The sequence below is a fragment of the Gobius niger genome (genome assembly GCF_951799975.1).
Source record: "Gobius niger genome assembly, chromosome: 14".
Taxonomy (NCBI): Eukaryota; Metazoa; Chordata; class Actinopteri; order Gobiiformes; family Gobiidae; genus Gobius; species Gobius niger.
Window position 1 is genome coordinate 23236452 of NC_136865.1, and position 72089 is coordinate 23308540.

Consider the following 72089-nt stretch of genomic DNA (forward strand, 5'->3'; position numbering starts at 1 on the left):
TCCTCCTCTGTGATTTCGTAGCATTCTGGTTCTTCCTTAATGGTTACTCGTTTGAAAATAGGTTGGTCTTCTTTTTTACGCTTTTTGACCACAATCTTTGTCTCTTCCGGCGGCTCCTCAAGGGATGAGAGGTCAAACGGACTAAGAAGTAAACTTTCTATTGCAACGTATCTCCTATTCCTCCGGCTTTTTGTCTCAGAACCACTGCAGTACATTTTTAGTGTTTTAATCTTTGCCTTGAGCCCTGAAAACACTTTTGAATATTCTTCATTCTTGCAAAATTCTGGATCAAAATTTTTAAGCCAGTGAACAATGACAACAGGCGCAAGATTTTCCCTTTGGATAAATTCCTCGAACTCGAGAACCAAACCATTTGTAACTTCTATTAACTGCGCTCTCTCTGAAAAGTCGCTCAGTTGAAGAAGGTCCTGACGTTCAATTCCTATGCTATCACAAATGGGTCCTACAAAGTCAAAATTGACAGCTAACTCAAGAAAGGTTAGCCTTGAATCTCCAAATAGACTCAAAGTAGTGGCAATGCCTCTTTGAATCAAGCGGCGAAAGTCGGCTGTCTTATGTGCAGGAAATACTAGTTTGAGCCAATCAATAATGGACCTCCATGGAAAGTTGTTGTCTTCCTTTAAAAGTCCTACTTGAATCAAGACTCTGTTTTTGCAAATCCCTTTATCAAGGTCTAATCCTTCGCCGGACTGAGGGCCGATGAAGTCTGCTACAAGTTTCCAGTAATATTCATCTCCTAAAAAAAGAAAAAGAAAAGATTATTCCAGTAAATGTGAAGTATGAAATAATAGAAATACAGTATATGAATAATAATTTAAAAAAAAAACCTTAGGTGGAGTTCATATGGGAATATTAAATTTATAAATCACTGAACCACTTCATCTATTGCTTAGAAGAAATTTAAAATGCTACAGATGCATGATGTTGAAAAAACTTGCGACATGGGTGTAGAATATTGTGAAAGCATTACTGCGACATTTTACTAATCAATTTCAACACGGTATCTTCCATTCAACTTAAACACACATTGTACATAATTAATTTTTCAGCAAAGTTTGTCAAGATAAGCCTTTAATAAAGAAATAAGGAACTAAACAATTCCAAACTGTAACTAAATTCAGTCACAACTAAAACTAAACTTTTGCACATTTGTATGATCCATGCATGTTGGGGTTTTAGGCTGAGTTAGCAAAAAAAGACTTTTTGAGATGACAATTTTGAGATATATTGTGGTTTTTAGCAATGCTGATATTGCATCACCCAATAATTTAATTAGCAATACTTTATTTTTGGCAAATAAATTGTGCAGTGCTATTATAAAGTCACTCATTCTTATGTATACTCAATATTCAGAAAGTTACTGCTTGTTGAGGTGGGGCGAGATCGTAGCCCCACCCATGCTCAACATAAGATTAACATTTTTACAAAATAAATTATTTAAATTGTTTTTTCAAACGAAATATAAAAACAAAAATAACATGAAAACATGTTCAACAACTTTGTGTAAATGCACATGGTAAGTTTTTAAACTTACTCAGATTAGCCTCAATCACAACTTCTTTGTCACACAATGAATTGTCATCAGCTTCATCCATGGTTAACTGTCAGAAGAGAAAAACAGAAAATCGAATGTATGTTAGTCTTCAATATCTAATAAAATATCATTTATAATTTTACAAGATTTAGGATAAAACATGTCTTTGCTTTTAGCAATGCACACTAGAGAACATGCAGATAAAAGTTGAATAAGATTAAAGAAAAATCCCACAATGTGACAAAATAATGTTTTAAAGCATCAATATAATTAACACTATCTTACTCAGCTTCAGGATGAATTTTATTATTAGTAAATAACATCGAAACCAACACGTGTGCTAACAAAGCTAATGCTACAATTTCACTTCAAGCTACTGTTAGCATGGCTGGCTAACTAAATAGTAACACAAATCACGTACAAAATTAAAATAAAACAGTAGAATTAATAATTTGCTACATTTATTACGTATTATTAAGAAGCGTGCCCTTGCGTAAAGTTTTAAAATGTGCATTATATTATAAAATAGCTGCCCTTACAGATGAAAACGTCCCACAACACGACCAACACGAACAGCGTAGCGTCGCTTAGTCGCTCCGGTCTGCTGCGCTGTGATTGGCTGGTTTTCCGGAAGGCGGCTTTCTGTGATTTTTTTCTACCAATCACGTTTCAGGGGGTCGCGGTGCATTGTGGGAGGGTAGCGGCAGTAGCACCAGGGTTTGTTTGTTTGGAAATCCCAGCTGCTGCTATGTGTGAATTTTCATCCTTTCTTCAATGGTTTCAAACAATTAACGTATATCCTGCATGAAAACCCGTATGAATAACGGCTCCGGTAAGGCGGACCTTGTCGATCTGGTGAGTCAGGGTTTTCTACATGCATTTCTCAGCTGATGTATGATGATTTTGTTAGGCTAAATTAATTACGAGATATGTTTGTTGTCGTTTGTCTTCCCTTTGCAATCTGCACTGAATACTTGACTGTTAAAAGCGTATCGTTTAACGTTGCAACATGTACTAATGCTCTATGATCTCATTTATGAATATATATCTCCCACTTCCGGTTTTTAAATTCTTTCTTTAAGCTAGCAGAGAATTAGAGAAGTCAAAGGTGATGGAGTCCACAGAAGAAGGAAAGATGTCTGGCTCTGGTCAAGGATCCTCGCGTGATACAGGTAAAAGATAATAAAGATAATAAAGTAAAGTGTATGGGGTCTGATTAGATCATAATGTGATTAATGCTGCTAGAGACAGCAAATAAAGATGAAGCTCTAATTGAATTGAAAGCTCTGTATTGTTGTTGAGAGACATGTGAGAGAAAAAAACCCACATGCAGCATTATAGTGATGTCAAGATTAACCTGGCACTGAACAGGCCCCCGTTTTTCCATACTGAGATATGTTCTTACCTGAGCTTAGACGAATTGATGCGTACCTGTCTGGTCTTTGTGCGTGCCCTCAGTCACACAAAACGACCAAAGATGTTGTTAGCATTTGGCCTCTCCCTGTATATTCCTATGGCTCCACATTGGGTGACGTTTGAAGCTACCACACTCTTCCACGGGCACGTACAATGACCCGACAGGTACGTATCAACTCGTCTAAGCTCAGGTAAGAACATATCTCAGTATGGAAAATGTATTCCTTTAGATCCCCAAAACATAGGAAGTCGGCGGCAGGTTGAATAATCCAATGTGCAGAGAGCAAATTGTGTCAGTCTTTATGATAATTGCATAACGTTGCCAAAGGAAGAGTCCCAAAAGAACCATGTGCAGCTGCGTTTGTGATGTCGCGTGAAAGGGAAACATCCGAGCACATGGAAATCATATAATCACATAAAGTTTTGCTTCTTTTTTGTAAATATTTACTGCTGTAAAGGTTATGAGAAATTATCCGTATTTTCTCCCTTAATTTCAATAATTGTGAATCAGCGTAAAATCGCAATATTTCGTCTAACAGTAAAGGTGACTCCAAAATTTTGAATCGTGACATCCCTATGACGTTGTATACAGACACACAAAAAATCTGTCTTTTGCAGAATACACACAAATGACTAGAAATTTTGATATCTGAATTTTCTTGTCACATAATGTTAGTGTTTAGTCACAGTAAAACAGAGAAAAAATTCACTCTGTAGATACGACATTTGCCGCACACACCCCCAATTTTTTTTTTATTGCATTGGTGACATTTCAAGAACTACAATGGCGTGAAAAACGTGGCGCAATTTGGTCTAACCTGATTCTTCTCCTTGTGTAGGTAATGCTGTGTCTTTAAAGAGAAAGTCTGAGGCAAAACCAAAGAAAGGAGGGAAAAAGCCCAAAAAGACTCGGGCTGCTCAGCTGGGTTATACGGTGCATCAAGGAGAGGACATGCTCCTCATTGTGTCCAGCAGCAGGTCTCAGTATGAAGATTCGAGATGGATTAAGCCAAAAAAAGGCAAGAAAAAGAAGAAGCTGGTTAAAAACAAAAAGGGATCTGTCCAGACGAAGAAGAAAAAGACGGTTCGCCCAAAGCCAAAGCCTGTGAAAAATGACTCCCTAATAGAAGAGGAAAAAGAGGAGACTGCTCAGCTTGTACCACTTGACGCATCTGACAACCGATGGGGAGAGAGTTTGCCAGAGGAGGTGCTCGTACACATCTTTCGAAAGATAGTTGTCCAAGACGGAGCTGTGCCATTTCTCTGCCGGTAATGTTGCAACGCACCCTTGTAGTTTTGACATACATTTGCTGCTTGATTGCAAAATGAAACAATGGTGGTAAAGTGGCATGTAAACAAAAGGCTTAATAATATTTCCAAGTGTGGTTAGTGAGGAAATAATTTGATGTCTTAATGTAGTACTTTCTTGTGATCCCTCATACTCATTTAAGGACCAGAGGAGATTGTTCCTTCAGGGCTTGGGGAGCAATAATAATTCTGTGATTCTGGTTTGTTTATTAAACCACTTCTTGTGTAGAGCGGCCAGAGTCTGTCGATTGTGGCAAACTGCAGTGTCCAGTCCAGTCCTGTGGCGCAGTGTTACTATCGGCTACTGTTGGATCGAACCAAGGAGGAGCCAGCTGCCCAAAACGACGACAAAGATAATGGACACCATCAGCTGGTTGGCAGAAAACCGGTACAATAACAATATTTTACTAAATCCAAGTGCTGTGTCTGGGTCAGTTGTTGTAATGGCATTTTGTTTCGTTCTGCAGATTCACTCAACTGCAGGATTTCTCCTTATGTCACTGGATACACAATGTGGATCACGCAGTGCAGGTAAGTACTGAATAATCCCCCCCCCCCCATGTTACACTGCAGTGATTAAATGTTCTATCTTCAAAGTTGATTCGTTTTTTGACGCAGCAAAATCTGAACACATGTTTGAAAATTGACAAATTATGACCACACTAGAACTGGTCCAGAACTAAATTAAAATGCAGTTCTTAGTCTGCTGCCGGTACCACTTGTGAGACTGCACTGAACGGCGCAAATTCCTTGGAACCACTTGTTACAAAGTACAGATGTAGGGACAAAGTTATATCAACATTAAATTCTTTCAAAGAGGTTTTTTAATACACTACTGCAAAAGGATAGTACAGTGTGGCTTTTGTCATAATGTGTTATTTTTTGTTATTACTGTGTTTCTGCGTGGCATTAAAAAGCATCAAAAGTCATTAAATTAATTGCGCCAAAATTAAAAGTACATTATGCAACTATTCATGCAGGGGAAAAAAGTAGATATTTGTGCATATTTGACCTTGTAGTGACCCAGCAGCTGTATGAATGATCAGCGTGGCGCCTTTACTTTCCATCCCAGTGGTCTCTACAACGCTCCAGAATCAATTGTGTTGTAGGTTTTCTGGTGAGAAGGTCCGTCAGCAGAGAAAACCTTCCAAGCAATTGATTCTGGAGCGTCCTAGAGACCACTGTTTGTTTTTTTACATGAAAAGTTGCCTAATGCACCTTTTAAGTAGTCTCGCCAACCAGACTCCGCTTCTTTACAGAAGAGGGTCTGGCAACACTCCATTGCGCGCTTTCAAAGGAAGTGACGCAGCGATATGGAGCCTACCGACCAATCAGAGCAGCTCCCTGAACGGGCGCCACGCTGTTGCGCCTTTGTTTTGTAGTTTTTCAACACAAGCAACCACTTCATGTAATGCTCTGGTATGCTTGTATTCTTAAGTTTTTCTGAGATAAACGACAGAAGTCATTTACTGAACTCCGTGTGGCAGGAGCGCCATTGTTAATGTCCGAATGACGAGAACTTTCTTGTCGCTGTTTCTGTCGTCACATTCGCTGTGTTCTCATTGGCTGCTATGCGCTTCGGTCGTCCCACATTAGTCCCGCCTCAAGCAGTAGCTTTCTACGACAGGGTCCCCAGACTAATCTCCTGTTTATTAATTAATAAACATTGGAGATTAGTCTGGATTCCAGGCTACCTTTTAAGGCCTTAAATGTCATTAAAAAGCATTAATTGGATTCAAACTGGTGTTAAATCTACATATGTACATATACATTTTGGTGTACAACACATTCAAACTGTTCATTCCTAAGTTCCCTGTTTTGTCCAGTTTGCTTTTGGATAACAAAATTCCCCCTCATTCTTCTGTTTGATGGAATGTTTACAAATCTTTAGAAAGGAAATATTAAGGGTTTTTTATTGTACGTGGCATTAAAAGTGTTGTATTTGGGCATTAGCATTAAATTTGACTTCCTGCTACCTGTCTAAACCCTGTATTAATACGACCTATATTTCCAGGTTGTGTCCCAGTCTTGCCCTCACCTGCGATCTCTAAAACTGTCACACTGCTCAGGGTTCACAAAACAGGCCTTTGACGGACTCGGTCTTCACAGCCATTCCCTGCAGAGGATAGATCTCCAATATTCAGAGGTAAAGGGCATTGGAAGGAAGTGCATGCAAATTTAAGTTCTTGATCTCATATCTCTGTATATTCAGTTTCAAGTTGAAGGTCTCCTTGACTTCCTGGAATCTAACGGAAGCCAGATCAGAGAAATATTGTTCACTCACGGACAGAAGATTGACAGAGTTCTGGCTGCCTTCAGTGTAAGGCCATGTTAATATCCTTTTAGCATAAATGTCCCATTTAAAGTTGAAACGCATTTAATTGTGTTTGTTTTTCCAGAGAGGCTGCTGCCCGAATATAGAGTTACTGGAAATCAATAGAAAGCTGGACACTAAACTGTGTGAGCTGCATGTGTGCATTCAAGGGCTGCAAGTGGCATGCCCCAAACTCAAGGCAAGAGTTTTTAATTTATGATCATTTATTTACGTTTCATTGTGCTTTTTATTAGACTGATTTGGGTGAAATATCTGAGTTGAAATAATCGATATGCTATACACTTATGTATGGCAGCAGTAGATTCATCTATTTTTTATTGTCTGAATGTACTTGCATGTAGATAGATAGATCTTTATTGTCATTGTACAAAATAAAACGAAACACTGATAGAGCTCTCAAGTGCATGAACCCATTCTCTACCTCATTCATTCCAATAAAATAATCAGAAAAGTATAAGAAACACTGTTACTGCACTAGGTGACAGAGGTACTGCTCTTAAATTATCGGTTCCCACAGTTGACAAATGTTTTTAATCACCAAAACATTGCCTTTCGACAGACTTTTCGAATGTTGAACCTCATCCCCATGAACAAGACCATGCGCGGTGTGGAGGAGTCCTGTGGCTTTCCGCTGCTGGAGGAGTTGTCTTTGGCCACAACATCGTATTCCTTCACGTCTGACAAAGACCTGCGCCACATCCTCTTCGGGTCGACCAAGCTCCGAGTCCTGGACCTCAGAGGATGCTCCAGGATCACACCGGCGGGACTAGCTGCTCTGCCCTGCTCAGGTAGTCGCACAGAGGAACTTCATACAATGATTTGATGTGTAGTTGTAATTTAATCTTGTTTGTTTGTGGTGTTGCCACATCTTTAACATCCTTACATCCATCTATTACTACCCTTCAATAGTAGGTTTTGTAGAGAAAAAGTATCAGTGAGTTAACTTTATTGCCATTTGTACAACATTTAAAGCACAGACAGAAAAGCACAATGTTATCCCATTTATCGACTTGACGTGCATTAACGTCAAGCAAAATCAAAAACTTTATGTACATAAAAATGTATTAGTGAACATGAACAAAGAAATACTTCAGTAAACGTAACCACAAAATCGTAAGTGATACAAACACATCCAAAAACTGTATTATACTAAAGGATTTGAAATATTTTGGTTTCTATGGTGTACCCCAGATGTGTAACAGTAGGGGGCAGTAGAGGACAGGAAAGGGACAGTCCTGGGAAAGGTCAACAGCCTGGTGAAGGAAGCAGCCCTGAACTAGAATGCAGAAAATCATTTGCAGTATTAGCATCACAATTTGTTTTTCGTAGTTGATTCATGAACTCACTTGCCTTTGATGTAAACCCCAGATGTTTTCCTCCAGAATGATTTACCACATACAAATCTTCACTTGAGATTCATCAAAATAGAGATTGCTATTTTGAATAATTGCCCAACTCTAATTAGCATAATATATTATACTCTTTACTACTGTATTCTGTCTTTTTCTGCTCCAGTAATTGTCACTGTCTCCTTCACTGTCTGACCTCACCACCTCCTCTCTCTGACAGACCTGGAGTGTCTCTTCTGGGGGCAGTACTTCACCAGCAGCGTTGGTTCGTCCTTGCTGCCTAAAACCGGACTCCATTTGCTGACGCAGAAGTGGAGCCAGACGCTGCAGCAGCTGGACATCGCGAACCAGCTCTTCACGGAGGAGGACCTGGAGTGTGCCGTAAGCTTCCTCTCTCAGGCCACAGGCACACTGCGCTCTCTCAACCTCAGCGGCACCAGGATCACGCCGGAACCACTCAGGTACACCGGTGCAATATTTAGTAAAATACGCATGTTTCTCTAATAACTCAGACTCATGAACGTAATAACCTGTGCAGCCATTTGCACTGCTCTGTTGCACTATGTGGTCACTCAGATCTGCTGCTAACACTTAATGCACCTGCACATCTGTGAATACACTCACACTGTTGTTCTATGTCAAACTGTTGTTGTCTTTATCATATTTTAAATGTATTCTTCTTATGCAAGCCCTTATATGAATGATAGAGCATAAAAACCTAAAACTATCAGACTATAAGTTATGTGTTTCATGTTGCACAATTAAACCATTCTCATATTCTGATATTCAAATCAATGGGAATATTTACTGATAACCCTTTTCTCACAAGTTTTATGTAAGTCAGTGCTTCCCTATGAATTGACTGAGACTATGGTGGTATAAGCAGTCCATATTAATATTTATTTATTTTTATTTGGTGTAAAACTGCTGCTTTTTGCTTCTATTTTATCTTTAACAAGTCAATTTTGAACAGCATAGTATATAGTACATTTTCAGTGTTTGTATCAATACAATGTTTCTTATCCTGATAAATTTCTCAGCTTATTTAGCCACCAGTCTGTCAACTCTGGGAAACACTTGTATGTGAAAACCATGTAAAAACAGATACACGTATCTTTAAATTGGATTAAGTTTAAGTTTAATGCTTTTGTATAGCCCAATATCACAACAGAAGTTACCTCACAGGGCTGCACCAAACATTAAGGGAATAAAACAGAGCAATAAATATGACAACTTAAAGTTCAGGTGAAGATTAGATTGACCTGTAGTTTATTTCAAAGCTTTTTTTCCAATTAGAAAAGATAAATATTTATTGTACATAAATTGTGTTTTGTGATCTTTACATGTGAGATAATCTGTTTGTAGCTTTTAGATCAGTGGTTCTCAACTTGGGGGTCGCGAGACAAGTTGAGGGGGTCACCAGAATTTTTATTAGCATATAATCTAATATTTTATTGTAGCATGTGTGTGCTATTTTACCAGAGAGCCATTGTTTGAACGTAATTTGATTAATTTTACATTAGCCATTTGTTTTTTCCATTGTTTTTTGAGAATTATGTAGACTAATGTGCCTATTTCTCACGGTGTGACCAGGTCGGGGGGTCATGAACCCAATTAACTGTTATAACGGAGGTCGTGGCTCCAAGGTTGAGAACCACTGTTTTAGATAATGCTGCAATTGTAATTGTTGCCATTGAATTTGGTGTTTAAGTTATTAACTTACACTTCCTTTTTACTCAGCCCTCTCAGTCATTATATAATGTGTTTACTTTATATTTACAGGGCACTACTTGGACAAACAACACTAAATTACCTCAACCTGTCGTCCTGCCGCTACCTCCCTCGAGGCCTGAAGCGAACATACAGGGGTCAAGAAGATATCCAGCAGCTTCTCGTCAAAATTGAGTAGTAATACAATTCTGTGCTTCAGTTTGAAGTTTTTTTAAATTCTTAAATACTGTTCTACATGAAACTTTTTGTTAGAAAAATGAAAATAAAAATGAAAAAAATATAATATCAAGCTGAATTCTTCACTGTCTTATTATTTTTCTCCACTAGAGGTTGCTGCTCTGCAAAGTCTTAGGTAAAGGACAGTCTGGACACAAACAGATGTTGATATTTCTGAGTTGCAGGGAGGAGTCTATTTTCCACATCTTAAATAATCACAGAAATCATGTGCACTACAGACAATTTATTTATTTTAAATTACAATATGTTTTTAATATTCAATATCTACTAGTGCAACTTTGGACCCAAGAAGAAACCATACACAGACTAGACGTTGCATAACACCAAATATAAAGGAGCTTCCAGTGCAGATATAAACATAACAGAGGCAGGCAGAATAAGATCAAAAGAAATTATACTGAAAATTATCTACGTCCTTTAAAAAAAAAAAAAAGTTTAAAGGTTATTTTTATCACATTAGTGTATCCTATTACATATCAAAGGTTATTGTATTTTTGCATGGTTTTATTTCTTATTTAGTGGAAGCAAGCTCAGTCCAGTTCTGGGATCAATGATGCACCTCTCAACCAGCTGGAGATAGGTCAGGTTTTCGTGAGTGTTGGGGTCAAAGAACCCTTTAGTGTCATCATCTGCGTTAGACAATGTCTGGTTCATTTTTTCATCAAAGTATCCTCTTTCGTAGGCCACCTGCACAGGCACACGATGGCTGTAAACTGGGTCAATGATGCCTCCAGTGGCGATCTGAGCTTCAAGCAGGCGGATACCATGATCTTTGACGATGAGGTCTTTCTGGAGCGCTTGGAACAAGGAGATCATTTTTTCAGTGTATGGGTCTTTATATCCAGTCACTGCTCTTTCTGCCGATAACAATTTCTTTTTCCACTCGCTGCCAACAACTCCCTGAGTCACAGCTTCCTCCACTGAGAGCTTCTTGTTCTTCACAGGGTCAATGACAAAGCCAGTAGCAGCCTGTGCTTCCAGCAAAACTAATGAAGTGCCTGGAGTCAGAAGGCGTCTCTGTTTGGCCTCATAGATGCTCAGTGTCTCTTGGCTGGACTTCAGATATACCCCCGCGATGCTGTTGGTGCCTTCAAGATATTTTCGGACAGAATCCATCTCACTAACTTCTTCAACTGTCAGTTTTCCAGTATTAAGATCTTGGTAGAGGTCCTCATTGATAATCTTTGACTCCAGCAGCTCAGTCACACTGACGTCCTTCCTGATCCCATGAAATTTAGGTGCTTGGTTTGTCTCTGTCACAGTTGTGGTGGTGATAGTTGTAGTAGTTGTAGTGGTGGTCTTCTGTTGGATTATTTGCAAGAGAATCTCTAAGAAGCGCTCAATTGTAATTTCTCCAGACTTGAACTGTTTCACCAGCTCTCTCCTCTTCTCTTCTGTGATGTATTTGGAGTAGAGGAGCTCCCACACAGACACTGTGAGGCCTTTGTACTTTCCACCAGCTTTATTGGTTGTTTTTGATTTCAGAATAAGTTTAGTTGCTTCATCAACAAAGAAGTAAAATTCTCCTTTCTGGGCAATAACCAACAAGCTCAGTCCAGTTCTTGGATCAGTAAAGCACCTCTCAAGCAGCTGGAGATAGGTCAGGTTTTCGTGAGTGTTGGGGTCAAAGAAACCTTTAGTGTCATCATCAGCATCAGACAATACCTGGTTCATTTTTTCATCAAAGTATCCTCTTTGGTAGGCCACCTGCACAGGCACACGATGGCTGTAAACCGGGTCTATGATGCCTCCAGTGGCGATTTGAGCTTCAAGCAGGCGGATACCATGATCTTTGACGATGAGGTCTTTCTGGAGCGCTTGGAACAAGGAGATCATTTTTTCAGTGTAGGGGTCTTTATATCCAGTCACTGCTCTTTCTGCCGATAACAGTTTGCTTTTCCACTCGCTGCCAACAACTCCCTGAGTCACAGCTTCCTCCACTGAGAGCTTCTTGTTCTTCACAGGGTCAATGACAAAGCCAGTAGCAGCCTGTGCTTCCAGCAAAACTAATGAAGTGCCTGGAGTTAGAAGGCTTTTCTGTTTTGCCTGATAGATGCTCAGTGTCTCTTGAGTGGACTGCAGATATACCCCCGCGATGCTGTTGGTGCCTTCAAGATATTTTCGGACAGAATCCATCTCACTAACTTCTTCAACTGTCAGTTTTCCAGTATTAAGATCTTGGTAGAGGTCCTCATTGATAATCTTTGACTCCAGCAGCTCAGTCACACTGACGTCCTTCCTGATCCCATGAAATTTAGGTGCTTGGTTTGTCTCTGTCACAGTTGTGGAGGTGATGGTTGTAGTAGTTGTAGTGGTGGTCTTCTGTTGGATTATCTGCAAGAGAATCTCTAAGAAGCGCTCAATTGTAATTTCTCCAGACTTGAACTGTTTCACCAGCTCTCTCCTCTTCTCTTCTGTGATGTATTTGGAGTAGAGGAGCTCCCACACAGACACTGTGAGGCCTTTGTACTTTCCACCAGCTTTATTGGTTGTTTTTGATTTCAGAATAAGTTTAGTTGCTTCATCAACAAAGAAGTAGAATTCCCCTTTCTTCACAATGGAGAGTAATATTAGACCAGTGTCTGGATCAATGACACATCTCTCTATTAACTGAAGGTAGGTGAGATTGTCATGAGTGTTCGGGTCAAAAAAGCCTTTAGTGTCATCATCAGGATCAGATAAAATATTGTTCATTTCTTGATCAAAATATCCTCTTTGGTAGGCCACCTGCACAGGCACACGATGGCTGTGAACTGGGTCAATGATGCCTCCGGTGGCGATTTGAGCTTCAAGCAGACGGACACCATGATCTTTGACGATGAGGTCTTTCTGGAGCGCTTGGAACAAAGATATTGTATTTCCAGTGTAGGGGTCTTTGTATCCAGTCACTGCTCTTTCTGCCGACAATAGTTTGTTTTTCCACTCTCTACCAACTACTCCCTGAGCCACAGCTTCCTCCACAGAGAGCTTCTTGTTGTTAACAGGGTCAATGACGAAGCCAGTAGCAGCTTGAGCTTCCAGCAAAATCAGAGATGTACCTGGAGTAAGGAGGCTTTTTGACTTTGCCTCATATATACTCATGACTTTCTTTGAAGACTCCACTCTAACTCCTGCAATGCAGTTTGTGGCACCAAGATACTTCTGAATTGATTCCATTTTGCTGACATTTTCCTCCGTTACCTCGCCTTGAATAATCTGTGTGAAAAGCTCTTTAGTGATAATTTTTGATTCATAAAGTTCACTAGCAGACACTTGTTTTCTCAAGCCTTTGAATTTTCTTTCTTTTGATGAAACTTCTGTGATGATAACTGTAAGGATTTCAATTATCTCCTCAATTGTTATGGTCCTTGTCCTGTATTGCTTCAAGAGTTGCTTTCTCTTCTGCTCAGATATATACGCAGAGATTAGAACCTCCCATAATGTTGTGGATTTGTTCTTAAATTTGCCTGCATCAATAGTGACTGTTGTGTTTTTGAATGCAAGCTCTATTTGCTCATCTGTGTGGAAATCCGGATCCTGTTCTTCATATAGAGGCAACAGAAGAAGGCCGGTCTTTGTATCTTTCTCGCACTTCTTTATCAGCTCACAGTACGTCACCTTGTCTTTGGTATTTGGTTCAAAGAATCCCTTTGTATTCTCATCTGGGTTTAGAATAGCCTTGTTAGTTTCATCATCAAGGTACCCTCTTTTGATAGCCACTTTAAGGGGCAATCTGTGACTGTGAATTGGGTCAATTATTCCTCCCGTGGCAATCTGTGCTTCAAGAAGACGGATACCATCACTTTTTGGAATCAGTTCCTCCTTCATTGCTTCAAACAGTGATATAGTTGAGTCTGTGTATGGATCTGTGTAGCCAATGGCGGCTCGTTCAGCTGACAAAAGTGTCTCATGTATGTCTGGGCCAATCACCTCTTCTCTAGATGCCTGATTAACTGTCAAGATTTTATTTCTAATAGGATCAATAATCCAACCTGTTGCTGCCTGAGCTTCAAGTAGAACAAGAGCAATGCCTGGTGTCAACAAGTCCTTCTTCTTTGCTTCATAAAAGCTCATAACTTCCTGTGATGGATGCATTCTTATTCCAGCAATGGATCCTGTACCTTTTAGGTACTTCATCACCGATTCCCAGAGAGTTACTTCTTCAAAGGTGAGCTCCCCCTCCTGTATCTTTTTAAATGTTTCTTCATCAATAATTTCACACTCCAGTAGTTCACGTGCAGACACTTGTTTCCTTAGACCCATCACTGTTTGGGGAGTTTCTGTCTTCTCTAGTTTTTCAATAGTACTGATTACTATTGTGATAATGGTCTGTGTGGTCATTGTGCCTGTCCTGTATTTTTCAATAAACTCATTGCATTGGTCTTCGGTAAAGTACCTTGAGTGAATCAAGTCCCACAGTGACACTGATTTTCCAGCATGACACCCCACTTTCACATCTACAGATATTTTCTCAAATTCGTGCCTTATCTCTTCCAGGGTGTACACTTTGGTGGTTGTGTCTTCTTCTTTTGGCTTGTCACTCAATGGAAGCAGGTATAGTCCGGTCTCCTCATCTTTAACACATCTTTTCAACATCTCAAGGTAGGTGAGGTTTTCTGAAGTCTTTGGGAAGAAAAATCCCTTTGTGTCATCAGTTGAGTCATTAAGGATTTGGTTCATTTCCTCATCAAAATAACCTTTCTTGCATGCAACATCAAGGGGCAGGTGAAGACATTTCAGAGGGTCAATTATGCCACCAGTTGCTATCTGAGCCTCAAGCAAACGGATACCATGTTGTTTTACAATTAGATCCTTTTTGATGGCCTGGAAGAGTGAAATCTTTTCTCCAGTGTAAGGATCAGTGTAACCAGTCACAGCCCTTTCTGCGGACAACAGCTTTTCATACATCTGTGGGTTGATTAGATTTTCTCTGAGGGCCTCCTCCACAGTCAGCTTTTCATTCTTCAAAGGGTCAACAATGAAGCCAGTAGCTGCTTGTGCTTCCAGAAGACAGTGGGCTGTGCCAGGGGTCAGTATGCCAATACGTTGGGCTTCATTGATACTCAGCTTCTTATTGGATTGTTCAAGAAGCACACCGGCAACACAACTCTTTCCCTGAAGATATTCTCTTGCGCTGTTAATAACGTCTTTGCTAGTGATCTTTCCTTCAAGTAAACAGCTGTATGTCTTTTCATCCACAATTTCAAGATCCAAAAGCTCCACAACAGAGACCTTTCCTCGAAGACAATCAAAGGTCATTCCCTCTTGCTTCTTTAATTCTTTGGTGCGAACAATCTCTAGAATTATTGTAATTAGCTCTTCAACCTGGATTTTCCTGGATCTGAATAACCTGAAAAGCTCTTGTCGCTTCCTCTCAGAGATGTATTCTGAATTGATCAGCTCCCACAGTGTTGTGTGCTGGCCTCTGAAACGACCATATTGAACTGTAACAATGGTTGTTGAGAAAATTTCCCTCATGTTGTCGTCAATGTTAATTTTTTTGGTTCTGCCTGTCAGTGGCAGCAGAGACAGACCTGACATGGGATCTGTTACGCATCTGGCCAGGAGCTGCAGGTATGTCAGGTTTTCCTGAGTGTTGGGGTCAAAAAATCCTTTGGTGTCATCACTTGGGTCAATGAGAATTTGGTTCATTTCCTCATTAAAGTATCCTCTTTTATAAGCCACATGAACAGGGATCCGAAGACTATTTACTGGGTCAATAATGCCTCCAGTGGCGATTTGTGCCTCAAGAAGACGAACGCCATGCTCATGAACGATGAGGTCTTTTTGCATGGCTTGAAATAAAGAGATCTTTTTACCATCATAGGGATTTCTGTATCCAGTGACAGCTCTTTCTGCTGAACGCAACTTTTGACAAACATCTGGCCCCACAATCCTGGCCTTCACAGCATCATCTACAGAGAACTTCCTGTTTCTAATGGGATCGATGACGAATCCTGTAGCGGCCTGTGCTTCCAGTAAAATCAGAGCTGTTCCAGGCATCAGATATCTTTTCTCCCTTGCTTGATAAATTGTCATTATTTGAGAGTTGGGAAGAAGGACACCAGCGATGCTGGTGCTCCCTTGTAGATACACATTAACAGTTTCATCTTCTGTTAAATCTTTCACTGTTTTTCTGCCCTTTTGTAAATCATCCAGCACTTCTGCAGTTATAATGTCTGCTTCCACAAGTTGCTTCCCAGTGACAGTTTCTCTGATGCCTTTGAAAACCACTGTAGTGTTTTTGACAGACTTCTCAATAATTTCTAAGACCATTGTCACAATTGTCTTAATGTTGAGTTCACCATCTTTATATTTCTTAATGATGTCTCGTCGCTGGTGTTCATCAAAGTATTCAGACATTAGCAGCTCCCAGAGGGACACAGTTAGGCCTGCATATTTCCCACAGGTCACATGCACCATCTCTTGTTTGAAAGCCAGTTTTATTTCATATTCGATGAAGATAAAGTTGCTCCCACCTTTTTTGTCATGGAGAGGAAGGAGACACAGCCCAGTAATGGGGTCAATGACACACCTCTCCATCAGCTGGAGGTAAGTCAGATTGTGTTCTGTGTTTGGGTCAAAGAATCCTTTAGTGTCATCCCCAGAGTCATCCAAGGTGGAGTTCATTTCTTCATTGAAATAGCCTCTTTTATAGGCGACTTCAGTGGGGAGCCTGTGGCTGTTGACTGGATCGATGATCCCACCTGTTGCAATTTGAGCTTCAAGAAGACGAATACCATGCTCCTTTACAATGAGGTCTTTGGTCAGGGCTTGAAACAGGGATATGGTCTCGCCTGTGTATGGATCTTTGTATCCTGTGACTGCTCGCTCTGCAGATTTCAGTTTTGCATGAAACTCTGGACCGACCAGCTTGTTTTTAATGGCCTCGTCCACTGTGTACCTTTTGTTCTCCACAGGATCAATCATAAAGCCCGTGGCAGCTTGGGCCTCCATTAAAACAAGTGCAGTGCCAGGCATCAGTATGCGGCTTTTCATGGCGTCATAGATGCTCATTCTTTGGTTGTTTGAAAATAATGCAATCCCTGCGATACTGCCCTTTCCCTCTAAATACTCCTTCACTGACTCCAGGAGCATGACATCCTGAGTGGTGGTAATGCCTTTTTGCAGATCATCAAATATTTCTTTGTCAATAATCTTGGACTCGAGCAGTTCTGTTGACGAGATCCCTCTTCTTAGACCTTTAAAGGTGATGTAAACTGGAAACAGCAGCAAGCCTGTGTCTGGGTCCACAATGCATTTCTCCATTAGACTTTGATAGGTGGTGTTTTCTCGTGCGTTGGGATTGTAAATCACTTTGAGCTCTGACATCTGATTATTCACCAAATCTTTTTCATAAAGCCCTTTTTGGATACCCTCATCAATTGACATCCAAGTCTCCTCTAGGGGATCGTAAATACCTTTAGTAGCAACCTGTGCCTCAATTAGCCTCAGGCCATACTCTTTCGTGACTAGATCTTTTTGCATCGCTTGGAAAATGGATATTGGTTGGTTAGCGTAGGGGTCTGTATATCCTTTGAGTGCCTTTTCTGCTGCTAAGAGTTTCTCTTTCATCTCTGGCCCAACGATCCCTTCTTTGACCGCCTCAGAAACTGGCAGTGTTTTGTTGGTCACTGGGTCTATTATCCCCACTGTGGCTGCCTGAGCTTCAAGCAGAGCTAAAGCCGTCGCAGATTTGAGAAGCCGTTTCTTCATGGCTTGATAAATCGAGAGCTTCTCTTTGGCTTTTTCCAGATAGATGCCCGCCACTGGGCCTTGGGCGTCTTTGTAGCCATTTGTTTTCATTTCTGTGTCATCAGTGGAAGCCATCTTGAGCTAAAACACAAAAAGAAGAGACCCCATATTAGGTTCTGCCAAACTAAGCTTCTGTTTTCTGTATTCATGGAAAATGTTTCTTGATTTAAAAGTTGCATGACACTTTGACACAGTGTATGTTGCAATACAAATTCCCACACTTTTTTTAATTAAAGCTCCTGGAACAACAGGTGTTGTTCTGGTGCATGTTGTGTTGCCTAGAGCTGTACTTCCATTTCTGCTGAGTTTGACTGAATTTTTATGACAACAATATAAGCAATGTCTCCACTGTATGTACCTTTCACACAAAAATGCAATCATAGAAACTGTTGTGATTATGTAACTTAGCCCTGCAACAGTTTGGCCTTTATCCAAGTTGATGGGAAAGGCTGCTCATAAAAAGAAAATTCACATAAACAATGGATTTGAAAATTTTAACAAGCCCTTTACATAAATATTAGCCAACGCCGGAAAAAACTGCGTAATTGAAGTTTGTGCAAGAGCGGAGAAAGTGTTCTGTCACGAACTCTGGTAGGTATGTGTCTCATGCTGCTATTTTTATTAATAATAGACATAGACGCGGAAGAACAATAAGAAAACAATGAAGGCTTTCACGAACTACATATTTGTTCTTATTTGCTTTGGCAGTTGTCAATGTAGACGCGAGAGCAGACTGGACACACTGGTTGTATGTCTTTAAGACTTAAGTACCTCTATGCAGTGTGTTGGGTCACTGGGCTTGTCAAAGGTGAATTGGAAACTTCTTCTTTGTCCTGAAAAAGGAAGCAGAGGTTTGTTACTAATCAAGACTTGGATAGTTCTTGAGATTCTTATGTCTTAGAAATGTCTTAAATATATGTAGAATTTTTAACATATGCTTTTTATCTTCCATTTAATCTTCTTGCAACCTGTTTTCTATGTTTTTTTCTTTTAGCCGCTTTCATTTAATACTGACCACATCAGGCTTTCGTAATAATATACAGTATCGTACATGGTTATGAAACTATGCCTGATTGGTGTTACTAAATGCTAGTTGTATGTATGGTTATATACAGTATTAATAGTTACATATGAAACATACCTTTCAGTTTTGTCAGATCTTTGGATCTTTCCTGACCTTATGTTGAAACCTCTGGCACACTGCACCTGCAAAGAAGACGCAACCAAGAGTTTATTATCTCAATCCCACTATTCGGGATGTGTGACCCTTGATTCAATAAGTGGGTGAGGAATAACTCTGAGCTTCAGCTGCACAAACGTAGTGAAAAGATTACGATTTTTATGCAACTTGCACAGTGACTTCTGTTATGGTAGACCTTCCAGAGCTACTGAGTTAGTGCTCAAAATTAAAAAGTCAGTGAATGAAAGCGCTGTAATGTGGAGAAATTTAAAGCATCCAATCATTAACAGTGTGTAATTATTTATTTTTATTAGCTTGTGCAATTGATTTATTAAGGCCATCATCTAATTAAAATCTAATTGCCTTCTTTTCGTGTCTATAAAAGCGTGTTGTCTTTGTCTAATTATTAATCCAACAACTGAAGCTCAGTGCCTTGCAGGTTCTTTACTGCTCTGCCATGTGACAAACAGTCATACAGTGGCATGACATGAGTTTGCACAATGTGAGACGAGATTGCTACACTTGATAAATCCACGTAAAAACTTTGATGGCTGGTTGTAACAAATCCAGATGTGTGTGGAAAGAGGAAGCTGTGGCCTGGCTGCTGATTGGTCGGTTTCTTGGGGAGACTTTGCGAAGGGTGATGTCATTGTGGAGTGTAAGGTAACGCCAGAGGAAAACTGGGCGTGTGAAGGAACTCAGGCATGAAACTCTGGCTCACAGTTAGAATCACAAAGGAACCACTGTTTTGTATTTTCCATTGGAAAGAAACGGCCGGGTAATTACTCTTCTTCTGAAATACAAATGTTGCCTGTATGTCTTGTAAATAATGATTATTGTTGCAAAAGGTAAAGGCAGTAATAGCAACTCAAGTATTTATAGCCACAATACCATATAGTACTTGTTGTAGCAATCAGCCTTATGCTGGTTGTCATGTGATATTATTTACAGAGCCACCATGTTGTGATAACACGCCCTTTCATAAAGTATATTTAATATTTTCTTTACAATATGCTGTTACCGCCAAGGGTCATGATCATAACAAATGTTAATCTGAATTAGAAAAGAAAGTGCTTGTCTCGTTGGCAATAAGATGTTTTATCTCATCTAAAATTAAACCAAATTTACTCAGACTTTTGATTTAATCTCTTAATTCAAGTTAAGATGATTAGTCTTTTTCCAGTGTGTGAAATAATTGCTCTATAAGCCATTCTCAATATCATTATGTTACGTGTTTTATAGCTTCGTGACAGATTGACACCTGATTTAACTAACTATTATTGTAACTATTCCTGTTGGGTTTAGGTTCGCCACAGAGTCCAGATCTTAACACCATTGAGAATCTTTGGGACGTGCTGGAGAAGGCTTTGCACCGTGGTTACACTCTCTCATCATCAATACATGACCTTGCTGAAAAATAACGCAACAATGCCTCTCATTAAGTATATATATTTTCTTTCCAATATGCTGTTACCGCCAATGGTCATGATCATAACTAATGTCCCCATTACTGCAGAAAATCTGAAATAAACAATAATATAATTTTAAGTCCATTCAACTCACTGATAAAGTAACCCTAGTGTGTAATCATCACAATAAAAGCTTTGTCCTCAGCCATGTCTTAACCTCTCAACCCAAGCCTGAACCAAACACATGGTCTCCAGTTTGGCTTCATCCAAATCTAAAAGCTTCTTGGGAAAAGTGACGAAAATGTGACAAAAACATAACGATGTGGGACCAAAAGCCAACAAAAAGAGCAACAGAAATGTGACTGAAGTGATGGAAATGTGACAGACATGTAATGGAAACCCAACAAATAAGTGATGGGGAAAATTTTCAAAAAAGTGACGACAAGGCGAGGGAAAAGATCCATTTCGATGAGTTTTGTAGGGCTTAGCTTTCAAATGAGGTGTTAGAAAATGAGGTTAAATCCACCATCAGAGCCACTGTCACCCCTAAAAAGTCCACTCCTTGCCTCTAAAGGTACAAATATAGTAAAAACCATCTATAATGCCTCTGGTCCTAAGTAGAAACATTTGCTGTAGAAAAGAAATACTGTTCTTAAGTAATACTAGTAAAACATTTTAATTGCCTGTAGTTAATGGTCAGTTTGAATTGAACTCTTTAGCATTTAAAATTTTTCATATCTTGATCTTGACAAAACCTTTACCTACTTTCGAATTGACTCAATGTTTTATAGACCTTTCGCTTTGACTGTGGCTCTTATTTGCTAATCATGTCATAAAGTCGAAGGCACTATCAAGGTTGAGGTTCACACGAGGATGTATTACTATCACGGTGCATTTCAAGAGGTCGTTTGTGGTCTCGTAAAATAATTCGAAACAATACTTTACTCAGATGAAGTGGTTAAAGTTTTTACTAGGGTGTAATGTTAAGTATTTGTACAGCAACTACGAATACTTGTTGGGCCTGACAAACAAAGCTGCGAGTGCACGTGCCATTCTATAGGGTGTTGTACCTCGTCTATCATTAGAAACTGCTTGTGTCGCTATTCTGTGGCTTGTTAGTGTTGCTAAGCTGATAGATATACAAGTTATTCTTATGGCCTTTTTGAAACACGCTTTTTAAAAAACGATTTATCATTCTTATTATGAGTCATTCTATGCAAAGCTATTTCTGCCGTATGTGCTCCTGCTCCATACTTTACCTGTTTCATCAAGATCTGCTTATTAAGAGAGACCTGATACTTAACTGAGCAAGTACATTCATTAAATTTGCTGGGACTTGCATCTGTATGGGTGAAAGTCGTCTACCCACATCTCGGTATCTGCTTGCATAGTCCTGCTAATTGTTGAGATAAGGATGCTAATGTAGTGACCACTGTGTTGTATTTCCATAACTTTGCCTTGACACATTTCAAGAACCGTGCCTTAGGTCTGCCAGGCTCTATGCTCATCTTTACATATTGGCAATTTGTGCCTGCATTTGGGCGTGATAACTTTATTTAAAGGCACACTGCTTAACATTTTGGACTATAGATACAGACGGCACCTCTGGAATCGCCCATATGGTCATGCTTGAAAACAGTTAACGGGGAAAACAATTTTGAGAAAAATCGAAAACCTTCCTCTAATTATTCAAAAAATACTTTAACAAATGCTGAATTATGAATATAATTTTCTACCAAATAAAGATACAAAGACATGGAGAGGAGCAAAGTGGTTCAACAGCCCATAAATACATTTAAAAAATGGAGAATGCTAACATGATGCTACATGTTAATGCTAACGCTAGCTAGCGCTTGCTATGACTGCCGTTTTTTCACTTCTACAGAACAATCTGCTGTGAGACAATATCCATAAGGGCCCAATTTACACTTGACTTTACTTATGTGTGATAAATAAGTTCATATTCCACCAGAAAATGGCCAAAAAGAGTGAAAAATTGTGTTTCCCAAAAGATTATATTTTCCCCCTCGGCGAGGCCACGCCCCCTTCTATGACGAGATGCCGTCTGTATCTATACATGCTTTTCGGTCGGTGACTTTTGCTGTTATGGCGGCCATTTTGAATACCGAAGTAGAACTGTGCAGTATTACAAATGTAACTACTACAATAACAACTGTAATGTTGCTACTCCGGATATATATGAAAGACAACTGATCGACAGTGGCATTTTTATGTACTCGTAATCACTGCTCAAGAAGATAAGAGTAAAAACACGGCCCCAGAGATGCACGTTTATGTGAAGAAACCAGTGAGTTAGTGTTTAAGCTGCTCAAGATGTTAGCATGCTACCGGTTAGCATTTAGCTTCAACAGCTCACAGAGAAAGCCCTGAACCACTGGATACAACATGTGACAGAGGTCAGAGCTGAGCTGTTACTGTAGTATTTCCTCAGTGTTTATACATGTGCTCATCGTGTTGAAGCCATTGACAGTTGATTGATGACAGTTGCTAACCGGTAGCATGCTAACGTCTAAACACTGACTCACATTAACGTGCATCTCTAGGGCCGTGTTTTTACTCTTATTTTCTTGAGCAGTGATTACAAGTACATAAAAATGACACTGTCAATCAGTTGTCTTTCCTTTTCATTCTGAGTAAAGATATTGTTACATGTAGTACTGCATAATTCTAATTCGGTATTCAAAATGGCCACCGGAACAATGCGTGATGTCATTGGAAACGCATGTATACTGTTGAGATCAGTACAAAACATGCTCCTAATGACCAGAAATGCTATAGGGTTCGGGAATGTCCACAGTTACCATGGAGATCCGCCATCTTTACAGCTGTTAGCACACATTTCCATAGACTAACATTAGCTAAAAACAGTATAAAAAGTGGAGAAAATAGCCGTGGAACAACTCTGTTAGCGGCCGAGTTACTGCTGGTAAAAACTTCTAACTCACTGTGGTCTCCAAGTGTTTTAATGCGAACAATAACTCCAGTATTTTAACATTTAAAATCTCCATTAGTTTACAATTTGGGCTCATCCCATAATGCTTAGCGATATGACGTCACATTCCCGAACTCTATTACTGCAGTGGGAAACCAAAGAATGGATTTGGATGAGAACATCACTTGTTTAAATCTCAAATTCTGCTGACTTTACTCAGATCTCCATGGAGACGAGCTGGAGACGTCCCCACTCCCGGTAAAGTCATTTTCAATGATGAAAATATGCCATAAAATAAAGGCTTGTATTTCAATTTTACGTTCTACAGAGTTCATGCTGTTATTTATTTATTTATTTTTTTCATAGACATGGATCAGAAAATTGCCTTTGATTGCAACCTCTCTACGGTGTGCAGTATCATGATTCACCAAACATCAAATTGACAGTTTTTCATTGAAGCTAGTATGTTCATCATAAAAAAGAAAACTAGAATTGACTATACATCACAAATCCATGAAATTGTATCTGTGTTTAAAGATGTGTTATTCAAATGCCAGTATCAAAAACATGTGAGAATTAAAGAATATCTAGAAAGTTATTTTAATCTAATCACTCATCAATTTAAAAACTCAGTGTTTCACTTTCTCTGTCTGCACTAGACAAACTTATATTACATGCCTTTGATATGACTCCGTCGCTCTCTTATCACATGCAATAAGACGATCGACTTGTTATATTTCACACAGCCAATATAAATCTTCACACGCCCTCAGCACTTTCATCTTTGAGCGAGAGCCAAAAGTCATGTTTTTGATCTCGCCCCGAAGAACTGGCGAGGCCTCAATCTCCAAACGGGAGTCAAACCATGTTAATCAGTGAAATGGTAAAAGGCAAATTTATACAGAGCCTTTGTACCTGCTTTAGGCACTCAAAGCGCTTTGTATCAAGGAACCACTCGCCCATTCACACGCACATTATATAATAAAGATTCTGTTGAAAACTATTACTACAAAAACACAGCTTATAACAACTTGAAAAAAAAAAGAAACTATTGCGCTTTTTCACATCGAATTCTTAAACGAAATCAAGCTGGAAAGTTGTTTTATCACTTTGTAATTGTCCTGTCCTCCCCCGTGTCTCTGTGATTTAGCTCTCGTGTAAAAGCGTTTGTAGTGGGCGGGGCTTGGTCAGATGATTGACAGGTGGGATAGACTTGCTGCCTAAGGGAAAAGACGGTTTCCTTCACCTTTGGGCGACTCTCACTGCTGTAGCTTTGTTATCAGGCAGCATTCTTTCTCACAATGACCGCAACACGACCAAGAAGGTTTACACAACAGTTAGTGACAAGGATAATTAGGTTTATACTGTACTGTGTGTGTGTATGAAATGACCGGGATAGCATTTATATTGAGCTCACTTTGCATGTTGATGGGCCTTGTCAGTTTTGAGTTTTTTATAGTGCTGTATTATAATTTCCAGCCATTGGGCGTCTCATGAAAGCAAAACTTGTCATCCACCACTTTTCTAAGCACTTTCTTCACAATCATTAAAAACGTAGCTTTAAAGTGGGTCATTGTGCCCACGCTCTACTTTGATAAGAGCCGTTACGTAATCTTGGCTTCGACAGCGATTCACGTCTGCACAGCTCGGTTTCAGATGACATCATAAACTTGTAACATTTCAGACATGGGCAGGTCTAAAATCCTTCATAAGCTTTTTTTGTTTTGTTTTGATGATTGATTTATTTCCCAGGGAACTGATTATTGTCATTACAGGGGAATGCTTATATGAGATAACTAGCAATGGAAAATAACATCTTTAGAACTAGATTAAGAACATGGAAATCATTGAAAGTGCTGGATATTTCATTTTAGGCTGAATCATATTAGTAGAGTAGAAAACCCTATAGAGAGAAGACCAGTGGGGCATCCAGATGTTTAGCCATTCTTTAAACCAGAGGTACGCAACGTCAGGCCCGGGGGCAAAACCCGGCCCTCCAGTACAGAACCCTTGCCCCTCAAGATGATTTTGAGAAACAGTATTATACAAACCAGAGGTACTTTAATCGTTTTCAAGTTTAACCTTAAGCACATTTTCTCCAGTTTAGCTTTACCCAAACCTCAAAGCTTCTCGACTGGAGCTTACAGCCTAGAGGTGTAAACGCCTCATTTGAAAGCTAAGACCGACAAAACTGATCTGTGATTTTTGTTGTGTTTTTGTCGCATTTTTGTTGTTTTTTTGTTGCTCTTTTGATGTTTTTTTAAGACGTTTTTTAGATTTGGATAGGGCCGAACTGGAGAGAATGTGTTCGGTTAAGGAAGGGGGTTAAGTACTGTAAAATATGAGAAATACTGTCAGTTATTTAAAGGGGCTGGATGCAAGTTGGCCATTTTATACTCACTACTGCCACATCAGGTCTTACGTGTAACTGCAGCTTCTATGCAGGATTTTAGAGGCAGTTGTGGTGAACAGGTCTGAGCTCATTCTACACATTAGGACATAAGACAGTAATTACAGATTATTGCTCTGAATGTAAATGTACCACTAAGATTAGCCTGTTGTTGTTGCATTGCTCCTGTCTCTCTCTCGCCACTACAACTGAAATGTCCACACAAAACTACTCAAGTCATTTCAAACATTCCCGTGATCCATCTTTGTCACAGTATTGCAATCAGAAAGGTTATCCGTCAATATAGTACATACAATTTTAATACCTTTAACCCAGTCGGGATGCCACGCCACATGCCATATTGCACAAAACGTGAACCGCGGTAATTCCCTGTAGGTTTAAAAAGACATAAATCATCTTGCTCACTGCTCTGATAACCTGTGTGTGCCAACCTTCACCAAACACACACATCATCTCTGACTCCACTGTAAGACTGGCTCTATAACAGTTTCATCTCATTGAACTTCCCACACGACTTTGGACGAGACCAGGCCGCTACTGTTCAGCCACTTTTCCTCTTAACATCATCGGTCAAAGGTAATGTTAAGGAATGTTTGCTTGGCTGTTTTATCTGTAGGGAGGTGGCTCTCGCTGCTTGTATAAACTGTGAGCATAAAAACTTTTTATAGTCCAAAAAATCCCAATACATTTCAAGCATTCAAGTCATTTCACTAAGAAATCTAGCAAATCAAGGCATGTTTTTGTCCATTTCAATCTCCTTACCTGTTTCTGTGCGCGTGGGCCCACTTCAGTGTGATGTCGTCCAGGGAGAAGAGAGTGAGAGATCCCGGCTCACTCAGAGTTGTGTTCTCTCTTAAATACTGTCCACTGTTGGGACGTCCCACGCAGGCCAGGCTACGCCCTCCTCCACCTCTGAGCGCGTCTACAGCGGATCCTGCTCAGGGCTCAGGATGCCACAGATTCCTGCACGCTTCCTCTAAATCTCTGTCTATTGTGAAGGAAAAACAATGAGAGCAAACGGATCGAGCTGTTTTTACGGCACCGCATTGATTTTCAAGTGTAATAGGTAACATGTTGGGTCATAAGAACTCGTTTTGAGGCTTCATTTATATGTCCTATGCAAACATCAAGATAGCCTGTGTCCATGGGGTCTGTAGAGAAGATATTTGAAATGCATGTGGTTCTTTTTCCAATTTTAGTCCCTCACAAAGCGAATCTTCACTTGTTTTAAGCCATAAACTTAATCACAGTTGCAATATTTTATTTCCAGTCGTTCAGCCTTACGGTGTGGCTGATTTTGAGTGGAGCTGTTTTGTTTGACTTGATAAAAAATAGGATTACCACCTAATGAAATCATCACTTACCACAACACTACCCCTCCTTGAATGAAAGACAAGTTCACCACCCACCACACCTCCTATCATGCCAGGTCTGCTGTCAGGTTTTAAATACCAAAACTACGACTGACAACTTCTTCTGCTACTTCTAAGACTATAGGTCGTGGGATCTTTATAGGTGTTGCCAGATCATAGAAGAGGCATATTGCTTTAAGAGTGTGTTTCTGAAACTGTGTTTGAGAGTGAGTAAATTGTATGTAGTATATTGACGGATAACCTTTCTGATTGCAATACTGTGACAAAGATTGATCACGGGAATGTTTGAAATGACTTGAGTAGTTTTGTGTGGACATTTCAGTATAGTTGAAGAGCACCTGCAAAAAACTCTCCGCTTATTTCTTTCTTAATCAAACCTGCTGTCTTACTCAAAGAACAAAACAGTAAAAGTAACATGCACTGTTCTGACCTAAGTCACTATACAGACTAAATGCAATACATAACTGAGCACAGACAATCAACATGAAACTGTGAAATTTATCTGATCTCTATCGCTCTGATCCCTCTGTAGGTGGTAATACTGGATTCTACTACTACTAATGTTCTGGATAATGGACGTTCACTGGAGAATAAAACAGATTAACTGCTATGCTCTTCCCAGAAGAACGTGAAAGACTGTTGGAGCGGAGGGAGCTGCACAGGAGGAAGAGGAGCTGACCAGTGCAGGACACCACGCTCTGAAACAGAGACAAACCCAGAAGGCGCTGCACCGTTTCATAGGATCAGAGGGGACTGAAGGCAGCCAGCCAGGTTTCCTCCGGGAGCTGCAGATTCCCCGTCCTCCAGAAACCAGTCGCAGCGGCTCAGGACTAACACCTGAACACACAATACCTAAAGGCTATACGGAGTTTAAAAATGTTACAATTATGTATTTTCCTCCCTCTATGTTCCAGCAATGTCCTATTGTGTAGAATGAGCTCAGATCACCACAACTGCCTCTAAAATCCTGCCCTGTTACTCAAAAAGGTCGGGTCCGAAGTGCCATCATGAACAAGCTTAATATAGAAGCTGCAGTTACGCGTAAGACCTGAGGCGGCAGTAGTGAGTATAAAAATGACCAACTGGTTTCTAGTCCCTTTAAGCTCTTCAATTGTCAATTTTGAACTGTATTTTTTGTGTTAATGACAAGAAGCCAAATGTATCTGCAGTATAATGGCAGTTATAAGTTGACCTTATGAGAGTTTGGAAAGTCTCTCTTTGTCATAGACATTGCATCAGTTTCATATCAGATGCCCTCCCTGACCTCTTTTATACAAGAGGTGGGGCTTCAGAAAGAAGATTCCGGTTGCTCCTCTTAGCTGGAAATCAAGTAAAACAACAGATCTAATCATTTCTTGTGCTAAACACATCAGTAGCGGCTGTAATCAGACGGGTTGGGACTGGCGTGGCCGGATGGTTCCGCTTGAGTGAGGTCTGAGTTGGAATTTGGCAGGTTTCGAGTCTGAGGGGGAGGAGGGGCTGAGTTTATGTCCCAATAACAGTCGATTGCTCTATCATCGTTTACTCATGTTATAATTATGATTAACTTCATAACTTCGAGAGCCTGAATGAAGCTGACGTCAGTGATAAAACACGCTGCAATCATCTGTCTGTGAAATTATAGCCTCTGTCAGCTCCGTGTTCGGGCTCGGGACAGGCTGCTGATGGATGTGATCAGACCAGTTTGTCTTCCTGTGTGAGAGGTGGTCAATGCTGTCTGGAAACTCAAGCATCATCCTCCGTGACTTCTTGGTAAACACCTGCTTTTACGGCGTGAGTAGGCGTCTGAAATTGGCAATAATGATTTCTCTCACGTTGCTCAAATGTCTGGATTTATCTTTGCCGTTGAAATTTTGGAAGTGTCTATGGTTTCAATAAGCTTTTCACACCATTGTCTCATATCTCATTGTATCTCTCTTGAAAGGGGTTCGCGAATTGTGTTACCGGAACCACGGGGGGGCATGAGAGTCTTACATGTGAGGCCCAGGTTTTTATTCCCGATATAGGGCCTTTAACCAGGGCTTAATAGTGACGTTTTTTTGCCAGCAGTACAGCAACACTTAAAGGCCCTTTACCTGATATTTCCTTTAATTTCAAACAATAAAAGATGAAGCCACTGAATTAAAATGTTGCTGTCTAAACTCATTCCTGACGTATTTGCAGAATCCCACTTCTTCACAGGGACAGGGTCACTTTTCAGGGTCACAAAAATGCTCGAAAAGTCCATAAAATGTATCAAAATGCTGACGAATGAGATGAACAGTGGTTTTTCCCACAATGTCGGAGTTTACAATATATTACAGGAGGAAAAGACACATTTTGTTCTATTAATTGAAAAAAAAAATCAGGTATAAGTATCTTTTTGAAGTACAGTAACTGTCTTTTTACAAGTAGTTTTTTCATATAGTACTTGAGTCTTATTAAAATGTATCTATCTGTGGTCTTTGCTCGGTGCAAAAAGGTGAGTATTTATTGAACGGCATGGAATGGAGCGGGACGGAGTGGGATGGGCTGGCCCTGCACAAAGGTGAACTAAAGAGAGGGCATAAAGTTGGAGTGAGAGCAAAAGTCCGACAGCATTTGGCCATAGCTGTGTTAACTGTTTGCCAGTGCATCCGGTGCCAGATTATTAATCATTTGTCTGCTCAACATTACAGACAAAGACGACAATCAAAGCTCTGTCTGTTTAAGTGTTCGTGTAATACAGGCAGTCCGCGCAGACTAACCGTAAGATCAGACATTATTTACGAGCTCTTATTGTGTGGTGAAGTGCAGATGATAAATGATGTGTCTGCAGCGCATTATGAAACCTTTTCAAACCTGTCACTCATAATTGCATCAGAGGCTAACATTTGTCAGATCAGCAGCACATTAGTGTTTGACGGAGCTGAAAGTTTCTGCCAACTCTGTTCTCTGCCTTTCATCTTCCTGCAGTGACATTATTATTATTAGGCTAATCACGTCAACCCTAGTTCAGGAAAAGTTGCATGACTTTAAAATCTGAATCTTTTAAGTAACATGATGGCACTTGTTTAGGGTTGGACGCAAAATTGAATTCACAGCTGGTGATGTTTGATGAACTTACATAGTACTGACATAAGCATCAACCAGAGCCATTCATTCAGGAACAGCCCTAGAGCGCTTAGGTAGTCTGGTAACACCCTGTACATACTGTTGTAGTCATCGTTTATTATGTTCAAGGGGACATGCTGTACATATAAAACTGTCACCTGTCGCTCAGTCAAGAACGACATTATGACAACATTTGCTGCTTGCAGTTCCATCCATCCTCTTCCGCTTTATCTCTGGTAGTGGGGCCAAACCGAGGCACTTCCTGGGGCCACGTCTTGTAACCTGTGGTGGCGCGCTTGGGTGTGAATATTTGGTATTATTTTATATAGTTTTGTGTCTCTTTGTCTGATTGTTTAATACCCCCCCCCCCCCCCCCCCCCCCCCAATTAGTGTTGGTCTGCCCGGAGGAGGGGCTAGGGGGGTATTAAAGGGCAGTATTTGGGGCTCTGTGGTAGTTGGAGTTTGGAGCTGGGCTGGCGTCTTGAGGAGGCCTTGGATTTGTAAGGGTTTTTGTTGTAAATACTTTTTTTTTTCTTGTTTAAGCTGCACTGTAAATATTGTTTCACCAAAAAAAAAAGTACTAAATAAAGCCGGCGGATCTAAATATTCGGCCGTTGCCATCATTTTTTTACCTTTTGGAATACGAACCCGTGACAGCAGCTCAATCAAATCAAAGCACATATATAGAAACATCAAGACATGGGAAATACACACTGACCGGCCACTGACCGGGGGGTGGGGCTGAACGACGGGGGCGTGGTTAGGGTGTGGGTGTGTGCGGTTATTTACAGTCTGAAAGCCAGAGCTCAGTCCTTATCTGGTTTAGCACCGTGGTTTGGCCTTGAAGGGAAAGTGTTGACGGCGGTGGTGTTCAGTGAAGGACATTATAGTATTTATACTAAAATAGTTCATCAAAACAACACCTTTGATAATTGTGATAATTGTGGCCAGTTAAAATTAGGGCCAGGACTTTTTTCGATGAATTCCAATTAATTAGTTACATAAGGTTTAGTGTGATTATAAACAAGATTAAAGACACTTTCTCAGATTAATTGCAGATTAATTAATTACAGTATATGTATATATTCTTTCAGCTCTTGCCCTGGCCACTCCCCAATTATGTAAAACACTGTCTTTATATCCTGTAATAAATCAGTGCAATTGTAAAAAACAGAGTACTGAGAGAGGGCACAATCGTTGAAAGAACTTCCCCCGCAGGACCAAGTTTGGCAGCAGAATACAAGCTGAACTTCACTCAAAGTCTTCTTTATGAGTAGAAGTCAGCACTTTCACACGGTTTCAAAGATCAAGGGCTTGTCTTTCAGCTGCTTAAAACTTAAGTAAAAAGCAGTAAAAGACCAAAGACAAAAACACTACATTAACGAGACGGGATTCATATATTGTTCATTGAGTCTTTATCTTTGCACATGAGCCGTCCTTCGATTCCACTGAAGCACGAGCAGGCCACAGGAAAACCATTCACAGTTCAGCAATCGAACTATCTTGATATGAGGTGAGCGTGCTGACCGATATGAAACTATTCGTCTTCATCTACTTCCCCTTAAAAGAAGTTGCCAGTGTCTAAAGCCTTAAGCCGCTTTGTGCCTTTCACAGAGAACACATTGGACAGTGGCCAGGAATGATCTCATGGTAATTATCGAGGATTACATGAAAACAGGACATGGTAATAACAATCCAGTCTAGTGGCTGTATTTTTGGTCTTTCCCCTGTAATAATATGAAAACAGCTACAAAATTATCCCCAATTAACAGGTTATTCATTCAGTTTCCATGTTACTGTGCTGTAAAATGAATGAGACTGATTCGATTGTTCTTCATCTCATTCTGGGGCAATATTCCTTGATTTAATGCTTTTTCTGACCCAATATCTGTTATGTTTTTACTCTCAGCAGAAAGTCTCTCTGGGAGACGGCACTTTCCTATGAATCAGCTGCAACAACTGTTCGTTTTATGTCTGTTAAGAAAGTGATTGACACCTGAGGGCACTGACGTCATGTGTCTTGTTCCGAGGTGAGTGAACAGCGAGGGCGCAGCTGTGACTCTGTCTGACACGGGTCTAAACCTGCCCCTAAAACAACTATTATAAAAGTGAAAGGCACAGGCAGAGTTCAAGGTAAAGCCATTTGTACATTATAACCCTGGCTTTGTTCAACTTAATTGTTTTTTAACGCCATCTAAAATTACTTACCTTTTTATGTTTGTTACATCACAGTAAAAACATTATGGCTTTAGCTGGAGCGACAGTTCTCTGACTGTGTAAAACAGGACACTAGAAATTACATTTCATCACTGAACAGAGCGGTGCAGGTCTGGCAGCTGCAGGTACAGCGTCCCCAAAGCAAAAAGGTGCATGTTGTGTCCCACACAAAGGGCTGGGTGCTGTTACATTGTTTTCGATACTGGTGTTTTAGCGAATACCTGAACGATGCTTTTTCCAATACCTAAACTGAATATATCTCACACCCATCTATCCATTTTCTTCCACTTGTCCGTTGCCGGGTCGTGGGGGCAGCTGTTGGAGCTGCCCAAATCACATTGCATCAGCCCCTTATGGCGGGTCCACAGAAGGACGGCCTCAGGATTAACGGGGCCTGTCGGTCTCTCATAAGGAGCTTCTGAACCGCTCTTTGTCTGACCCGTCAGCTTGGACCTGTTTGCCCTGGGAGACCCTACCAGGGGCACAAAGCCCACGACAACAGAGCCCCCAGGATCATTCGGGTGTTCAGACACCTCCACCACGTTATGGTGGCCGTTCCAGGCGATGTGTTTCTCATATACTGCAGAACCATAAAACGAAACGAAATGTTCGCTTATTCTGTAAAAATATATAATATGTATATTTTAAAGGCACACACGTAACATTTTGGACTATACTGTTGCCATCAATACAAACCTCCTAATGGCCAGCTCGGCACAGAAAATACTACTACTGCAGTGGGTAATCACAGGATGGATTTGGATGAGAAACTAACCTAAATCTCAAATTCTGCTGACTTTAGTCACATCTCCAAGGAGACGAGCTGGAGACGCACCCACTCCGGGTAAAGTTACACTCAAGTCTTAAGAGAGTCATAAAATAATAAAATAAATGCTTGTATTTCAATTTTACTACCTTTGCATCAAAACTTGGTCTATACAGATATAATATTTTTTCAGCACTTGCTTTCGATCGATTCTTAAACTTCTTTTTCAATACTGACTGATAGGCATCAATGAGCAGCTGCTGCTAAAGCCATAAAAGCCGGACGGTCTGGACAAAACCCGGACTGTCTGGACGTCTTACCTGTAGTCGTTGTATTATTTGCACGGTGACACAGTGAATATGTCCCTTCTGATGCTCCAGTTTTCAGGAGTTGTTGGGCTCCTACAATCCAGCCTGGCGGGTTTCTACATGCATGAATGCCGTGCGTGTTCATGAACGTGCTCGGTCCCGAAAAAATAAACAAGCAGTTTGTAATAATTGTGGTAGAATTTGTATTGACACTTTCACTGATAATAAAAGCAGTAGTGTTTCAAGTTAAGTGATGGCAATGCACTTTAAGCTCCTTTTCACGTTTCTACCCAATGTGTTTTTTATTCTGGATATGGAAAACAAACTGGACTAAGCTGAACTGAACTGGGCTGAACTGTGAAGGTACAGGGAGAGGCAGAAACCCCTTTGACTTTGATAAACTGCAATATGAGATAATGGTCATATATGCACTTAAAGGGAAAGTGCAAATGACTGCTTTTACTGCGCTGCACTCACAATGACAACCTCAGATAAACCTCCTACTAATCAGACTCATAAATGTATATTAGCTTTTTTATTGCTGTTTTATAAACCTGTTTGTTCTCTCTCTTATTTATTAATTTAAAGGAACAGACCACCGTTTTTCCATACAGAGATATGTTCTTGCCTGAGCTTAGACAAGTTGATTTGCACCGGTCTCGTCTTTGTGCCTGTGGAAGAGCTTGGTCGCTTCTAACTTCACCCCGTTTGGAGCCATAGGAATATACTGGGAGAGGCCAAATGCTAACAACATCTTTGGTCATTGTGAGTGACTGAGCGCACGCACAAAGACCAGACGGGTACACATCAACTCGTCTAAGCCCAGGTACGAACATATCTCAGAGTGGAAAAACGGTGGCCTGTTCCTTCAAGAAAAAATATAGGCAAATGCTTAACCTCTTATGCCTGATCTGAGCGTATTTTCTCCAGTTTGGCTTTACCCAAATCTAAAAGCTTCTCGACTGGAGAGCAACAGTGTAATGCCTCATTTGAGAGCTAAGACTTACAAAAGTGATGGTAACTTTTCTGTCACATCGCGTTTTTGTCACATTTTTGAAGCGTTTGTGTCCTGTTCTCATCTCTTTTTTGTTGTGTTTTCGCTGCGTTTTTGTTGCGTTTTCATCCTTGTGTTCGCCGCTATTTTAAGCTTTTAGACCTCAAATATAAAATGAGAGGTGATGTATTTCCTTTTGACCAACACGCTGCATCATACTGTGTTAAACTATGCTAATGTGCTCTACATTTCCGGCGCTGGTGTCAGGAAAGGTGGTGAAAGGTATGATTTTATATTTACCCCAAACAACACATTCAAAGGCATTTTACTGGAAGACTTTTCATAATAAGTCATTGCAAACACCTGTCACAAGTTTCTCAAAGTGTTTCACTGCAGTCATCATTTCTTCACTCCACTCTGTGCCAGGGGCGCCCCACACTACACTTGTTTATAGATGTTTTATAATCATTGTTTGAGTCATAAGGATGAGCATTTCCTTCGTCTGTGGACAGATGTTTATTCAAGCTGTGCGGGAAAGAGATGAGAATGAATAGTGAAACTGTCTCAGGCACAACATCCAAGTACAGGGTGTTCTTCATTTGCGAGGAGTTTGATAACTCTATGGCGTTTCTCCTTTCTCTTTGACTCTCCGCCGAGACTCCCACAATCCCAATGCCTGTGTAGGTCATTTAATCCAGTTTACTTTATCGTCACCTCCCTACCTTATCCTCACTACAACATTAGGTATGTGGAGATTTCTAAAAAAAAAAAGCGGTTGCCATTTTTATCCCTGTTTTTTTCTGTGACCGGGTTTGGCCCTGGTCACTTTTAGAGCGGATCTGCAAATGTCCTGTTTAGCGAGTATTTTATATTTTCCTCCCGCTACATGTTCCAACAATGTCCCAGTGTGTAGAATGAGCACAGACCTGTTCACCACAACTGCCTCTAAAATCCGGCACTGTCACTCAAAAAGGTGTTACTTCAGGTCCAAAGTGCCGTCATGCCCGAGCTTAATATGGAAGATGCAGTTACACGTATGGCCTGAGGTGGCAGTAGTGAGTATAAAATGGCCAACTTGAATCTAGCCCCTTTAAAGGAACAGGCCACCGTTTTTACATACTGAGATATGTTCTTACATTAGCTTAGACGAGTTCATTTGTACCTGTCGGGTCTTCACGGGTGCCCTCAGTCATGTAAACACAGCATAGACGGCGTTAGCATAAAATGAACTCGTCTAAGCTAAGGTAAGAACATATTTAAGGTCAGTGGCAAGGGCAGGATTAGGGTTAAGCTGATTGATACATGTATGACGTTTCACTCTCATGACTTGTGATTGGTTGATGTACCAACTCACCTACGAAAAACAAACTCACTCCCGGGAACATAGGACCCAGGGAACGTGTGGAAGAGATAAACCTCAGCACCATTCAGTTGCTCAGCTCCACTATCGTTTGTTTTCCCTCACTTTCTGTCCACTACCGATAGTGTTGTTTACCTGACACTGAAAATAGCATGATTAAACCAAACTCCAATGTTTACATGAAAGTGTAAATGACTTTTACTGCACTGCACTACTTTCACAATGACGTCTGAACTCAGATTAACCTTCTGCTAATCAGACTCATAAATATATGATAGCTTGTTTATTGCTGTTTTATAATCATTGTTTGAGTTGGTCTTATGATTAAGAATTTAAAGGGAGTATACAGAGTTTAATTTTTTTTTTTTTTTTTTTCTATTTCCCTCCCCTATGTTCCAACAATGTCCTAATGTGTAGAATGAGCTCACACCTGTTCACCACAACTGCCTCTAAAATCCTGCACTGTCACTAAAAGTTATGCCGTCATGCACGAGTTTAATATAGAAGCTGCAGTTACGCGTATGACCTGGGGTGGCAGTAGTGAGTATAAAATGGCCAACTTGCATCTAGCCCCTTTAAGAAAAAATCTAATTTATAGGCAAATGCTCAACCTCTTACCCGCCTGATCCGAGCGCGTTTTCTCTGATTTTCCAGTACGGCTTTACCCAAATCCTGAAGCTTCTCAAATGGAGAGCAGCAGTGTAGTTCCTCATTTGAAAGCTACACATTTTTGTCACATTTTTGAAACATTTGTGTCCTGTTCTCATTTCTTTTTAGCCACTTTTTTGTTGCGTTCTTGTTGCTTTCCGACACTTTATTTTGTCGCTTTTTGACGCTTTTTTGTTGTGTTTTCATCCTTGTGTTCTTCGCTATTTTAAGCTGTTAGACTTCAAATATAAAGTGAGAAATGCTGTATTTCTTTTTGACCAACACACTGCATCATACTTGGCTTTTCATTAAACTGCACTTTGGCTTTCACACACTTTTCGCCTGCCATTTGTCCATTGGGGCATGAAATATGGTATGTTAATGTGCTCTATCGAGAGCTATGAGCCGAGATGAATTGCTTCCGGACTAACCAGCTATTTTTAAGGTTAGCGTTAGAGTTATACAAGACTAATTGCAGGTTGCTTTTGTGCCCTGATGTTGAAAGGTGTGATTTTATGTCTTACCCGACACAACACGTTCAAAGGCATTTTACTGGAAGACGCTTCATAAATAATTCATTCAGTCACAAGTTTCTCAAAGCAATATTTCTTCACTCCACTTTGTACCATTGGCCCCTGGGGAACCCCACACTACACTTGATTATAGCGGTTTTATAATCAGTGTTTTGAGTCATAAGGATGAGCATTTCCTTCGTCTGTGGACAGTTGTTTATTCAAACTGTGCACAAAGAGATGAGAACGAATAGTGAAACTCAGGCCCGAGACTCCCACAATCCAATACATGCCTGTGTAGATCATTTAATCATTTAATCCACTTCATCTTATCGTCCGCTCCTTATCGTATTACCTCACAACAACATGGTTCCACTTTTGATTCCCTGACTGTTTTTAGTTTGCCTTTCAATGTGAAGTTTGTATTTGTCTTGGGTTATTGCAGGACAGGTCAAGTTACTGTTCAAACCCTGTTCTCCTCAATTTACTCCAAAGCTTCGAGATAAGAGCCACTTATCCTTATTTGTAGTCAAAGTAAGAGTAGCCTGTTACAGCAGACTCTTTTGTCCTCTCTCCTCTTATTTCCCGTAAACCCCCAGCCGTTTGTCTTGTTAGATGCGGAAAGATTTGTCCAAAGCCGGACGCAGCTCTGTATCTGGACTCTCGGTCAGGTCCAGGAATGTGTTTTCCATTGTTCCCAGGAGTCAAAACCGCACCCTCATCTCCTGCTGTTTTGTAACACATCATGCCCAAAGCCTAATGTGCGTTTGTCTGGTTAGTTAAATGGGAAATAAAGTTATGTAATATGTATGCAGTACTACAGCAATAGTATTATGTTCATTTTGACCATGAACACACTTCCTGATAAGAAACTCCCCCAGAGACTTGAAGAAAACAGATTTACTCCCCACATCTGTAAGTCTGCAAAAATGCTGCATACTTTATAATGATGAGTGAGCTGTTTCAAAAGCACGTTTATCTTTATTTACTATTACTTGTTTGCCCATTATCATAGTCTTCTTTGATTTGATTTTCCTGACTATTTGCTCCCCCATAATGTGTTCTTGAGAAGTTCTCCATTGTGAGATAAAAGTCCAAAATCTTTCTCTTGTCAAATTATTGACAGAGTAGTTCCCTGTTTGCCATAACTGACCACATCAGGAGCACCTTTTACTAAAAACAACTTTTCTAAACCTTTCAAAAATGTGTGAAAGGCAGGATGGATGAGGAGTTAGCAGCTTTTGATTTCAATTTAGGGCCAGCTTGACATTATTTGCATTAGAAAGATGATTTAATGTGGCCAATGAGAAGTCAGGAGTGGCCTGTGCTTCTTCTTGTCAGCCCCTAGGGCCTAGACCATTCGGCGGAGGTCAAGACACACACCCGACTCAAGTGATTCGTGATGAAACGCCCTGCTTGAAGGGTTCGGTGAATGTGCATATGAAACTGGTGGGGTTCAGTACCTCCTACAAGGTTAAGAACTACTGCCTTAGACACACCTAAACAAATAAAATTCCCTTCCCTTCCCTAAACCACATGCTCTAGGACACAACAAGATAGCAATAAAACAGAACTCCTCATCACCAGCCCCAAATCTCCCCTCTGTCCAGAACTTTACCCTCCTCATCAACGGTCACAATGTCACCCCCTCCCCCTCTGTACGCAACCTCGGCATCATAAGGGACTCCAAAACATCCTTCTTCCACCTCCGCAACATTGCCCGTCTCTGCCCCTCCCTTACCCAGTCAACAGCTGAAATCCTCATCCACACTTTCATCACTTCCAGACTCGACTACTGCAATAGCCTCCTCTACGGACTTCCCACCACTCATCTCCAAAAACTGCAATACATCCAGAACTCTGCTGCCCGCCTCCTCACCCACACCCGGTCCAGAGAACACATCACCCCCGTCCCCCAGCAGCTCCACTGGCAACTTTCAATATCATATTCAATACAAGCTCCTCCTCCTCACCTACAAAACCCTCCATAGATACAGACGGCATCTCTGGAATCGCCCACATATCGTCATGTTTGAAAACAGTTAAGGGGGAAAACAATTATGGCTGTAATTTTCTGCTAACATGATGTTTCAAGTTAGCATCGTGCTAATGCTTCCGCTTCTGCTGAACAATCCGGTGTGAATAAACATCCATATGGCCCCGATTTAGACTTGACTTTATTTGTATGTGATAAATTAGTTTATATTTTGCCAAAAAGTGGTTAAAAAGGATGAAAAATTGTGTTTCCCAAAAGATTCTGTTTTCCCCCTCAGCCAGGCCACGCCCCCTTCTATGATGCAATGCCATCTGTATCTACAACCTGGCCCCGCCCTACCTCACCCGCACTGTACTAGCCGAACTTTGGGGGACCGAACCTTCGCCATCGCAGCCCCCACCCTTTGGAACTCACTCCCACAGCCCATTAGAAACTCTAACTCACGACCAACCTTTAAATCAATACTCAAAACCCACCTGTTCAAACTAGCTTTTCCTTGAACTCCTTTTTTCTTTTGTTTTATTCCCCATGTAAAGCGTCTTTGAGTATTTCAGTATGAGCCTGTTTTGTCTTTTTGTGTTCACATCAATCAATCAAATAGTGTTTTGTGTAGCCCAATATCAATATGTGTAGTTGCTTCACAGGGCAGTGCCAAACCCAGAGCAGAAAAGAGAAACCTCAGGGAGAACCACAGGAGGACAGATCCACTCCCATGGACGGGCACTGGGCAGGCTAAAGACCCAGAGCTGATGGGAGTCACCTCTGATGGAGAATTTTCAGTGTCTTTTTCTATGTCCTTACTGACTAACTGGACATTATAAGAGAAACTGATGAATAAATGCTGTTGTGACCTGTGATACTCCAGACAAAACCCGGCTCAGGATCTGGAGGCGGTTGCTCTTCGGTCGCCCACGGATTCTGACAGTTTTCTCTCACCTTATTATTCAGTGTTTATATTGGATGTCAAGTTGGCTGCAGTTCCCGACAGAGCGGTATTGTGTGGGAGGTTAAGTGGAACTGAACACTCTCTAGTTGATTTTGGCTTTGACCGGGTGCTTTGACAAAACAAGACAAACGAACTGATGCTCACCATTCTTAAAGGAACAGGCCACCGTTTTTCCATACAGAGATATGTTCTTACAACTCATCTAGTTTAGATGATATACGTACCTGTCTGGTCTTTGTGCCCGTGGAAGAGCCTGGTTGCTTCTAACTTCTCCCCCGTTTGGAGCCATAGGAATACATTGGGAGAGGCCAAATGCTAACAACATCTTTTATTGTTTTGCGTGACTGAGTGCACACATAAAAACCAGACAGGTACGTATCAACTCATTTAAGCTCAGGCAAGAACATATCTCAGTATGGAAAAACGGTGGCCTGTTCCTTTAATGTTACAGCTTCTCCCTATGTTTAACATGGGGCGTCTATTATACAGCTGTACTATGCATTATCACCTGGTTTTCTGTGTTGATTAAAGGTGTTGGTGTCATTATCCATCGCACACGTCCAGAGCAAACAGAGTGTTGTAATAAGCAGAGCATTCCTGGACCACACGGGACAGGTTTTATCGGTCCTTCTTATCTCTCGGACACACCCTGGGACTCTATCATCTCCGCTCTTTCAGCCAAACAGCTGCCAGTCCTGTTTCGTTAAGGACACAGATAGAATCAACAAATGCGAAAGGGCAGAGCTGAAAGTGGTGACAGAAGTACTGCAGTGTGCACTCAAGTGGAGAGGCTGCGAAACAATGGGTGAATATACTGTGATAACTAGGAATTTTATTACTTTTCATTTCACTGGAAGACGCTGGCATTGTTTCATAACAATGATAATGGCAAATGTATTGTATTGTGTTTTACAAGCCTGGCACAAGTTTCTCAAAGCTGTAGTCGTTATTCTTTCACCCAGTGGTGGTGAGGTTGGAAAAGGACTCAACTTATAAAGCGCTTTTTCTACCTTTATCAGGCCCCCTAGGTCACCCATTCCCTCCTCTCATTCATACAGCAATGTACGCAGACACTGGAGGCAAGGTGGGTGCCAAACTCTCGGTTATTGGACGACCTGCTGTCCCTGCTCTGAACCCCATAAAAGCGTTCTCATAAAAGCCTGTTGTCTTTGTCATGTGTTCCTTCATAAAATGCTGCAGTATTAATAAAGGCTTACGTTATTAATAGAAGAATTGTAGGAAATGTGTAGGAGAATGTCTCTTCTTCCTTTCTCACTTCCCGACTGGAACAGAGGAGCAGACACAGAGCTAGATTTGTAGTCAGGAGAACTTACAGGATTAGTCTGTAGTGTAAGTTTTGAGGCTGATGCTGTTGCTACACGGACTGAGTCGGGGAGACCGGGTGTGGTTGTAACACTTATGCTCCAGCACCTGAATTTTGGAGCTAGAGTTCTCAAACTTTCATGCAAAGCACCCACATTTGTTAACTGCAGATGGCACCAATTCAAGCTTCTGCAAGAATATCACAGACCTCATGAGGTGATGTGAAATACATGGTGGTCCTTTGGTACAACCTACACTGCAAAAAGTGCCCTGCAAAAAACAAGGAAAAGAATCTTAAAATTGTCTTGTTTTAAGGAAAATATTCTGCCAATGGGGTCAGCATTTTTTTCTTGCTAAGAATTCTTATTTCTAGAATATTTTTCTTATAAAACAAGAAAGAAACACTAAATTTAAGCAAATAAATAGCTAGAATTAAGCAAAATGTCCTCAGAAAAAGGATTAATTTAAGGAAAGCATTCTTATTTAGTGAAAAATTGTGGATATTTTACTTAAATGTTGCTTGATTTAAGTAAAATGTTGTAAATTACACACATTTTTGAGCAAAATGTTCTTAACAAATACTAATATTTAAGGAAAATATTGCCCGCGCCCGGAGACCCGCCTCCATGATGTGGAGCCAGGCTGATGGTCAGAATCACCTGGCCGGAGGATTCACCTATTGTACATGTTTTTAGTGGTGGGGAAACGGGAGAAATGGGAGAACATGCTCCACACAGAAAGGCCCCGTCCTGGTGGGAATCGAACCCGGGACCTTCTAGCTCTGAAGCGGAGGCTCTAACTGCTGTGCCACCGAGCCGCCCACTTTAAAGAATGGAATGTATTATCTCTGCTACGCACCTCAGCTGTGACGGGTCAAAGGTCACATGCACCTGCAGCCGTTCTTCTTCCATTTGCAATTAGCTGAGCTTGATATTAAGCCACTAACCACCTGGATAAATGCATGTCGATCATAGTTTCTAATAACAAAATATGTTTAAGTTAAGAATACTTTTGTCTAGCTTCCTGTTCTTTTGTATATAAATATCTTGTTCATCACTGTGTATCTATTGCGCTGCAGTAAGCTAGCTCTTTTTTTTGTTTTTACTTTATTTTTACTTGTGTACACTTTTACCGACTTAACCCCCTCCAAATGTCACCACTCCCTGTGGGCCGCGCTGAGGTCGGGCAGAGTTCAGAGGATTAAACAACACAGACCTGACAGAAGTGAATGTATGTGCCACTAAACAAACTGAAGTGATGCTCCACCCTCGACCTGATGTGTCCGAGCAGGTACAGACGTCTAGAGCTGGGGTTCCCACTGTTAAAGCCGATTTCAGACAAAAAAAAATTTAAAATCTCATAATGTGTAGTAATGTGATCCTTAATCCCATGTCAGTTATTGTTTTTTAAGCTCCAATCCCCTGAATTTAGAAGGTACACTTTAAGGCGAGGCGCTGCAGGTGAATAGGGAAAATTTAAAGATACCGATTTTAAACTTTTGCTGTCGATTAGTGACTAGAGAATATGTGAAAAAATGTATTGCAAGTTATGTTTTCATTAAAAAAATAAGGCGTTTTATGACTATAAATACCCAAGATTCTCCATATTTTCCGCCACTAACAAACCAAGTTTGAATGTATAGGTTTTTTTGTTGTTGATTACAAAGACTTGGTCAGAGGGGATACTTTCTTTTCTAGATTTTTCATTTCAGATCATATTTGCTTTATTCACTCCCAAACACAAAGCATCTAAAGGTTCCTAAGGGTAAAACTTCAAGATTGATGAGGCATGTGGTAAATAATATCCCATTGAGAAAACAAAGCACCAGTATTGCAATGAATTTACATTTATATACTTTATATTAGTCCTATTGCCAGTACTACTGTTTTCCTCTTTTACTTTTCCTACCCTTTTCCAAAAATACATATATTTTATGCCAATTGTCTGGTTTTATTGACTCGTCTTGCATCAAAGTCACAGGTGAGTCTTCTATGGTTTAGCAGCTCCCCCTGGTGGACAAACTGAGGTACTGCACAGTCTCCTGCTCCACAGCTGCTTCTCTGTCCAATACAACAAACTGAACTGATTCTGTTTTGTACTGAATTCTTCTAAAGTGACTCAGCTGCAAAATGTAACATTTCAACACCGTTCTATCATTAGATGAAGTTTAATACCGTTTAAAATACAATTACAATTGAAAGTTAAAACCAAGTATTGGCTCAATCTGATTAAACTGTGGCTGAACTAAAAAACGTAAGGAACGTAACATCAAATAAAAAATGATACAAAATTAATCGAGGACAATGAGTTGTTCCCCGTCAGAGTCTTTGTCCTCGTCCTCGACGTGTCTGGACGGTCTGACGTCCTGAGGAGAGAACAGTCGTGTCAGCAGGTTCCGGATGTGCTGCTGTAATAGAGGAAGCCTCATTTGAAAGCTAAGGCCGACAACACTGATCGTAAGTTTTGTGTTGTGTTGTGTTTGTTGCTGCTTTAAGAGTGTTTGCATGTTTTTTGTGTGTTCTGGTCACTTCATCATTGCCTTTTTGTTGCTCTTTCGTGGCTTTCTTGTTGATTTCTTTGTTGCTTTTTCACCGCTCTTTAGTCGCGCTTTTCTCACATTTTGGAAGTGTTTTTGTTGCGCTCTCGTCTTTTTTTAAACATTTTTTTGTCTATTTTCGTCACTTTTTCATTTCATTTTCGACACATTATTCCGTTGCTTTTGTCATCACTCTTGTGTTTTTGTCGCTTTCTTTCATTGTGTTATTGTTGCTTTTCCAGCGTGTTTTTTGTCACATTTTTGTTGCACTTTCATCCTCGTTTTCGTCGATGTTCTGGCGCTTTTTCCAAGAAGCTTTTAGATTTGGGTAAAGTGTGCTCGGTTCAGGCGGGGTTAAGAGGTTAAAGCTATGAAGTAACCTATGTATTCAAAGAAGAAAACAAAACCCATGAACTCATGAACTGAACAGCTACAGATTTTGTTTGAAATTAAGATACAAATGAGGAAAAAAAATAAACTTTACATTTTACTTTATTCTTTTCAAATGGAATGGTTTTACTTTTTTACTTCTCCACCCATTCATGTTAAAAAATACTTTCAGGTAAATCTAACAGCTTCTTTAGTTCTGATGACAAACATCTTTGTTTGACATGATTTAATTTCTTCCTTAATAAATCTGTCAAATTGGTGTTAAATACTTGGGACTCTGACCCCTGCACTTGAGGATGTTTTATCTCCTGTCTAGAAAATAAATAAATATATTATTCAAAAAATGTGCACTTTGCCACAATAATTCTACAAATGTCCCCCAAAAAATTACTTCTAGTGATGAAAGAAAACATGATATGGGCCTATTGCATTTATATCATGATTATTATTTCAGTTTTTTTACACAAGCACAAAGAGCAATAATACAATGATTGATTCTGAAGTTGATATTTACAACTGTTGATATTGTGATTGTTTGTTTTAACTGACAAATCAATTTATTTTCACTGCATAATTTAAAAAAAATGTGAAAGGCCTATATTTCACATTCACTAAATGTGGGCATTTTATTGTGATGTCTATGGTGGTGACCCTGAGACTCACCACTGGAGGTCCTGGCTCAAAGGGCGGGGGGTGCGGGGGTGCATGGGGGTACGGAGGCACCAGCGGGGACAGGCTGCCCTCGTACAGGCCCGGGGGCACCGGGGACCACGGCATGTTCACCATGTAGCGGTATACGGGGAAGGGAGCGGGCATGCGGACCTGGAGGTGCAGGAGCTGCGGGGGGACAGGGCCGTAGTCCGCCCAGAACAGAGGGTCTGGAGGGTGTGGAGATGAAAGGAAAACAACATTTAGATCAGTGTTCATTTTGACAACATATTTTAATTTAGTTTTAGTCTTAGTGTTTTGACTAAAATGTAATGTAATTTTTTTTTGTCGAAAAAAATCTTTTCAATTTTAGTCTACTTTTGGTCGACTAAAATTGCATGTCAATTTAGTCGACTAAATTTAAGACGAATTTAGTCGACTTTGCATTGATAATATTCATTATAATCATATTTAATCTTGTTCCCCTGCTTCATGTTTCTGCTCCACATGATAAAGCTCAGAGCGGCTCCTTTGGCAGAGAATTTACATGATATGAGGCTCTTTCAGACGGTCATCATTAGTAGTTTGGATGATTTTAGTCTCTCCTTTTCATTTTTATTTTGTCTCATTTTAGTCGACTAAAATATCTGGACATTTTAGTCATAGTTTTAGTCTCATGAAAAACTTTTAATTTAGTTTTAGTCCAATTTTAGTCGTCAAAAATAACACTTTGACTAAAATTAAGACTAAATATTTTAGTCGACGAAATTAACACTGATTTAGATCATATATCAGTGTACAGCGGTCATAAGCCAGTGCGAGATAACGCCATTATGTTTTTTTTTTGTTTTCTTTTTTTCAATATTAATATTAGTAAGTACAATTCCATTCACATAAAAGAAAAAAGGAATTCTGCGTACATTCAATTAACACTCAAGATAAATTCATGTAATGGATCCCATGTTTCAAGATAATCAGATTCCTGATGAATCCTGAATCTAAAAGCTGTTTTTTCCACTGATATCGTCTCCATAACGTGTGCATAGCCTGCCAGTCGTAATGAGTCGGACAGTCATTGTCTATCCATTTTTTCAAAATTATTCTTTTGGTTATAATGCATAATGATAAAAATGCATTCTTTTTCGTTGATGAAACATTACTAAATTGATGTAGGTCTCCAAGGATGCAAGTTTGCGGAGTCATTGGAATATCAATATGTAGATATGACATGGCTTCGTTTGTTGTTTTGTCCATAACTCCTTTATCCTTGAGCATTCCCACAAAAGATGAACCAAGGTTCCCTCAGCTGACTGACAATTTATACATAAATTAGTATCTACAGCACCCATTTTAAACAATTGGGAAGGTGTACAGTCTGTTCACCATTATGTCACAAGCTCCAAAATGTAGCCGCTCTGACGAAGCACCATTTTCTAATTTAAGGTCAAGCACGTGCGGCCTGTCATTTTGTTTCCCTCTTGGATTAAATGTTCGCAAATGTGGCATGAAGCGAATAACTGTGTCATAATCTCTGTGTCATAATCTCTGTGTCATAATCTCTCACAATAACTGTGTCAAACTCACTCGGTGACGGTGGCGGGGGGTCACACGGGGTAGTCTCCGGGGCCGCCTCCTCCTCCGCTGACGGTGAACCGGAGACGGGCCTCCTGACCGGGCGGGGGCGCGTCACTCCCGGGGCCGGCTGCTGTTGGGCCGCTTCGCCGGGAGAAGCGTCCGCCTGTCCCGACCCTGCGGCCCGCTCCTCGTCCCGGCGCAGTCTCCGCTGCAGCCCGTTGATGCGGGTGCGCTCCGTGATCAGCGTGCACTTCCAGCAGGTGCACCGGGCGAACGGGCACAGTCTGGCGTGGCCTTTCTGCGGCACGACCAGCCCGTGGTGCCGGCAGCGCGTGCACTTGGGCTGCCGCGGGGCCTCGGCCTTGGACAAAGACATGATCAGGGTCTCCAGATGAACTCTCTCCCAGTCTCTGGTTATTGAACCGCCAAGAAGTGCGCCCAAATATTCTGATAAAAGAAATGCCCGACCTGATTGGACCTCACGTACAATGTATCAGTTTAGGGACGCGGGGAGGGGATTTCCCACCGTGGGAACGATCAGGGATCTGCGTGGGCCAATCTGTGACCTGTGTGACCTCATATGACCCATTTGTAACCACTGTGTCTAACTTTACATGCTCTTAACTACATGTGTGAAGTGTCCGATTTGCTTCAAAATGGTGTCATTCGTTTGTGCTTCGTTTGTACACACTTTGTTTTTGAGATATTGATCATTGATTGGTAATTGATCGGTAATCGTGTCCGATTCTCTCCAAACTAGTGTCATTGTTCAGCTCTTCGTTTGTGCACATACAATTAGCGTTTGTGCGCACTTTGTTTTTGAGCTATTGATTGACTGTGGAATCCTTCCGCAGTCAAGGCTAATTGGTTTTCATGTTCTTGATCTTTTATTAAACGTCCGTCTTTTTCCTGATTTTCAGCAGTTTTCAACTAACGACTAAAACCGAGACCCAGACAAAGACCCAAACTAAAACCAAGACCCAGACCAAGATCCGAACCACAACCCAGACTAAAACTAAGCAAAGACCAAGACCCATACCAAGACTGGACCAAGACCACAACTAAGAACCAGACCAAGACCCAAACCAAGACCAGACCAAGACCTGAACTGAGACTAGACCAAAACTCGAACCAAGACCAGACAAAGACTAGACCAAGACCCGAACAGTGGGCACATAAAAATACGTCTGATGATCCCACTGGTCTATGCTACAAAAGAACATCCCACTTAGAATACTGATAGTCATGTCGCTTTAATCCCAGCGTTTATGTGAGATTTATGGGTAAAAGACACTTATTATGAATACTTTTTTATACTATACAAGTATCAGATTTGTGTGAAGTTAGCCCCCCCATAGTGTCCGATTTGCTTCAAAATGGTGTCATTTGTTTGTGCCAGACCAGACCAGACCAGACCAAGACTAGACCAAGACCCAAACCAAGACCTGAACAAAGATCAAGACTAAGAACCAAACCAAGACCAGACCAAGACCTGAACAAAGATCAGACCAGGACCCAGACCCGAGCCAATTACCAATCAATGATCAATATCTCAAGTGCGCACAAACTCTAATTTTATGTGCACAAACAAAGAGCTAAACAATGACACTAGTTTGGAGTGAATCTGACACTATGGGGGGTCTAACTTCACACAAGTCTCTTAACTCCTGCATCACTGAAAGTAGCCTGTGTTGGTGGTACTTAAATGGGTGCTTACGGTGCAACTGTTCAATATTAGTTTTGAAGACGTTTAATAGTCTTTATTGTAAGAAACGTTTGACCTTGAAAGTGGTGGTGCTGTATTTGACAATAAGACGCCAGTTCTTAAAGGAACAGGCCACCGTTTTTACATACTGATGTTTGTTTTTACCTGAGCTTAGACGAGTTGATGCGTACCTGTCTGGTCTTTGTGCGTGCACGACTGCTCGTGGAGGAGCTATAGGAGAGATAGGCAACTTTGTGTCATGGAGGCCGATTTTCTTCATTGCCAAAACACCAAGGGCCGAAACACACAATTGTAGCCCAAAGTAAAGCACCTTTTTTCTACAAATATAAGCTTTGCACATAATATATGACCTAATATTTGGTCTCTGATATATGAATAAATGTTTCTCCAAAATTCTCTTGGGGGCCAAAGGTTTTATGCTGGAGGGCCGAATTCTGACGTTGCCTACCCCTGAGCTATAGGAATGCATTGGGAAAGGCCAAATGCTAATGTAGCAGTGTGGAGGTTACTATAAAATAAATAAATATGTTGCCACAACGCCACCCAGTATAACTGGGAAATACCTTTACAACAAGTCTAAGGCACACAGGTTCGTTCAAAGGACCGGGCAGAGGCAAATGATTTACAAAAGCATGTTTCGTTTTATTTTAAAAGTTAAGTTTGGCTTCTTAACAAGTTCATTTTGGATGTTTCGTTCTTTAAAAGCTGAATCCAGGACGTTCAGAAGAGAGCAAGTGGACAGACATACAGGCAGGGGAGGCATGATGGTGCTGCCAGGACCCTGCAATTAAATTTAACATGAGTATGGAACAAAACAAAAAGATCCTACCAGGTAGCGAAAGCGAAGCGACACCCTACGAGCCCGCAGACCCCGGACCACGTCCAGCTATGCGACACCACTCGGACCGGCATCAGCAGCGCTATGTGAACAGTAGAAACTTACAAAACGTACCGGCATGACAACACACAAGCTGCGAACACGCTTACCATCGAGGCATGGAAGTTGCATACAAAGTTGACGGCCTTAAGCCTACGTCGCCGGCTTGACGCTCCCGACACGACGCACAACCAGACGACCCCAGACTAGCCGCTAGCGAAGCCTCGCAGCAGGTGTGACGTCAGAGAGGTGAGAGGGCAGGTGATGGGGAAGAGGCCCCTTTTATAGTGCGCCCCCTACATTCTATTGGCTTAACGCAGGGACACCTACCCCACCTCACTACACTAACAACATCTTTGGTCGTTTTGCGTGACTGAGGGCACGCACAAAGTCCAGACAGGTATATAGACACGGAGATGTGCTTTTTTTTTTTTTTACACATTTTGTGTTGTTTTTAACACATCTGTTTTAAGAGTGTACCTGAGCTTAGACGAGTTGATGCGTACCTGTCTGGTCTTTGTGAGTGCGCGTGGAGGAGCTTGGTCGCTTCTGACTTCAACCCCCGTTTGAAGCTAGGAATGCATTGGGAAAGGCCAAATGCTAACAACATCTTTGGTCGTTTTGCGTGACTGAGGGCACGCACAAAGTCCAGACAGGTACGTATGAACTCGTCTAAGCTCAGGTAAGAACAAATCTCAGTATGGAAAAACGGTGAAGTGTGACATGAAATCAAAAAGTAGCCTGTCCTATATTTGGACAATGCCCTCTTTGCCATAATGCATATGTGAACGTGTTAATGTCAACTGTATTTCTATTGCATTTACATTTTAAGCAGCTCCAAATGCATCACGAATAAAATAGAACAAGAAAACAACAACAGGGCTGGTGTTGAAAGTCATTGAGGAAAGGTCTGACATCCTCCTCGTTTATCCTACTCTGATTGATTGATCGATTGATTGACCTTTGTAATAAAAGTTGGAAAAATGGGAAAGTTGATGCCACGACGCTCTGTGATTGATAAACACCAAGACACCACCACAGCGAAAGGAGTGAAACAGCGCCCCCAATTTGACGCTGGTGGCCAAATAGTGTACTGCATCCATATTTACCATTGAGAATGAATGGGAGAGAGACACCTCTGACCACCACCGTTCACACACACACACACACACACACACACACACACACACGCACACGCACGCACGCACACACGCACACGCACACGCACACACACACACACACACACACACACACAGGCCTATTGTACATGTTTTTAGCGGTATGGGAAAGCGGAAGAGTCTGTGTGGAGGAGACGTTAATCAAAACGTCTTTGCATTCCAAGTTTCCATGGAGATCAGGCCATGTGACTTTGCATTCTAACCTTCTATTTACAGGTCACCATATATGGTTAGAATGCAAAGTCACATCACCTGATCTCCATGGAAACTTGTAATGTGTAAAGGCTCTCCTGCACAGACAGGCATTTGACAGACAGACATTTGACAGACAGGCATTTGACAGGCAGACATTGACAGGTCCGTGTTCCCGACAAAAACGAAAGCCATTTTACGATCACAATGAAGCTTTTAGAGCAATTTCAGTACAACATGTCCGTTTACCTTCAAGGTGACGACATGTGTACTTGCAAATCTGGCAAAAACAAGGGATTATTTCATGTCGCGGCCTCTAAGATACAGGCCCTGAAACAGGAGAGCGTCGTAAACTCTTTCCTCAACGAAATGAACGTAAACCTCTGGATTGGCTTCTGCGTAGTGGTTTTAGTGATGAGTCTACTGACACTCATGAGTCAAACACGGCTAAAACAGAGCACCAAAAGTGACTACATGAAAGCAGTCCTAATGATCCTGTTGATTATAGTAATCGCAACTCTAACATCAGACCTTTACTCAGCTAATCTGTTTCCTTTACTGAGAGAGGCCAAAACCACAATAATAGAGTATTTCGCGAATAGTCTGAACCTGTCAAATGAAAACACAGATGTCTACTCATGTACTTGTGGCCTAGATAAGAACTATGAACTTCCAATCCAATCTCTCTATGATAACGGGCCCGGGGTGCACCCCTTTCTCACGACATCCATGCTGGAGTTTTGGCTTGGTGTGATCAGCAGCAGTTTGATCATTCTGGCAATAATGGTCTACGCCAAGTTAAGCAACATGTTTAGAAAAGTTTAAAGCACATTTACTGTAAAGGGTTAAGTTTTTGACCATGTTGATCGTTTCTCTTCACATTTTCAGACTCCAAACCGTGTGAGACTGAACGGCAGTTGGACGTCCCAGAGAAAGACGGTGTTTGTAAAGGGAGGAAGTGTCGCCAAAGCAAGTCCACGCTCTGACTCACGGGCAGAACTGTTACACAGTCACTTTCACACCAAAGTGGGAAGGAAAACACATCTCAAAAACTCTGGAAAGTTAATTTTCAGAGGTTTTGTTGAGATCAGAGTGACTTTCCATTTTGTGTGAGGCAAAATGGCCACATAATAGTTCTGCACGTGATTCAGGTCGTGGCCCCGTTTGGGAACAATTTCTCTCATTACAAACACCGTGTTTCCTTGGGACGCGTCGGTCCAACAGCCTTTAGTCGTACAGGGTTTAGAGTTTGAAAATATGAAGAGAAAATTTAAAAATGTACAATTGGCTGCGTGAATGATGTGTGTGTGAATGAGGTCAGAGGTGTCAGTCTCCCCCAGGGGAAACGAAGCACCACTGATGGAGTGAATGTTTTTCACCACAATTTGTAGCAAAATTGTGGTGAAAATCCCACAGTAATAAACTTAGAGATCTCAACACACAACACATGATCACAAATACAGTATTTGTGGAAATGTGTTGGAAAGTCTCCTCTACAGGAGAACAAGAACTAAATTAAATTAACCCAAAACACATCGACATAAGCGTTCGGTGAGTTATGTGAGTCATAACCCACAGAACCGCTAATAACACAGTCGATTTCCCTTCACTGATTGGTTTACTTCACTTAAGATAAGATAATCTTTAATTGATCTCACAACAGAGAAATTCACATAATGTTCTGCTCTTGAAATGTTGTCGGTCAAACCAAACCCCAATCCTCCAGCTCTGGGTCGATCTAAAGCCTGTCTGTCCATGGGAGTGCACCCCTCCTTCTGTGCTTTAAATTAACAACAAATTGACCTAAAACAAGTAAAATTTAATTCTGCTTTCATGTCAGAAAATATGTAGTTTGATTCGGCTAAATTTACATGACATTTTAGTCAAAATGGAAAACAATGATTTGACGAACTCTCGACTAAAACGAAACCAAAATATGTCAAATTAACGCCACAAAGGCTTTCACAGCTACTTTTAACAGATAGCTGTGTCCACATTAATGATTGAATATGAATAATTAAGGATTTTAACCATAATTTGTACCAAAATTGTGGTGAAAATCCCAAATTTCTAAGCTTAGAGATCCCAAAACACAACACTTGTAATGTTGTAATGTTGAATCAAAATTCATCGAAATTTTGACTCCTAAAAGTAAAAACATTGTTATCGGTAATATTTCAATATTAATCTCCTTAAATGTCAAGCTCATAGTCCAACAAATGAATTTCTTAACATGATTCATTCACATTACTTTTTCCCAGCAATTTCTAAACCAACTAGAATAACAGCTAAATCTGCAACACTTATCGATAATATACTGTTCAATAATTTGGACTTTGAAAGAGTTTCTGGTTTAATTTTCACATATATCTCAGATCATTTACCTGATTTTCATATTGTATCTCATGATGCACAACAGCTTGTAGCACCAATAACCTGTAGGAACTTTACTTAATGTAATAAATTTAAATTTCGGAAAATGTTACATATTGTCTCTTTTGATTAACTGTTTACAAATCGGTGAGTTATGTGAGTCAAAATCCACAGAGCCGTGTAAAAACACAGAGAATAACACAGTCGATTTCCCTTCACTGATTGGTTTACTTCACTTCCTGTTTCCATATAAGCTAAGCTAAGATAAGATAATCCTTAACTGATCTCACAACGGAGAAATTCACATAATGTCATTGTCTGTGTTAAGATTTTAATTAGGCACGGTGGTGCAGCGGTTAGCGCTCACAGCTAGAAGGTCTCGAGTTCGATTCCCACCTGACAGGGCCTTTCTGTGTGGAGTTTGCATGTTCTCCCCGTGTCTGCGTATGTTTCCTCCGGGTACTCCGGTTTCCCCTACCACTAAAAACATGTACAATAGATTCCCCTCTGGGGCCAAGACTCCCCTGAAAAAGAGATTCTTAATCTCAGTGGGACTCCATCCATCCATCCATCCATCCATCCATCCATCCATCCATCCATTTTCTTCCGCTTTATCCGGGGCCGGGTCGCAGAGGCAGCAGTCTCAGCAGAGATGACCAGACTTCCCGATCCACACACACCTCCTGCAGCTGTTCTGGGGGGACCCCGAGGCAACATCAGCCCAGCTCGGAGACATAGTCCCCCCAGCGTGTCCTGGGTCTTCCACGAGGCCTTGTGGGACATGCCTCAGTGGGACTATCCTGGTATAAAGGTCAATAAATAAATAAATAAATAAATGTATTTGTTTGTTTGTTTGCAGCGGTGGTAGTCACATTCACTCAAGTACATGTAGTACCTAAGTAACTTTTTGAAGTGACTGTACTTTTGCGAGTTTTTTCATACAGTACTTTCTACATCTACTTCTACTTCTACCAATATTAGAGTGAAGTATACTCTTACTTGAGTAAAAGAAAAAAAGGTAACTCTTGCCACATCCTTATTGACTGGTAACATTTGGCACAATGGTAGTGACGTTAGTATGGTGTAAACTTAATGACTATATGGTAAGCATGAAAAATGCAAATCAGACCTGTCAAATTTAAAACTCAATGTTTTTTTCAAACATCCATGTTTCTAGCCTACTGTCGAGACATTTTTATGTTTTTTTACATTTGTGATTTGCAAATACATAATAAATAAGAATTACTTTTAATGATGTTGTTTGTGATTATTTGAGTGTGTTTCCTGCATGTACAGTATGTATAATATTCATTTTAGGAGTAAAATGAATATATGATGAAAAACAACACAAAATATGTTAAAAAAAAAAAAAGCACATCTCCGTGTCTAGTTAAGGACTACACAACATGTGTAAAAAACAACACATGTTGTGTAGTCCTTAACTAGACACGGAGATGTGCTTTTTTTTTTAACACATTTTGTGTTGTTTTTAACACATCTGTTTTAAGAGTGTACCTGAGCTTAGACGAGTTGATGCGTACCTGTCTGGTCTTTGTGAGTGCGCGTGGAGGAGCTTGGTCGCTTCTGACTTCAACCCCCGTTTGAAGCTAGGAATGCATTGGGAAAGGCCAAATGCTTACAACATCTTTGGTCGTTTTGCGTGACTGAGGGCACGCACAAAGTCCAGACAGGTACGTATGAACTCGTCTAAGCTCAGGTAAGAACAAATCTCAGTATGTAAAAACGGTGACATGAAATCAAAAAGTAGCCTGTCCTATATTTGGACAATGCCCTCTTTGCCATAATGCATATGTGAACGTGTTAATGTCAACTGTATTTCTATTGCATTTACATTTTAAGCAGCTCCAAATGCATCACGAATAAAATAAAACAAGAAAACAACAACAGGCCTAGTGTTGAAAGTCATTGAGGAAAGGTCTGACATCCTCCTCGTTTATTCTACTCTGATTAATTGATTGATTGATTGATTGATTGATTGATTGATTGATTGATTGATTGATTGATTGATTGATTGATTGATTGATTGATTGATTGATTGATTGATTGATTGATTGATTGATTGATTGATTGATTGATTGACCTTTGTAATAAAAGTTGGAAAAATGGGAAAGTTGATGCCACGACGCTCTGTGATTGATAAACACCAAGACACCACCACAGCGAAAGGAGTGAAACAGCGCCCCCAATTTGACGCTGGTGGCCAAATAGTGTACTGCATCCATATTTACCATTGAGAATGAATGGGAGAGAGACACCTCTGACCACCACCGTTCACACACACACACACACACACACACACACACACACACACACACACACACACACAGGCCTATTGTACATGTTTTTAGCGGTATGGGAAAGCGGAAGAGTCTGTGTGGAGGAGACGTTAATCAAAACGTCTTTGCATTCCAAGTTTCCATGGAGATCAGGCCATGTGACTTTGCATTCTAACCTTCTATTTACAGGTCACCATATATGGTTAGAATGCAAAGTCACATCACCTGATCTCCATGGAAACTTGTAATGTGTAAAGGCTCTCCTGCACACAGACATTTGACAGACAGGCATTTGACAGGCAGACATTTGACAGGTCCGTGTTCCCGACAAAAACGAAAGCCATTTTACGATCACAATGAAGCTTTTAGAGCAATTTCAGTACAACATGTCCGTTTACCTTCAAGGTGACGACATGTGTACTTGCAAATCTGGCAAAAACAAGGGATTATTTCATGTCGCGGCCTCTAAGATACAGGCCCTGAAACAGGAGAGCGTCGTAAACTCTTTCCTCAACGAAATGAACGTAAACCTCTGGATTGGCTTCTGCGTAGTGGTTTTAGTGATGAGTCTACTGACACTCATGAGTCAAACACGGCTAAAACAGAGCACCAAAAGTGACTACATGAAAGCAGTCCTAATGATCCTGTTGATCATAGTAATCGCAACTCTAACATCAGACCTTTACTCAGCTAATCTGTTTCCTTTACTGAGAGAGGCCAAAACCACAATAATAGAGTATTTCGCGAATAGTCTGAACCTGTCAAATGAAAACACAGATGTCTACTCATGTACTTGTGGCCTAGATAAGAACTATGAACTTCCAATTCAATCTCTCTATGATAACGGGCCCGGGGTGCACCCCTTTCTCACGACATCTGTGCTGGAGTTTTGGCTTGGTGTGATCAGCAGCAGTTTGATCATTCTGGCAATAATGGTCTACGCCAAGTTAAGCAATATGTTTAGAAAAGTTTAAAGTACATTAACTGTAAACGGTTAAGTTTTTGACCATGTTGATCGTTTCTCCTCACATTTTCAGACTCCAAACCGTGTGGGACTGAACGGCAGTTGGACGTCCCAGAGAAAGACGGTGTTTGTAAAGGGAGGAAGTGTCGCCAAAGCAAGTCCACGCTCTGACTCACGTGCAGAAATGTTACACAGTCACTTTCACACAAAGTGGGAAGGAGAACACATCTCAAAAACTCTGGAAAGTTAGTTTTCAGAGGTTTTGTTGAGATCAGAGTGACTTTCCATTTTGTGTGAGGCAAAATGGCCGCATAGTAATTCTGCACGTGATTCAGGTCGTGGCCCCGTTTGGGAACAATATCTCTCATTACAAACACCGTGTTTCCTTGGGACGCGTCAGTCCAACAGCCTTAGTCGTACAGGGTTTAGAGTTTGAAAATATGAAGAGAACATTTAAAAATGTACAATTGGCGGCGTGAATGATGTGTGTGTGAATGAGGTCAGAGGTGTCAGTCTCCCCCAGGGGAAACGAAGCACCACTGATGGAGTGAAGGTTTTTAACCACAATTTGTAGCAAAATTGTGGTGAAAATCCCTCAATAATAAACTTAGAGATCTCAAAACACAACACATGACCGCGAATACAGTATTTGTGGTAATGTGTTGGAAAGTCTCCTCTACAGGAGAACAAGAACTAAATTAAATTAACTAAAAACACATTGACATAAGCGTTCGGTGAGTTATGCCATTGATAACCCACAGAACTGCTAATAACACAGTCGATTTCCCTTCACTGATTGGTTTACTTCACATAAGCTAAGATAAGATAAAATAATCTTTAATTGATCTCACACAGAGAAATTCACATAATGTTCTGCTCTGGAAATGTTGTCGGTCAAACCAAACTCCAATCCTCCAGCTCTGGGTCGATCTAAAGCCTGTCTGTCCATGGGAGTGCACCCCTCCTTCTGTGCTTTAAATTAACAACAAATTGACCTAAAACAAGTAAAATTTAATTCTGCTTTCATGTCAGAAAATATGTAGTTTGATTCGGCTAAATTTACAAGAAATTTTGGAAAAATGAAAAAAAAAAAAAATGGAAAATGGAAAATGGAAAACAATGATTTGACGAACTCTCGACTAAAACGAAACCAAAATATGTCAAATTAACGCCACAAAGGCTTTCACAGCTGCTTTTAACAGATAGCTGTGTCAAAATTAAAGATTGAATATGAATAATTAAGGATTTTAACCATAATTTGTACCAAAATTGTGGTGAAAATCCCAAATTTCTAAGCTTAGAGATCCCAAAACACAACACTTGTAATGTTGTAATGTTGAATCAAAATTCATCGAAATTTTGACTCCTAAAAGTAAAAACATTGTTATCGGTAATATTTCAATATTAATCTCTTTAAATGTCAAGCTCATAGTCCAACAAATGAATTTCTTAACATGATTCATTCACATTACTTTTTCCCAGCAATTTCTAAACCAACTAGAATAACAGCTAAATCTGCAACACTTATCGATAATATACTGTTCAATAATTTGGACTTTGAAAGAGTTTCTGGTTTAATTTTCACAGATATATCAGATCATTTACCTGATTTTCATATTGTATCTCATGATGCACAACAGCTTGTAGCACCAATAACCTGTAGGAACTTTACTTAATGTAATAAATTTAAATTTCGGGAAATGTTACATATTGTCTCTTTTGATTAACTGTATACAAATCGGTGAGTTATGTGAGTCAAAATCCACAGAGCCGTGTAAAAACACAGAGAATAACACAGTCGATTTCCCTTCACTGATTGGTTTACTTCACTTCCTGTTTCCATATAAGCTAAGATAAGATAATCCTTAACTGATCTCACAACGGAGAAATTCACATAATGTCATTGTCTGTGTTAAGATTTTAATTAGGCACGGTGGTGCAGCGGTTAGCGCTCACAGCTAGAAGGTCTCGAGTTCGATTCCCACCTGACAGGGCCTTTCTGTGTGGAGTTTGCATGTTCTCCCCGTGTCTGCGTATGTTTCCTCCGGGTACTCCGGTTTCCCCTACCACTAAAAACATGTACAATAGATTCCCCTCTGGGGCCAAGACTCCCCTGAAAAAGAGATTCTTAATCTCAGTGGGACTCCATCCATCCATCCATCCATCCATCCATCCATCCATCCATCCATCCATTTCTTCCGCTTTATCCGGGGCCGGGTCGCGGGGGCAGCAGTCTCAGCAGAGATGACCAGACTTCCCGATCCACACACACCTCCTGCAGCTGTTCTGGGGGGACCCCGAGGCAACATCAGCCCAGCTCGGAGACATAGTCCCCCCAGCGTGTCCTGGGTCTTCCACGAGGCCTTGTAGGACATGCCTCAGTGGGACTATCCTGGTATAAAGGTCAATAAATAAATAAATGTATTTGTTTGTTTGCAGCGGTGGTAGTCACATTCACTCAAGTACATGTAGTACCTAAGTAACTTTTTGAAGTGACTGTACTTTTGCGAGTTTTTTCATACAGTACTTTCTACATCTACTTCTACTTCTACCAATATTAGAGTGAAGTATACTCTTACTTGAGTAAAAGAAAAAAAGGTAACTCTTGCCACATCCTTATTGACTGGTAACATTTGGCACAATGGTAGTGACGTTAGTATGGTGTAAACTTAATGACTATATGGTAAGCATGAAAAATGCAAATCAGACCTGTCAAATTTAAAACTCAATGTTTTTTTCAAACATCCATGTTTCTAGCCTACTGTCGAGACATTTTTATGTTTTTTTACATTTGTGATTTGCAAATACATAATAAATAAGAATTACTTTTAATGATGTTGTTTGTGATTATTTGAGTGTGTTTCCTGCATGTACAGTATGTATAATATTCATTTTAGGAGTAAAATGAATATATGATGAAAAACAACACAAAATATGTAAAAAAAAAAAAAAAAGCACATCTCCGTGTCTAGTTAAGGACTACACAACATGTGTAAAAGACAACACAGTCAGTGTGTTGAAATTTTGTTAAAAATTTCAACACACTGACTGTGTTAAAAACAACACATGTTGTGTAGTCCTTAACTAGACACGGAGATGTGCTTTTTTTTTTTAACACATTTTGTGTTGTTTTTAACACATCTGTTTTAAGAGTGTACCTGAGCTTAGACGAGTTGATGCGTACCTGTCTGGTCTTTGTGAGTGCGCGTGGAGGAGCTTGGTCGCTTCTGACTTCAACCCCCGTTTGAAGCTAGGAATGCATTGGGAAAGGCCAAATGCTAACAACATCTTTGGTCGTTTTGCGTGACTGAGGGCACGCACAAAGTCCAGACAGGTACGTATGAACTCGTCTAAGCTCAGGTAAGAACAAATCTCAGTATGGAAAAACGGTGAAGTGTGACATGAAATCAACACTGTAAGAAATTGCTGTAAATTTACAGCCAATTTTCAACACTAAAATACCGTTTTCATGTTTAACGGGGTAGTACTGTAGTTTGCAATGCATTGTGGGTTGCTTAACTTGAAGCAACAGGACAGATGCCCTAAACAGTATGATGATGTTTAAATTACAGGACACTACAGTATTTTTTTTGAAAAAAATGCGTGCTTACGCGGGGATTTGGAGCATGGTCAGAACAGAAGCCAGACGTCGTCCAAACTGAGGCTAGCCTTCTCTTTTTGGTCAAAAATATACAGAAAATACAGAAATAATTTGCCATCAACTCCTGGAGGGACTTCATGAATCATCATTTGGATACCAGAATTTCCAGGAGGACATTTGATGACATCGGATCTTGCATCTACAAATTAAACGGTAATTAAACTCTTACTGATATTAATGTTTGATATCAAACTGGTGGTCAGGAGATTGCTTTTTAGTGATTTAAATATGCTATATCAGTGAGGCTTGGATTTGAATTCGGATTGGATTTTGATGTTTTTTGTTTAATTCCGCTAATATTAGCCTGTACATAGGAGGAACAGCGCTTGTTAACGAGGCTTCTACTCAGCGCACACCGCTTTTTTCTCTCTCTCTCTCCACGAAGCTGAAGCTCACGGCTCGGGTGTCGCCGTTTCTTTAGGTTTCATTTCAGCCGATGGTCTCACGCGCTCACCGGGACCACCACCGAAACAGACACTGAGATCGGTGCACTGCGCGGAGGAGCAAGGCGAAGGCCAAGCGGTGGCGAGAGGGGAGAGGGGAGACGGACAAGCGTGCACGTCCACGTGTTCCTGTAGTGCTGTAGTTCCTGCGTGGCGCAGGCAGGGGCGCAGATAGGTTTTTGAAACTGGGGGGGACAAAGCTGCTCAGGCATGACAACCTATCAAACTTAATTGCCCATCATTGCAAGACAATAATGCGTATTGGTACGGTTTCTAATCACTCACCAAGCATGCCACATGACGTATGAAAAAGCAGTTTTATTTAAACATGAACTGACTTTAAGTGCACAGATTCTTTATGTAAACCAAAATAGCAGGCTGTAAAAACACACAAACACGAACAGCAAAGCCTACATGTATACAAAAATACATTTGTAAATAAGTACTACTCTACATGACTTTTCAACAAAATGAGTGTCCGTTTATGATCTGGCTGTTTTATGTTGTTGCAAAGCAGTAGCCTATATTAGAACTAATCTTTTGATTTTCTCTGTGAGTTTCGCCTTTTAGAAAACTTTTTTTTTAATGAAAGTTGGGGGGGACGGATTGGAGCAAAGAAGGTGGATCCACCTTCTTTGATTGAGGGTCATTCGTAACTGTGTCAGAACCCTCCTGACGTAGGCTACACTGTCTGATAACCAACAGCTCGCGTTTCGCATTTTGACACACGCACAGCCCAGTCAACATAAACACATGAGCGCAATACCGTTTCTCGCCGCATATCAAAGTGAATGGTCAAGGGAGGCGCTGTTTCGCACATTGCAAAATGCTTGCAAGATATTTTTCTTCATAAAAGTGAGGGGGACGGATCCAGGTGAATGAAAATCTGGGTACGTCATGTCCCCCCCGTCCCCCCCGCTATCTGCGCCCATGGGCGCAGGTAAACACCTGAACATTGCATCGATACTTTGACGAATATATTATTAGTGACACTGCTAAATGTACTTATTTCTGATGTTTTAAAAAGCCATAGGCTCCTCCATCAAACATTAGAGCATAACTGATGCCCTCCTTCCTTTATCGACACAAACTGCAGCCCTTCAGTCACTGAACTAAGCCCTCCTGTTAATTGACAATAAAAAAAAACATTTTATCTTTATCGAAAATCAATTAAAGTGGCATTAATTGTAATTGATTAAATACTAAACCAATATTTAATTGAATTTTTGAATCAAGATCCATCATTGACTGTTACTGTCTACTTCTTTGGTTAAGTTAATTTATGACAAAGTACCTTTACACTTTTACTTAAGTTAAGTTGTTGCATCAATACTTTTAACAGGGTATTTTGTCTACCCAAGTATTAGTACTTAAATACTTAAGTCAAGTCCAAATTTGACATCTCTGGATGAAATGGACCTACCATCAGGCAGTAACAACATGTTCCCGTGTCAAATCTGTTATCATAACTGTGCAACAACAGTGGCATACATTAGGCACATGAGAATTCATAAAAATATACCTAACTTGACTTTAAAGTGTGTTTTACCAGATTGCAGTCAGACTTTTCAAAACTTTTCAACGTTTAAGTGTCACACTCACAGACATAACAAACGTGTAGTTAGCCCTACTTTGCCTGGAGTTGAACTAGCATGTCATGTTGATTTCTGCAGTGTAAGGTGTGAGACTTGGACTGCATTTTACTCTCATTTGAAAACACACATCAGAGAAGGGAAAACGGTCACTTGTCCATATCGACATTGTAGCAAAAGCTTTGCTGTTTTATCAACATTCACATCACACATGAGTCGGAAACATAAAAATGGTGCTGAGGGAATTTTGACTGAATCCGTTGTGAATCGTGCAGTTTCCCCCGACCATGAACACGATCACCCTGCTATGCAGATTGATCCCCTTAGTGATGCTGGTGATGAACTAGAGGTCTACCCAGAAATTGCGGATGAATCACAATTCTTTAAAAATGTAGCACTTTTTTATCTGAAATTGCAAGCAAAGTGTTTGCTTCCATCTTCTGTCATTCAGACAATTATCGAAGATTTTCAGGACCTACATGATATAAGCCAGTCACATTTGCTTTTCAAACTAAAAGAGAAGTTGATTACACTAGGGATTTCTGAAGCTGACACAAACAATGTGATTGATGCAATGAAAAATGATGATCTCTTTAGAACTTGCAACACTCAGCCACTGAAAACTGACCAGAAAAGAAAAACAGTTTTCAAGAACAGCTTCAACTATGTTGAGCCAGTTCAGATCTGTCTAGGTCAGAATGAGGCAGGCAAAGAGTGTTTTGCCCAGTATGTTCCTATTAAAAAGACAATTGATTCTCTATTCCATTGTCAATCAGTGCAGGAACAATATAAGCAAGTACACTCCTGCATTGGTTCCAAGAATATTCTTAGGGACGTTTGGGATGGCAAAAATCTGTCTGAAAATGTTCTCTTCCAGACGGAGAGCTCATCACTGAGCTTGATCCTTTACCAGGATGCATTTGAAGTCGTAAACCCACTGGGGTCTGGAAAGAAAAAACATAAGATACTTGCAGTGTATCTAACGCTTGCAGATTTAATGCCACACAACAGATCAAGCACTGATCAAATGCAACTTGTTCTTCTCTGTAAAGAACACGATTTCAAGTATTTTGGTCAAGACTTAGTTATGAGCACCCTTGTCAGTGACCTTAAAGATCTTGAGCTCAATGGTGTTACCCTGTCAGATGGAAAAGTCTACAAGGGAACTTTGTGCGCCATTGCAGGTGACAACCTGGGCTCGCATACCATAGGAGGCTTTGTGGAGAACTTCAGCAGGAGTATATACTTCTGCAGATACTGTGACATTAGCAGGGAAGCATTCCATGCAGATCCTCTTATCCAGGGCGCAAAACGCACAGTGCAGTCATACAGTAGTCATTTTCAGATCGCTGAAGGACAGTCTACACATAGTGGAGGTGTTAAATTTGACTCAGTGTTTAATACACTCAAATACTTCCATGTATGTCAGCCAGGGTTGCCTCCATGTCTTGGCCACGATCTTTTTGAAGGAATTGTGTCCTCTGATCTGGCAATGTACATTAACCATCTTGTTAAGGTGGATAAAATGTTTAGCTATCTTGAATCGACGAATAAGTCAGTTCAAGTATCTTGGTAGGGATGCTAATGACAAACCATGTGAGGTTAATCCAGAAGGTGGAAAACTTGGGGGACATGCTGTGCAAAACTGGTGTTTCCTGAGAATGTTGCCTGCTTTGATTGGAGACAAAATAAAAAATCCAGGTGACAATGAAGTTTGGCAGTTGGTTTTGCAACTTAGAGAAGTTGTGGACCTAAGTTGTGCACCTGCAATTTCAAATGGTCAGATAGCCTACCTACGAGTTCTGATTGATGAATATTTGCAGTGCCGAAAACAAACTTTTCCTGGCCACCCACTGAAGCCTAAACATCATTATGTCAGTCATTATCCTGAGCTTATTACCCAGTTTGGGCCACTTATTCGCCTATGGACTTTAAGATTCGAGAGCAAGCACACATATTTTAAGCAGTGTTTGAGAAAATTGCGCAACTTCAAGAACCCATGTTCTACTCTTGCAGAGAGACATCAACTGTTGCAGGCCTTTCTGAGTGCTGGTACCTTCTTTCCTCCAGATGTTTCTGTGGAGAAGGGCACACCGTTTTTCTCAGATGAATACAATGATTTAATCAGAGAGGCAGTTGCACGTCACAATTTTGAGCCCACAAACACTCTGATGACCAATGAGGTGACTGTGAAGGGCACAAAATACAGAAAGAACATGATCATTGTGATTGATGATGATGATGACAAGGGGCTTGTTACTGGGAAAATCAAAGTGGTTCTCGTTCACAAGGGTTCAGCAGTAAACTTTATTGTTGAAAAGTATCATGCCCTGCGTTTTCCTGAAATGGGTGTTTACAACCTTACTCTGATGCAGAGAAGCTACTGTTGTATTAATCAGGAGAATCTGCTAGATTACTATCCCTTGCCTGAGTACACTGTCCATGGCACACCACTGATAATTCTTCACCATTCTTTCCCTCTAGTCCAAAATGATGACAGACATGATTGAAGAAATCAAACACATCATCTGCAAGACCCTACCAAATCTCTCTGAAGAGACCCAGAGTCAAATAACATTGAAACTTCAGAGCTCCGGCTTGGAGTCAAAAGAAGACTTAAAATATGTACAACCAGAAGACATAGCTGATCTGTTACCTGTTATCCAGTGCCGAAAACTCCTGAATGCATTCAAATTAGGTAATGTATGGTTAATTTAGTGCAGCATTCTCTTGATTCTCTTGAGTTAGGTATATGATATACCTATATGATATATATGATATACCTAACTAGTTGTGTGTCCTAAATATTTTTTTTCTTTGTTTGTTTGTATTTTTAGAAACCACGTCAGTTACACTGGATTTTCAAGTCATTCCAACTTCTTCACCACTGAGTAGTGATTGTTCGGTGTCTGAGCCTTCATCACCATTTTCATCTCAGCTATCACCCATTTCATCATGTTCAACCCAGGCAAGAAACAACGAGCCAAGTGACGGACCTTCTACATCTCAGATACAGAAAACATGGCCAGAAACATTCCAGGTCCCTTGGGAACAAATGCCACAGGGAATTCGTTCTGCAATTGCAGATGGCAAGAGGCCTACACCAGTGGAGCGACGTCAGATGGTACGAGTACTTGTGGATGAAATGAGAAGGTATGAAGATAACCCCACTCGCACACAGTGCCGAACTGTGGTTCGAAATATCATCAGGCAGTACCCAAAGAGTTTTGCTGATATGGCACCAGATGGATCACTTATGTGTGGAGGTTATGAATCCCTTTTGATTCAACTGAAAAACCGCGTTGAGAATATGAACCGTGATGTAAGCTTCTCACACCACCGAACCTCTACAGGCAAGAGGGGTCCAACTGACACATATGGCTGTATACAATTTCAGCCAAAGCCACCCCCAGAAGAAACAAGTGACACTCTGGAGCAGCACCGCCTGAAACTGGAGGAGATTTACAGACAGGAGGGTGCCGGTGGAGCAGAAAGAGCAGAAGTTAAAAATCTAATGGAGGTCACATTCTCTCTACAACGTCACCATATAAATACGCTTCCACCACCTGAGATTGAACATTTGAAAAGCAGATGGCCTTTTCTTTTCACGCCAAGATATCTATACACACATTTTGAGTTGCTCACAAACATCAATGTGCTTCGAAGTGTGGAACTTAGTATCGAGGAATGTGGCAGAGCCATCATAGAATACTTCAAAGGGAAACCTACCAACAAAGATGTCAAGGATATCCTCTCTAATGGTGAAGACAATGAGATGGCACTTCGTGTTGTTCAGCTGCTCATGGCACACTTCGGAGAGGACCTGAACGGGCTGATTCTTCTTACAGATGTAAGTTGTTGTTGTTTTTTTCTATCTAACCCTGTGTTTTAAATGGTGACTCCATCAGCTTTAAGTGTCCAGACTCCTTGTGTGTACTAGCTGTTTTTACATATGTGAAAACAGCTGCGCCATTGCGATTGACTGCGGAATTGCGGGAAGCAAATGCAGAAATTGCATAAACTGTTCAAATTGAATAAATGGCTTAATTTGCATAATCTAATTTGCATAAACTGGTAAAATGCATAAAATGTCATGTTGCATAAACTGTATAAACTGCATAAAGTGGTAAAATGCATGAATGGGTTATTTTGCATAAATTATGTAAATTGCATAAACTCTTTAAAATTCATAAATCCTAAATGGCATAAACTCTTAAGTTGCATAAACGCTTTAAAATGCATAAACTGGTTAAATCCCATAAAGTGGTTACTTTGCATAAATTATTAATATTGCATAAACTTTTATATTCCATAAACTGGTCAAACTGTTGAAAGTGCTTGATTGGCAGAAGCTGCACAAATGGCTGAAAGGCCTGGAGTCTCCCCATTGGCTGGATTCGCACATACACACCAATGCAAAAATTTCAAACTCCCGTATAAAAAAACTGGAAATCTGCAGAAGGCCAATTTTTTCTCAAAACCCACAAGTTGCAGAAGCTGAACATGCACAAAGTGCAGAAATTGCAGAAAATGCAGAAAAAAGTGCAGAAAAGCATGGATTTGCAGCAGCCCCATTATAAGTCAATGGGAAAAATCTCCGACATTTCGGCCGATTGCGGAAAAACCGTAAGTTGCAGAAGTCCCAAAAGTAATAGCACCCTTCTCCTCAACATGCGGAACAGTTTGATGCATAACTTGCATAAATTGCACAAAGCATGAAGGTGCTGAAAGCTCTAGAAAATCGGGAAAAAGATGGAAGAGGAATAATAATAAAGAACATGAAAACCAATAATTGACTGCGGAAGAATTCCGCAGTCAATCAATTAGTTTGTGACCAAAGGGTAAGCTGATTACCTCCATGTTGTCACACAGCTGGGTGAAGTACATGGTTTTATAAAGTATTTCCCTTTTACTCATTGCCCTTAAGACACTGATCAATGTTTTAAAAGCAAAAGTGATCAAGTAAACACAGCAGAAGTAGAATAAATCCCTTATTCCACATATTTTTCTTCCTTTTCCAAACCTTGTGCCTCTTTTGTCCACTATGCAACTTGACCAAAGAGTGACATCACTGGAAGCACTTAATGAGATTATGTGCAGTTTCCTCTTAAGTCACAATAGGGTTCATACTACTTTTTAAAAATTAGCTGTAGTACTCCCCAAGACCGGTAAAAATAGACTGGTTACACTTTCAATTTTGCATGCCAAGTTTAGCAGGTTGACTCATTTGCATCTACCTTATGCTACCGTTAACTCATTTTGACCTTTTTATATTTTTTTCTTCTTAAAAATGCTAAAAATGTAACGTATTTGTACTCTACAGGTGTCCGCCACTGCATTTGATGTTGAGACAACTCTCAGTCTTCCTGCAAGTCCTCGTCTGATACTGCCAGGTATATGTTTAATTTAGATTACCAGTAATTGATAGACATATTGGCCATTCATTCTCAGGTAAGATGCATTACCATGTTGCTATGACTTGAAGTTTCAGGTGCAACAGGACAAGTTACATTTAGAGGTTGGATGATCACCATGGAGGCCCGCGTAATCTGTGAGGGCATCACACCAACATTTGCAACAGGACTTGCTGCTGTGTTCGCAATCTACTACATATTCAACCTGCAGTATCAAGAAGAGGCAGCCTGCACGCTGGAATTCATTCAGAGGTAAAACACCTTTGGATATACAATTAAATTAATGTTTTTATATTTTGCATAAAATGGTATTTGGTACACTGTACATTTCAAGCCACACACATACACACACGCACACACAAACTGGGTATTTTGTCCGCCGTAGGTTATAAATCTAATTTTTACACTTTTTGTGTAGTGAAGAAAAACAAAAAAAATAGCCATTGCATTTAACTGAATACACAAAAAGGATTTTGTTGTAACTCCAGTCTGATCTGAGATTATTTTGATTTCAGGCGCTTCATTGGTATAAATCCAGAGAGAGGAACAAAGGCCAAAAGGGGCAAGGTGTTATCCAAGAAGAAAGGTGTGATCGTCCAGAAGAAGTCTTCTGCAGTCAACACACACGTCGCCATGCTACTGAAGAATCTCCTTGACTTTGAATGGAACTTTATATAGATCGGTAAGCCACAAAATTACTGCCATTACTACATTTATAACCATTAGTTAGGAGTGTTGATTGACCTGATTGTAATAGTTTATTCATTGTAATGACAATGATTGTTGTTATTTGACAGTGGAAACACTGGAAGAACGCTGCAGAGAGGACCAGCGGCTACCAAAGTGAGTGAACAAGAAGACATGAAAGTACAAGTCTACCTCACAGGACATTTTAAGAGGTAACCTGCAAGTCTAGCTCGCAGTGGCACACCTTACAGTTTCATCCTTAAATGTTCTCAAAATGTTCTACTCTACTACCATAGTTTCACAGAGGTCTTAATGCACATGTTCAACGTTTTGTGCTGTTAGCTGTTTTAAGGCGAGACACAGCAGGTATTGATTTTTCATGCATTTGTTAATGTGGAAATGTTTTATTGTTTTGTCCCTTAACATCTTCATGTCCGTATAAAAAATAAACAATTTTTAGTATATAAATCCCAGGCTTATTTATTGAGTTTTGAACCCAAAAAACAGAAAAAAAAATGTTATTACAGATATTTCTCTTATGTTTGGCTTATTCAAAAACTAAATAAGATCCAAAATACCAAAAAAATACAAAAATATTTGTTACTAATATGTCAATAAAACCATGAATTTGAATCAAGATCTGCAGAAAATATAAACAATTTTGGCCATTTTATGAATAAAATGTCTTTATTTAATTTGAAAATATAAAATGACAGAAAACTTCCAAAACATTTTTTTCCTCATATTTATGTTAGTAATGTTCACCAAAACTTTCAAATAGATATTTGTATTTCTTTCCCCTATTCACCTGCAGCGTCTCGCCTTAAGTTTGTCTTTGAAAAAATTTGACAATATTTTGCATATGTTCAAAATGTAATAATGAGGAAGATTTCCGGTGTCATGGCGGCAGCATAGACGGCCACGTCCACGTCCTCTCTCTTCAAACTGAGAAACCGAAACTTTCCTGATGTGACTAAAGTGTCACAACTGGCAAATATAAGCAAACGGCAAACCGTGACTGCATACGCCTATGCGCCGAACAAGAAAGGATACAGCAGCTAAACAAGCCATCGCGTCCGAGATGACCCAGGAACTTGGCGTGGATAACACAGCCCTCGCAAAGACTATCGAGGAGATCATGTCCAAGTATTTTAAAGAAGCGGACGAGAAATCGGAAGCTCGAAGTAACAGACTCGTAAAACGGCTCGACAACATGCATGCCACCCTTTCTCGACACACGGAAGACATTAAGGCTCTGCGCTCAGATACCACGCAACTGCAAGAGCGTGTTTCTGGAACCGAGATGCAGTTGCAATCCCTCTCCGAAAAAATTGTGGAGATGGAGGATCGTTCGAGAAGAGACAACCTGCTCGTCTTCAACCTCAAGGAAGGGGTGGAGGGCTCTAACATGGTTTCCTACCTGACGGAGAACGTCCCACGCTGGTTTCCTGCCTTTGCGCGCGGCGCGCCAGGCTCGCCAACCAACCCAGAGATAATGAGGGCGCATCGGCTTGGCCCAGCACCATCGAGGACCACTCCAAATCCACGCCCGCGCCCGGTTATCATCAAGCTACTACGCTACACCGACAGGGATCTCTTGCTGAAAGAAGCTCGTAAGAAAGCCCCAGAAGTGTCGGGAGTGCAACTCAAATTTGCAGCGGATTATAGCGAGGCAACAGCCAAACGCCGAAGACCGTGCTATAAAATAATGCACGAGGCCCGGGCACAAGGTTTCAGTGCCTTTCTCCTGTATCCAGCAACCATAAAGCTATCCCGGGACCACGACAGCTACACGTTCAGCGAGCCAGGTGAGGCCGAAAAGTTTGTGGCTGCTTACAAAGCTGAGAACGGGTGATGTTAAAAGAACAGGATCTAAACCGCTTCAGACTGCTCTATGAATAACTACTAAGTTTGCTGATATGCAGGTTAGCAGGCTTCTCTGTCCCTGGAAGCCTGTATGCCTTATTTTGCCTTTGTTTATTTACTTTTTATTTTATTTTTTAATTATTATTATTACTGCTCCTACCCTGAGGGAATAGGCAGTGTCAGATGTTATCGATGTTTAAGTTCTACAAATAAAATTTACCAATCTATTCTATCTTTTTTTTTTTTATTATTATTATTATTATTATTTATTTATTTTAATTTTATTTTTTATTTTTTATTTACTCCTATAGCTTAGCAATCAGCAACATATCTAGGGCGAACAAATAATAAATAATGTCACAATGTCACATATATTTATTCATATTCTTTGAGTAGGTTTTTATTTCCCTTTAATTAATGAAGAGAGAGGGAGGACTAGGCTCTGCCCATGGTTCACTGGTACATTAGTATGGGGAATGGGGTCAATGGGTCTTCTTTTTTTTTAATCTTTTATTTTTTCTGTTGTTTCCTTTTTTTCCTTTTTTTTTTTTTTTTTTTGTGTGTGTGCGCGTGTGTGTGTGTGTGTGTGTGTGTGTGTGGGTGGGTGTGTGGGTGTGTGGGTGTGTGGGTGTGTGGGTGGAAGCGGGGGGTGGGATGTCCAGGCATGGGTGCACTATGTTATATTTTCCAAAATGTTATCATTATGAATGGATAAAATAAATGTACTTTCATTGAATGCCCGTGGGTTGAACTCTCCACAAAAACGTGCTAGTGTCTTAGATCTGCTACATAGGAAGAACATCCACTTTGCATTTATTCAAGAGTCACACTTCCAAGAAGCTGATACATACAAGTTCAACAATAAGCATTATGAGGTGACCGCGTCCTCCTGTTACACTAAAAAAAGCAAAGGTGTTCTCATAGCCATTAGGCGTAATTTATCATATATTAATCTAGGTACAGGAGGAAGCGGTGATGGCCGAATCACTTATTGTAAAATTTCCTACAATGGCATTAAAATTGCATTGATCTGTGTTTATGCTCCAAATAATTTTGACAAAACTTTTTTTGATTCTTTAGAAGCTATTTTACTAGATCTCCTTGACTATCAGCTTCTTATAGGTGGAGACTTCAATGCCGCGCGTTTACATCAAGAAGACAGGACAGGGCCAAACGAAAGCTATGATCAAAAACTTGCCTCCAGCGCACTACAAAAAATGACAAGCGATTTTAATCTTATTGATTCTTGGCGTCTTATGAACCCTTCTTCCAGGGAATTCTCCTATTATTCATCACGGCACAAAACCTTTTCCAGGATCGACTATATATTTGTCTCCAAATCACTGTTTCAGTTAATTTACGAAACGGATATGATTCCTTTTCCACTATCAGACCATAGAGCTGTGTCATGCTCACTCAAAGTCAAAACCGGACAGGCTAAGGCATCTCGCTGGCGTTTTAATACCACTTTACTCCAGAACGATGATTTCAAAAATGAACTCAAACAAGAATTGGACTTCTTTATAAATATAAATAAACCTTCAGTGGAGGATCCAAGAATTCTGTGGGAGGCAGTCAAAGGATGTATCAGGAATAAAACTATTTCATTTGCTTCTAGACTTAACAAAGCAAAGAACAATAGGATTAGTTTATTAGAAACCAATATAGTTCGAACAGAACAACAAATGCTAATTCAACCAACACCCGAAAACACTATAAAACGTCAGGAATTATTAGAGGAATTGAATCAATTGCTGAGACAGAAAGCTGAATTTCAGATTCATCGTACTCGCCAAAAGCATTATTTAAACGATGCCCGACCAAGCCGCCTCTTAGCCCTTAAAATCAGAAATAGTGAGCAGCTTGCAAATATACCTGCAGTCACGACAGAGGAGGGCACTATAACTTCTGACCCCGTCGGCATAAATAACACGTTTAAAAAATTCTATCAAAAACTTTATGCCTCAGAAGCCACCTACAACAGTGAAACCTGCTGTAACTTTTTAAACTCCCTCCACTTACCTAAAATCTCATCTGAAAGCGCTAGCTTACTCGAAAAGCCAATCACCTTAAAAGAATTAACCCAAGCAATAAACTGCATGAATAAAGGCAAGTCCCCGGGTCTGGATGGTATTCCTCCAGAGCTATATTCAGTTTTCTGGTCTCAGCTTGGCCCACTGCTTCTAGATATGATTAATTTTTCAATCTCCCAAGGTTCCTTTACAGACAGCAGCAATGTAGCTATCATAACCTTACTGTTAAAGAAAGACAAGCCGCCTACCGAATGTGCCTCCTACCGACCCTTGAGCCTCTTGAACACTGAACTTAAAGCCTATGCCAAAGTTTTGACAATGAGATTAGAGCACATTATGACAAGTCTTGTACATCACGACCAAACAGGGTTCATAAAGTCACGTTTGGCCTCTGATAACGCGCGCCGGTTACTCCATATTTTAGATTCATCTTCCAAATCCACAGCGTCAAACGCAATTCTCTCGCTTGATGCAGAGAAAGCGTTCGACCGCCTAGAGTGGGAGT

General features: G+C 40.5%; 3 protein-coding genes across 5 annotated transcripts; 1 reads left to right on the plus strand and 2 right to left on the minus strand.

Moving 5' to 3' along the window:
- Positions 1–2243: 2243 nt before the first annotated feature.
- fbxl6 (F-box and leucine-rich repeat protein 6) lies at positions 2244–9901 on the plus strand. 2 transcript variants are annotated; one of them, XM_079570954.1, is made up of 11 exons: positions 2244–2410; positions 2638–2727; positions 3811–4240; positions 4509–4667; positions 4747–4810; positions 6294–6425; positions 6492–6599; positions 6679–6792; positions 7174–7402; positions 8184–8424; positions 9746–9901. In XM_079570954.1, the coding sequence occupies exons 2-11, from the start codon at positions 2667–2669 to the stop codon at positions 9870–9872; spliced, it is 1665 nt and encodes a 554-aa protein (XP_079427080.1). In that variant the 5' UTR covers positions 2244–2410; positions 2638–2666; the 3' UTR covers positions 9873–9901. The 2 variants fall into 2 exon arrangements, with proteins under 2 accessions (XP_079427080.1, XP_079427081.1); XM_079570955.1 differs by having other exon boundaries at positions 2642–2727.
- A 453-nt stretch (positions 9902–10354) lies between these two features.
- Positions 10355–26443, minus strand: eppk1 (epiplakin 1). Of its 2 annotated transcripts, XM_079570843.1 has the most exons (4): positions 26380–26443; positions 18803–18871; positions 18437–18491; positions 10355–17746 (listed from the first exon to the last, which is right to left on the minus strand). In XM_079570843.1, exon 4 carries the CDS (start codon positions 17738–17740, stop codon positions 10436–10438), a length of 7305 nt encoding a protein of 2434 aa, XP_079426969.1. In that variant the 5' UTR covers positions 17741–17746; positions 18437–18491; positions 18803–18871; positions 26380–26443; the 3' UTR covers positions 10355–10435. The 2 variants fall into 2 exon arrangements, with proteins under 2 accessions (XP_079426969.1, XP_079426970.1); XM_079570844.1 differs by lacking the exon at positions 18437–18491 and having other exon boundaries at positions 18807–18871.
- A 16979-nt stretch (positions 26444–43422) lies between these two features.
- On the minus strand, positions 43423–46796 carry LOC306973488 (doublesex- and mab-3-related transcription factor C2-like; the record flags this gene model as incomplete). The annotated part of the gene is made up of 3 exons (XM_079570412.1): positions 46291–46796; positions 44722–44936; positions 43423–43497 (listed from the first exon to the last, which is right to left on the minus strand). Exons 1-3 carry the CDS (start codon positions 46655–46657, stop codon positions 43423–43425), a joined length of 657 nt encoding a protein of 218 aa, XP_079426538.1. The 5' UTR covers positions 46658–46796.
- Between the last annotated feature and the right edge of the window lie 25293 nt (positions 46797–72089).

Excerpts from the sequence above, each read along its gene's own strand:
- eppk1 (XM_079570844.1), bottom strand. The coding sequence starts at position 17,740 with ATGGCTTCCACTGATGACACAGAAATGAAAACAAATGGCTACAAAGAC.
- fbxl6 (XM_079570954.1), top strand. The coding sequence starts at position 2,667 with ATGGAGTCCACAGAAGAAGGAAAGATGTCTGGCTCTGGTCAAGGATCC. Across the intron at positions 4,668-4,746 it reads AGCTGGTTGGCAGAAAACCG|ATTCACTCAACTGCAGGATT; the intron begins GTACAATAACAA and ends TTCGTTCTGCAG. Across the intron at positions 6,793-7,173 it reads TGGCATGCCCCAAACTCAAG|ACTTTTCGAATGTTGAACCT; the intron begins GCAAGAGTTTTT and ends GCCTTTCGACAG.